The sequence below is a fragment of the Nuphar pumila genome, chromosome 11 (genome assembly GCF_984573655.1).
Source record: "Nuphar pumila chromosome 11, dmNupPumi1.hap1.1, whole genome shotgun sequence".
NCBI classification, from domain to species: Eukaryota; Viridiplantae; Streptophyta; class Magnoliopsida; order Nymphaeales; family Nymphaeaceae; genus Nuphar; species Nuphar pumila.
The window spans coordinates 110749949-110822037 of NC_143259.1; the positions used below are offsets into that span (position 1 = coordinate 110749949).

The window sequence follows — 72089 nt, forward strand, 5'->3', positions numbered from 1 at the left end:
TGTGCAAAATGTATGAATTCAAAGGTATTTTATGTCATAATGTCATCATGCATTAAATGCATTTAATCAAAAGAAGATACAAGAAATACCTGAGTCATGTTTAGTGCGAAGATGAACGAGACAAGCAAAGATTAAATTGCTGGATACAAAAAATGTTAGTCCATCTGGTATTGATAAAAAGTGCCACATAGCCTCCCGTTACTAACAACTATGTAGGTCACTTATGCATGTTGCAGATTTGGCATCAAAAAGTGAAGAAGCCTATGCATGCGTTAGAAAAGTGTCAAGAGAGTTACTTAAAAATATGCAGATAATTCACCATCAGTCCGTTGCAGCTCATGAAGATCAGTGCAAGAAAATGAGAGTTAACAACGAAGGTGAAAATCATGCTTCCCTGGACCCACATGAGAAGTTGCGCTGAAGCGTAAACATCATCTTCAACAAGTCAGGAGTCAACGTTGTAGATTATGATGAAAAAATCCACCTAACGAAGGGTATCAAAAGGAAAGCTGCCTCTGATCGCAGTCGTCAGAGGATAAAGAGTGCACTAAAATTGGTTGACAAGAAAATGTCTAAGAAACAACCAACCCCTAAGCAAAAACAACCAAGCCCTTCGCATGAACAGGTATGTAATACATTATATTGCTTCTCATGTAAATTGTATTACGTGCAACTTATCAATATCTAACTTGTGTAATTTTTAACATGCAATAATACCCTACAGACGTGCACTACAATGTTGAAATCTTCAATCCTCCTCAAAGGTTTGAGTGGAATGATGTCATCAGTTTTACAAGTCTTTTGGTATGTAATTAATGTTGGAAAGATGTTTGCATTTCTTGTTAAACTTAATATAGTGTTTTATATTGTTATGTTTCATGACAACCTCAGTTCAATTCAAAAGTGAGCAATAGAACACATGAATCGCTTGTGAATTCTTCAGCTACATAAATATATTTGATTGTATTAACATGATCGATCATTGTAATATGTATCTTTTACATGTATAAATCATTGTCTTATCTAGCCTATAGAGCTACAGTTTTGATACCATTAGTAAATCACCGTAAATATATAACTGATAGTAGTTTCATACGTACAAAATTACTGATAGTGTTGACTTCTACAAATTCATTTTACAGCCGGTTGATGTTATCTTAGAGCTCTTTGTTGAGTTTTTGGGCACCTTTTTTGTGGATGTTCTATTGACATTAGTAGAATATTCAATAAACGATATTTCAATTCATTTCTACAGTACACAAAACAAATCAAATATATGACATAAGAGAGACAAATTTCGAAGAAACTCATCACGAGGTTTAGAAAATATATGCCTGATTCACCATCGCTGGCCGTGTAGCTGTCATCGTCTTTTTCTTCACCATCGATACCCCCTTTGCGATGAAGCAAGTTATATGTTTGACCCACAAACACGTCATTTATAAAGGAAATGTCAGTTTGTCTATTCCTTACTCATGAAGCAAAGCGACACCCTCTTGAATTTTCGCGACGTGCCATTCATTTATAAAAGAAACGTTCATTCACATACCGCTCATTTTTAAAAATCATGCACAAATAAATTATATTGTGCATGAATTAAAAAATATTGTTTGATTTGCAAATCGCTATAAAAATAAATTAAAAAACATCATATCGATTTATTTATTGTTTTTCTTTTCCGCTTTTTATAAAAAAGAATTATAACTTGTTGCAAAACCCTAATTTGTGTCTAAATTATTTTCATATCCATGATGGTCATGTATTGTATCTAAGCCAAACCATTGGTCATGATGTATTTTAAATAAATAAACATATTTTTTGTAAATGAATGTGGTTATAAAACACATCAATTAGTAGTTATGAAGTTACCGCGACAATGATATGTCTTTGTTTGTCTTTTTGAATGAAATCGATTTGTATTTATGAAGTTACCTCGATTTACATCGTTGAAGTTACCTCAATTTATACTTTACTAAGTCTAAACATTGTGTCAATTTGTTTATTATGTTCCCTTTTCACCTTTTATGAATCAGTCATTATGTAAATCACGATAGGACGTATCGTTCATTTATTTGGGTTTCAAATTCTATTTATTTAAGTAGGATCCATTTGGAATTTAGATAGATCCAAAACTTATTGTATTCTAGTGAAATTAGTTTCATTTAGATCATAAGTGAATCCAAATCTTTTTTTCTTAAGTAGGATCTATTTGGGTCACAAATTCATTTTACCTTCATGAGATCCATTAATGTCTCAAGTAGATCCAAAAGCCTTATTTACTTATTAGAATCCAATTGGATCGCCAAATGGGTGCAAATGTTAATTTACATTATGGGATCTATATATTGAGTCTTCAAGTAGATTTAATATCTTATTTTCTTAGTAGGATCTAATTTGGTCTCTAAATGGATCTAAAATACTTTTTGCATTAGATTAGATTTATTTGGTTCTTAAATGGATCCAAATCTCTTATAGGTCCAGTCCAAACCTTGATTTGTGTCTAAACTCTTTCCATATCCATGATGGTTATGTATTGTATCTAAGTCAAACAATTAGTTATGATGTATTTTAACTAAATACACATATTTTAGTAGTTATGAAGTTATCATGACAACGATATGTCTTTGTTTGTCTTTCTGAACGAAATTGATTTGTATTTATGAAGTTACCTCGATTTGTATCGTTGAAGTTACCTCGATTTATACTTTACTAATTCTAAACATCGTGTCGATTTATTTATTGTTTTTCTTTTTTGCCTTCTATGAATCAGTCATTATGTAAATCGTGAAAGGATGTATCGTTCACATAGAGAAAGTTTGTAAAGTCAAATCACAATATAAATCGATATTAAGTTGTAAATCGATTTGTATTTATGAAGTTACCTCGATTTGTACTTTACTAAGTCTAAACATCGTGTCGATTTGTGTACACGTGCATAAAACCATAGTATATGTAAAACCCTAATATAGATCTGTGTAAAACCCTATTTTATGTAACCCTACCCGACCCGTTGTCTAGGTCTAAAACCCTAATCTATTTAACCACTTTTCCTCTTTTCTGCGGCAATGCAACTTCTTCTTCTTCTTCCTTGTATTTTGCTTTCTTCTTTGTTCTTTTGTGTTCTTTCTACCTGTGCTTGATAGATGGGGTTTGATGATGATAACCTAGTTGTTTCACGCTGTGAGCAAAGATATGGATAATCTTCGATGATGATTATGGTGGTTATCTTCAATACACATACGACTGTGGTGTATTTGTCATGAAGTATATCGAAGTTTATGTAAAATATAATGATCATAATCATCCTCAATCATTGCCGTCATACCGAAGCAAACACAAATATTTTGTATCATAGACAGGGGGTGATGCTGATAACCATCTATTTGATCTATTCCTACTGTTGGACCCTCCATCGTTCGCAAACCATACTTCGTATTTGGAAAAATATTTGCCTAATCTTTGATATACTTCATGACAAATATGCTACAGTTGTGCATGTTCCAACTTCTCTGCCTGTTGGGATCCATACATTCTGCAGCTTCGTCAGCTCTACCTCGAAGCTTTCTGCACTAGAAAGTTGGATTTTCTGCACACCAAAATTGTATTCAAAGCACATCACTATTTGGATGTGGGATGCAGATGATGATGTCTATTTTCTTTAATGATGATGGTCATGCATTGTAACTAAGCCAAACCATTGGTCATGATATATCGTTGAAGATCATTGATTTCTTCTTTACTAAGTTTAAATATCATGTCGATTTGTTTATTATTTTTCTTTTTCATCTTTTATGGATCAGTCATTGTGTAAATCGTGATAGGACATATCATTCACATAGACAAAGCTCATAAACTCAAATCATGATAGGACAAATCATTTCTACTTTATGTTTGTTGTTGTACAGATCGTGATAGAATACTTCTTCTATAAAAAATAAATCGCGATCTTTTATAGAAAGAACTATATAATTATGGAATGTTATATTCCAACAAAGAATTATAACTGGTTGCAAGGCAATCTGTGTCAAGCAAATCACGATAGCATGTAGCCTTCATACACATAAATTATTTCGGCCTTTTATCAATCATTTGTGTAAATCATAATAGGAAGACAACTCGTAAAAGCAAATCATAATTTTCACAGTACACAACGCTAAACACTTCTTCGATTTTTTTTTATGAAGGCCGAACATTACAAGGATTTGTTCAGTGGCACTTGTGTGTTACACTTATTAAAAAAAGAATTATATATTTATAGAATGTCATATTATAAAAAAGAATTATAGAATCACAACAAAGAATTATAGAATTACAATAAATAATTATCAAGATACAAAAATCACATAATGTTAATTCAGTGGCACTTGACGACTTAGATGGACTATGACATACAAATCGTCTCTTTCTTTTCCTCGGTGGACTCTCTTTCCTCGGTGGCTTCTTGGTTCCCTCTATCTTATTAAAACCACTGGTAATCATCTCTACCATTATACCATATTGTGATCGCATTTGTCTCTTTAAATTCTGCACCTACTTTCGTAACTCCTTATTCTCCCTCTCCAACATCTCTAACCTTATGGCAGAGACTACCTTCTTTTTTGTGAGTTGTGTTCGCTCCTCATCGTGTACTGCAACTGAGGGAATAGTTGTTGTAGACAAAGGGACACGATGAATATTTTTTTTATGCTGGGAGACAACATGCTGGGAGACAGGAGGGACGCATGAGTTCCCAATATTTCCACGTTGCTTCTTCTTAATCTCCAGATTTTGACGCATGAGTTCCCAATATTTTTTGAAATAGTTGAGGTCATATTGTCGTTCTTTATAATCATATGCTATGGCACGATCACCTCTTTTATTTCAGCTATCCAATTGTTTCCTGAAGCGTTCGTGCCAATTCACATTCCTGGCCCCACCACTATTTATCTTTCTTCTCACTTCCACAAGCTGCTTTGGGGTAGACTGTCCCAAGCCAGCTTGTAGGAAAACTCAACTATCATGTTGTAACTCGACTTCAGATTTGCATCGCAGCCAAATAGTCTCGCAACCTTTGCAATAACCTGTTGGTCATCGTCCTTCCCATCTCCATACGGTCTCCACACAACCTGTACATTGGAGATTATGGTTTAGGTATAGACATAATTATTCATGCTAATGAATGCTAAATATTAAAATAATTTATAATAACGAGTGCTAAATATATTACAACGAATGTTACTAATGAGTGTTTTGTATTAAAATGATTTATACTAATGAATGCTATATATTACAATGATTTACAATAATGAATGCTAAATGCTAAAACAATAACGCTTTGTAATAACGAAGATAAAATCCTACAACAATCATTACTTAAGAATGCTAAAGATTACAACGATTTACACTAATGAAAGTTAAATGTGAAAGTGATAACGATTTATACTAAGGAATACAAAAATTCTGCAATGATCATTACTTAAGAATGTTAAACATTAGAACAATTTATACTAATGAATGCTAAATGCGAATACGATAACGATTTATACTAACGAAGACAAAATCATGTAGCAATGATTACTTAAGAATGCTAAACATTTCAAAGATTTACACTAAAAAAAGTTAAATGCTAAAGCAATAATGATTTGTACTAAGGAATACAAATCCTACAACGATCATTACTTAAGAATGTTAAACATTAGAACAATTTATACTAACGAATGCTAAATGCTAATGCGATAACGATTTGAACTAACAAAGACAAAATCCTGCAACGGTGATTACTTAAGAATGCTAAATATTTCAAAGATTTACAATAATGAAAGTTAAATGCTAAAGCGATAACAATTTGTACTAAGGAATACAAAATCCTGTAACGATCATTACTTAAGAATTTTAAACATTAGAACAATTTATACTAATGAATGTTAAATGCTAATGCGACAATGATTTTGACTAACGAAGACAAAATCCTGCAGCGATGATTACTTAAGAATGCTAAACATTTCAACAATTTATACTAATGAATGATAAATACTGAAACGATTGTAAACGATTTTAAACCATTTACCTCATTTAATTGCAGACCATCTAAAATGAACTTAACATTATCCTCTTTGACATTTATTATAACCCACCAACCGATCTTGGGGAAACCACAAATCGCAGGGCCACACTGAGGATGCAAGGCGATAATATGCTCCCACGCCCAGGCCTACAAAAATAATATATTAGTAAGACCATAACCTTCAACGATCTTAGTCTACAACTACCAAATATGTAATAAACAATTACCTGGACAAATAGCCAAATCCTTTCGATGATTTTTGTACCCTTACTCGCACAGTAAAATTGACTGTACAAGTGTGCAAGCATAGCAGTACCTCATGCATAGTTGTCGACTTCATCTAAGTCTTTCAAGAACTGCAGCCACAAGTAACTTAACCTCAAACCAGACAAATCTGATAATAAAGTAAGTCCAAAAAAATAAAGAAGAAAGTTGTGCAACTCTTGGCCACCTCTTTCAGATGCACATGTAGCAGATTGGCCTTTCCATTATTACAAAAAGAAGAAACTTTCATCGATGTGGAATTATTTCCACTAGAAATACAATGACCCCAGTCCTCTATCAACATTCTTAGAAGGGTTGTGCACTTGTCCCTTGTGTTATAGTTTGAATCTCGTGCTAGGACAACAATTCTATAACACTTAAGACCCATAATCCGTGTCATATCTTCTAGGGTCATGGTGATCTCAAAATAATCAAACTGAAATGTGTTCATCTTATGATTCTACTTATTGACCAGGTGGGTCATGGTGTTCCAGCACGTTTTAAAATAATGCTGGTCTAGAAGGCCACTGAAGTGCATATTTCGTAATCGATCATTCTGATATTCACTCATCTGTCTAAACCACGACAGAACTACAGGCCACTGACAATGCATTATGAGCTTTTCACCTGATGCACTACTTCTCTTATGACCTCCCTGTAACACAAAATAGCATATTATTTGTATCAAATCAAAATTAGTCTCATTTGTACTTCTAGATGTCGTTGTATACAGTAATCACTATATATATTAATCATTACACACTCACTATTACTATAATCATATATACAATAATCGATATCAAAAAAATTGCTATACATACTAAACGCTATACATAGGTTACAATAATTGCTATACATAGTAATCACTATCACAATAATTGCTATACATAATAATACCTATCACAGTAAATCGTTACGTAATTGCTATACATACTAATCGCTATTACGGTAATTATTATACATAGGTCACAGTAATCACTATATATAGTAATCGCTATCACAGTAATCACTATACATAGTAATCACTATCATATTAATCACTATATATAGTAATCACTATACATAATAATACCTATCACAGTAAATCGTGATAGACAAGAGCGATTTACGTACCTTGGTCACACTTTTTTCCTCTTCATCCCCTCCTTCCATCCTCTGCCTTTCTTATTGCTCCATCATTCGCTCCTCCTCCTCCCTCCTCTGCCTTTTATGTTCCCCATTCATTCTCTTTTCCTCATTTGCCTTTCTTGTTGCTCCTTCGCCCCGCTGCCTCCCTCCTTTGCTTTTCTAGTTCTTCCTTCTTTTGCTCCTTCACCTCCCTTATCTGCTTTTCTACTTTTTCCTTCCTTTCCCTTTCCTTCTCTTCCCGCTCCTCTTGCTTCTTCCTTTCTCTTTCCTTATCTTTCTCATCCTCCTTGTCTTTCTTTTGTCTTTCCTTCTCTTTCTCGTCATCTTTTTCCTTCCTTTGCCTTTCATTCTCTTTCTCGTCCTCCTTCTCCTTCTTTTGCCTTTCCTTCTCTTCCTCATACTAATGCTTCTTCCTTTGCCTTTCCTCTTTCATCTTCATCATTTGCCTTTCCTTCTCTTCCTCCTTCTTCTTCTTCAATTGCCTTTCCTTCTCTTTCTCTTTCTCCTTAGTCTTTCTTTGCCTTTCCCTCTCCTCCTCCTCCTTCTTCATTTGCCTTTCCCTCTCCTCCTCTTCCTCCTTATTCATTTGTCTTTTCTTCCTTTGCTTTTCATTCTCCTCCTCCTTCTTCCTTTGCTTTTCCTTCTCTTTATCATCCTTCTTCTTCTTCATCTTTAGTTCTTCCTCATCCTTCTTCCTTTGCTCTTCAGCCTCAATATCTGATGGATAATGCTCCATATTATACAATTCTAACGCTTTGTCCCTGTTATTATCATTCTCAATCTTTATTATATTTTGGTACCTTTTCAATAGTCATCATATCGAACAACGGAGGCTTTCTTGTCTTACCAACTTTAGTTATTGCTAACCTGCACAACACATAAATTTAACTACATCATTATATGTTACAACTGCCTCCCCAAGTATATAACATTACAAATTATCCCATTCGTTAAACAATCACCAACATTACAAATCATGGCAATATTTGGCTTCATAAGAAAACATCGTTGTAAGATTTAGCAAACTTAAGTACAAATTGAGGTAACTTCACAAATACACATTGCTACTGTTTTAAATGTATAAATTGTTGTTGCTTCAAACTTATAAATCATTATAGAAATTATAACCTTCATAAGTACATATCGTTGTAACATTTAGGCTTCATAAGTAAACATTATTGTACGATTTAGCAAACTTAAGTATAAATCATGGTAATTTCATAAATCATAAATACATATCGCTACTGCTTCAAACGTATAAATTGTTGTTGCATCGAACATACAAATCGCTACTGCATTAAATATATAAATCATTGTTGCATTCCAACGTATAAATCATTGTAGAAATTTAGCCTTCATAAGTACATATCGTTGGAATGTTTGGCCTTCATAAAAACAAATCGTGCTAACCATTTTTCGATGCCCAGAAGGTGGATAGGTACAAATTGATTTGTTTCAGTATGAATATAGGTGTTATTTAGCATGAATAGTTTAACCAGTTCTAAGATTTGGCATTCAGATTTACAAATCGATTTGTTTACATAACAAAACCTTAGATGAAACTCACCGAAACGACATGAGTTTTGGTAATCCGACAGTGAAGGAGAAACACCCAAAATATAGATGCAGCCGATGGTGACAACAATGCTCCCACTATGCAGACGACGACAAAGGATGCTCCAGCGGCAACAGACGATGATAAACAATACTCCGACAGCAGCATACGATGACAAAGGTTACTCCGACGGTAGCAGACGACGACAAAGGGTGCTTCGACGACAACAGACGATGACAAATGGTGCTCTGGTAGCAATAGACGATGACAAAGGGTGTGTCGTTAGAGAGAGCTCCTGTTATAGCAGATGGTGAAAATGTTTATTGCTTAGGGCAAAAACAGAATGTTTGGACTTTGAAGAGTTAACATCATCCTTCCTTTTCTGGATGGAGGATATTTTTGCCTTTTCTCGAACCGAAATTTTACTTTTCTAGATGGAGGACATTTTTGTCTTTTTCTCAAACCATCATTTCATGGTAGGAATGGCAAGAAAGGGTACTTAAGTCTTTTCAACCGCACCAGACTCTAACGCTAAGTGATGCTGACACACATGGGGATACGAGCCCCACATGCTTATATACGTGGTGCTCATTCGAACCCCCGAACATGCACCTGCATCTTCAGGGGGAGGGGGGGGGGGGACATATAATAACCTGCTTCCCTTAGTTGGGATAAGGCATGATAATGATGATGATAGTGATCATTATATGCATATTTTACTTATTTAAATATTTCTCTTATCTATGCCATATATACTTCTTGTGTATAAGTTGTGACCAGGAACTAATTTAGTATATATATATATATATACATACATACATTTTTTAATGAGTGGTAAACGAACCGACTGTTGCACAGGTGAACACATAATTTATGAATTACCGACATATCTTTACCAATTGTGGTAGGTGGACTGACTGTTGTCTCCATGAAAAAGTTTTTTTTTTTAGAAGGAAAGTTTTATTGATGGGAAGTATCATAACTATTAATAGCATTGGTGATGATGAGAAATCACCAAGAAAAAAAAACAATCAGAGTGAAAAGGTTACCAAGGCTGCCTTGAGTGGACAATAAGATCAAGCCAACAAACTACATACTCCCCGAAAGACAATCAAATGCATGTAGACTCGCTGTATCAGGAAAATATATTTGGGCACTGTGAAGCTACCCGACTGTATTTCTACTAGATGGTACCATATTGCTTGGGACCATCAATTTTTGGTGTTTTTTAAAAATTCTGACAGCATGATTGATTTACGAGAAATTGACACTTGGATCATTTGATTGGATGCATGAATAAGTTTTTATAAGGTTCAAAAATCATCAATGTACAATTTTTATAAACTTTTGAGGCTTTAAATACCATTTTTTCCATTCAAAATGCATGATCCAAGTGTCAATTTCTAGTAAATCAATCATGCTAACTACATATATAAGGTCAGAATTTCGAAAAAAACACCAAAAAGATTGTTATTGGGTGAGATTGGTACATTTTATATGATAGGTTTTCATTTCTCATATATATATATATATATATATATATATATATATATATATATATATATATATTTGAAAGGCAAGCTGAGGTTAGGCAGACTCCTACCCAAGAAGTTATAATTCATCATGAAGCAGACTTTGGTGAGCGTTGGTGTCGACTCCAGTAGCTCCAATAAGGTCAATTACAACTCTTTAGTAGATTTCCTTGATGGCTCAGTTCGGGAGCTTTTAAACCTTTAGGATCGTCACATATCTGGGATGGTATTGACTGGCCAAGTATCTTTGTAAATCAGGCTTCCTCTTTCTTTAGACCCTTTTAGAGAATGACACTTTTAATTTCTCTAATGCAACCTGTGGTACACTTGCTCAATACTGTCCACGTCAATTCCATGCATCTAGTGCGAAGTAGCAGGGTGACTTGCTGTCAATTTTGGATGACCTGGGCATTGGATTCATAGCCCGCTTTGAGTCACACAACCTTCACATTCAGTTTATGACAACTTTAGCAGAGAGATATCGGCAGAAGACACACACATTTCACTTCTCATGAAAAAAATAACCATTATGCCCTTGACTATCCTACATATCACAGGTTTTCCTTATTGGGGCAAGCCAGTTATGACTGAGACAAATGAGCATTCACACTTGCTGTCAATTTTGGATTTTAAAAGTTTTTTTTTGGGGTTTTTTATTTTTTTAGTTTTTCAAAAAGTTATTTACAGAGTCTAGGTTTTGAGGGCTTACTTGGAGCCGTGGGATGACAATCTATGCAGAACATCCTTTCTTCCTCCATACTGCTATGGTTCAACTTTGTCCTGTTGGAGCTTTACACTGAGCCCGATGATTTTGTGTAGAAAGAGACACAATAGAATTCAGATTGTTGTTCGAATGTTGGGGCCCAAGACTGAGTTCATTTAAAGGAAGAGTTAATATTGTATTATATGTTGTGATAGGATCCCCTATTGAGCTGACGATAGTGGCTGCCTTCTTGAAGTGTTCCTTTAAGGTCTAGGTAAGCTTTTTTTGGCCCTTCTTCCCTCTGGGGTTCTTAAAGTTGATCCCCTAAGTTGCCACCTTGGGTACTGTTGTAAGAGGCTCTGTTATGTCCTGATGATTCTCCACCCATTAATGTACTTTGACACTTGTTGGTATTGTAGGTGATTTTTGAGATATGAGTCATCTATCCTCCTTCCTAGCCTAAAGTTTTATGCATTTTGGAAAGATCCACCAGTGACAGATGTCTCAAGCACATTAACAATTGTATTAAAGGATGGGGCCTCTTCTTTCTTTGTCCAAACAATTGGCATGTCAGTCTACTTTTCTGGTCTGAACAACATAGGCTACAATATCCTGATAGTCGAGTCATCTGCATACACCAACACAATTTGATCTTGCCATGGTATCTTTATACACTGGTCGAATATGGAGGGAATAACTTTAAGGTCATGAATCTATGTTCTTCCCAACAAAAAGTTGTATGAGGCTGGCACATCCACTACATAAAAGAGTTTTTTAAAAAAATGGGATCTATTACCACGTCCAATATTATGGTCTTCATTGTGGTGGCATTGCCATCATACCCGTTGATCTAGATCACATGTTTTCTCAATTTCGCTCTTGAAAAATCCAGTCTTTTGGCTGTAATGGCTAGGCAAATAATAATTCCACCACCCCATCAACCAAAGAGTTGGTGACTGATATCCCATTGATTTGCACAATTATATACAAGATCTTTGTGTAGGATGTCCCAGGCTTATGCAAATCAACCTATGAGAAGGTGACCAACATCTAAGTCATGACATGAGAGATAAGGGCTACCAATCTTCTAGTTTGAGTGTTAGAAGAAATTTTGACATTCCTCAAAATCCTTTCTAGTGCCTCCTGGGTGTTCTTTGAAAACCCTGATTAATTCCAATATTGAGATATTGGTAGGAGTTTTTGCTAAATGTCTCAATATTGTATTTTCCTTTTTCTGTCTTCTTAGATTTCTCTACTACCTTTATATTAGACTTTGGAGGATCGGTGATTTGGTGAGGCATTAAAGGTGATGGTCTCCTCAGGGCCTCTGGCTGGTTGTTCCTTCCTGACTGTGTGACCTAATTAACACCACTTTCTGGGGGCTTATTTCTAAGAGAGAGTGCATGGAGGCTATCCTTCTTTGTGATGGTGTCCCTGCGATAAGATGCTGGAGGAAGATCCTTGGTGCAGTCGTTGTCTCATAAGTCAAGACAAATTATGCTAAGTTGAGAGACCTCCTGTGATACTTCCTGATTATCTTAGAGAACATGTCTTCTTTGTACCCTGGATAAAAATTACAGCATTGGCAGGTGGTCTCTATTCGATAGCCTTTTCTGCGAGCCAATTTTCTTTCAATTCACAGTTTCTGGAAAATGCCTTGATCGTTGTTGCCTTGGTTTTGAGGTTCCTCATCTATTAATAGCTCGCCACTCTGAATATGGTATTGTATTATATGACAGAGAATGAAGCATTCTTTGGTGTCATGGCCCATTGCTCTATGATACTGATAGTACTTAGATGATTTTTTTTTTAAATTTATGGTGTATCTGACACTTCAGGCAATTTCACTAGACCGTCTTATAGTAGTAGATCTAGGACCTATGATCGAGCTTGTTTGAACTTGAAAATTTTTTGGTCTCTGGTCTACTTCGGGTTTCTACCATACCTATTCTCATTCAAATTCTGCTTGTTGAGAGCATTCTTTTGGTTACTCACTTTCTGGCCTGGGTTACCTTGCTTTTGAGAGCCCTGTCATGAGGCTCGGACGACATTAACTTGTCCCTTAAATGAGTTTGATTTCTTATAGATATTATTATCCTAGTTCTTTAGAAACCCATCATATAGTTCTCTTTTTACGCCTACCTCGAAGGTGGCGGCCTTCTTTATGGGCTCAGCATATGTTTTCACCTAAGCCATGCTAATCATGCTCTTCAAGAGTTGGAAGAAATTATCCATTATGATGACTAATGCATGAGAATATGAGATTAGTTCCTTCATTATGTTCACCATGGACCGCTATTTATTGATAAATTCATGAGCCCTCTATTCTTTCTTTTGTTTCAAATCATATAACTGACTAATGGTGAAAATGACCTACATGTTGAATCTAAATCGATCCATGAAGAGGTTGATAATTTGCTTAAATTCTCTGATACCCTGAAGGTTCAGGGTGGCAAACCATTTTAGTATCTCTCCCTTCAGACTCAAAGGAAACCAATTAATTAGCCTCCTATCATTATTCTGATATTGGGTTGCACTCCCCATAAATAGGGTCATACAGGTTCTTGGATTCTCCTTTCCATTGAACTTTAGGAACTTAGGGAGAATATCTTCCTCATCATCATATCTTTCAGGTAGAAAATCCTCTAGAAAATATTTCATCCGATCCGTATCCATATACCTCATCATGGTATTGAGGTTCTGGACCTTGTCTTCCAAGGATTTTATCTTTTGGTCAACTTCTGATAATACAATTTAGATCTAACAGGTTACCCGAGGTCTATGAATTCCTCTTTCTCCATCTAAAACTTGTGATTCAACCCATTATTTGTACCTCAGCTCTTGGTCTTGTCTGCCCCTTTTGTCTTTATCTATTATCCGAATATGTTCATACTCTACTTTTTTGTGAATTTCTCTCATGGCATGTGCCTGTTTATGTTCTTCCCTCTTCTGAATTTTTGCTATTTTTGCTTCAATCTTCTTCATGTACTATCTCATTTGTGCCCAAAGATTTCTTTCTCTAGGTGGAGATCTGATATGGAAAACTCTAAGAGCTCTTCTTCTAGCGGACCCATCTGAACTGAAGGTATTCGTTTCATAATTCATGGGAGGATCTTTACGAGAACGATATGAATGCCTTCTGGAGCGATGCTTAAGGATCTCGAGTTCCTTTCTTTTTCTTGGATCTTTCTCAAGCTCACGAGGTAAATCTCTGTGGGTTTTCTCTTCAAATTCTTCATTGAAGAGGGTGTTTGGCATCATATGGGGTAGCATCCCTTATGTAGGATTTCCCATAGATGACATCTCGTGGGTGATATTTTCTAAGGATGGTTTCACTCAAATAGATGAGGGTTGGTTCTTTTGGGTTTTTGATTGGGTATTCATGATACCCCAAACAATGATTTACACAGGCCTAAATAAGTAACGAGAGTTTTCAAAACAATAGGTACCCTAGTTCTCCTCAAAAGCTGTATCCACTGAACTGTGATGTCTCGTCGGGTTTCCTTTCGAGTTCACACCAATATAGCCAAGCTAATTACTTAAGGATACTGATGTGGAATATCCGACTCCAATATTACCATCATTGATATACCAAAGCTAACAACTTAAAGGTACTAGTGGAGGAATATAAGGATCCAAATGATAGGACAAGAGAATTTGAAAAATCCAAATAAAAAAGGGTTTCTAACCTAAGAGAATATGTAATAGAAAATATATAGAGCACATAATAAAAAAATAATGTCTTAATCAAAACCTTAACTCTCTGGAGGTTGTATTTTTCCTATTTTCTAAGTGACTTGTATTTTCTCCTACAAGTGTCTTTAAAATTATGAGAAAACCTAGACCTAATATTTGTGCATGTATCTAATGCAAAACAACCTATATGCGGGATTAACAACTAAAAAAAAACTAAACAGAAGATCTGCCATAAAGAAACAAGGAAAGTATCGATGTGATCTGCACTGAATTATACGAATGGCAGAGTCGTCTAAACAACAAAACCAACAGGATAACCAATTTGTCAGATGGTAGAATCTAACAAATGATGGAATTGGTCGAGACAGTACGCAGAGCGAACGACACTCTTTGCGAACATAGAATCACTTTTCGCCAATGCTACAGGCAGAGCAGACAACATTGTATATGAATGACAATGGTTGCAAACAACACTGTCTATGGACAACACTGTCTGCGAATACAAAAGCACTTTTTGTCGATGCTGTAGATAGAGTAGACGGTTCTGTCTGCAGATAATACTGTATGCGAACAACAGATCTAACAAAAAAAACTCTACAAATGGCGAAGCCGACAAAATGAATGATGCTGTCTGTAGACGACACTGTCTACAGACGATAATCAATCTACCACATGGCATAATGACGAACAACAAAAACAGGGGACAAAAAAACTGATTTTATCATCTAATAAAAAGAATATGAAAGCTAAGATTTTTGAGTTTGCTACAACTCAAAACTCTTTCGATAATGCAAGTCTAGCTACGATAAATCAAAAAACTAAAATGGCATCCCATCGTCATCGTCAAAAATTGATTATAATTTTTTTTGAATGGGAAAGAAACAAAACTTACTCGGATTTGATGAAATCATTTTGAAATTATGGGGGACACCGTATATGAGCCTCAATCATCCTTTGCCTGACAAAAAAGATAGGATCTAAGCAAGTTTTTCGTTCGTACCCTGAATTGCAACATAGAGATACTCAAATATGTAATGAAGATAAAAAATCTATAAGTATATGTTCTTTAAAATGATACAACTTTAAAATAAATGAATAAATGATTAAAAAATCACTTTTTTTGGCTCAGGAGCTCCTTAAGCTTTTAAATTCTTCTGTGATCCTTGTGACACTCCTGCCTAGGGATGAAAATGGTTGTAGCTTTGATACAACTTCAGTGCAAGTAGTAATTTGAGAGAAAATGGTATAAAGAGTCTCATGAGCATTCTCTTTAGGATCAAAACCTAGGCAAAAAAATTTCAGATGCTTGGGTCCTAGAGGTCTGCCCTTATTTATAGGACTCAGAATGAGATATATGTCACGAGATTTCTTTGGATCCGGATCCAATCCTAGTGGATCTGAGTTTATCCCCATATTGGGATAAAACTTATCCAAGAGAGTCTTCTAAGATGATGACTCATCCAAGAGGAGTCCTCTCGCCGTGAGAAACACGCAGGGCAGTTGGGAGGAGACAGGGATAAGGCAAATGGCTTATCCATACATTCAGTGTAATGGACGGTAAAACATTTGTGCCATCTCGTAGAGGACGATGTTCCTTTCTGCCATCTCATAACGGACAATAGTTTAGTGAGTCATCCTCTAGATGGACGACAAAATCTTTCTTGTTATTCAAGTGTGAGGGGTGTTTGATTTCTGCTTAACACCTGCAAAACACTTGTATCAAAAGATGTTAGTAATTGGGCATTATAAATTTTGTGGTGTCTATAGTTTTTTCTCCCTCAATTGCCTATCCATCTCCATCCATTGTCAGCTTCTTTCCAGCTGTGTCATCCGCTTACCACCTTGATCCCCACACCCAACCAGGAGAGACATATCTCTATGTCTCAACAAATACTTCATCCCTTGTCGTGTCCCTACCCTTGACACACATCTACCACCCTTTGTGTGGTGCGGTTTCCCTTGCGCATGCTTAGCTTTTGAGCCTTGCCCCTCTCCATGTACCCATATCTGGTAGAATCGACCCCTTTGGGAATCAAATCCTATCATATGGTATGAGAGCAGACGTTTTCGAAAAGCCACGCCGATCAGCTAGGCTGCACTAAGCAATACAACAAGGCCCACACCCCCTCTTGATTTTTGTGCAACAATTTTGGTGTTTGTATAACCTTCTTGATTTTCGTGCTATGTTTCAGTACCCGTACAGGTTCTTAGATTTCCAAACTTCTAAAATTAAAATTTAAATCATTAGAATCTGACATTTGGTGACCCCAATCGAACTTTCGAAAGTCAGGACAAATTATGCCTATTTTTTGGAAGGATTGAGACAAGCTTATATTCAAGTCTGGTTTTCAAAAAAATCATCTCGATCTTTTGTCAATCCCAAAAAATCTCAAAAGATTACCATAGATAGTCCTGCCTATCCTAAATTGAACTCGATTTACAGATAAAAAAAATCCTATCAGGATCTGTAGATATTGTCATTTTACTAAAACTTGACAGATTTGAGCATTTTGATCATGACGACCTAACTTTTTTTGAACTTAAATTTTTTTTCTATCCTTGATCCATAAATTCTGAAATTTTTACCCTAGAAAAGTGCATATGTTAGCTTTGAAACCCAATTTACATATCTCAAAAATTAGTTTGAATCGTTGAGATCTGGTTCAATCTTTTAACCCTGTCTGAATGCAGAAAACCGATCCTACTTTGGACACATCCAGCCTGCTCTCTTTAAAATTTATGCATGGTGCAATTTTCTCAACTTTGCATGCCCAGATATGGTAGGACCAACCCCTCTAAGAATAAGATCCTATGAAAGAGGAATAAGGAAGAAGGGGAAGAAAGAAGAGGGAGAGAGAGAGAGAGAGTTGGGGTATGCCTCCTTCCGCTTGATGTTTTTTTTATCAAGTGGGAACACTGTCATATTCACACGTTCAGGGTGGGGGAGGGGGGGACAATGTTTCGCCTTTTCAGGGACAAGGTGGATGCACATTCAATGTTTGACATGCACGGAAAAAGCCAAAAAAGGGCCTTAGAGAAGCTTTTTCCGGTCAAAAAAGAGTCGGCCCTTCTTGAAAGCCTCTCTCTCTCAGGCCGAAAAGGGCTGACCCTTCTCTAGAAGCCTCTCTTTCTCTCCGGTTCAGGCCAAAAAAGGTTAGATGGACATTTTTTGGCCAGAGAAGGGTATCCTTGTTTGAAGTTTTTCTTGTTTTTAGTACTTGAATTGGCAGTCTTTTATGGTATTTTTGATGCTAATATAGATGGTTAAATAATGCTTATGCGTATGACATTTTTCTAGTTCTTGTAGGTTTCGTTAGTAAGAGTTTTTTCTTCCTCAAGGGTGTTTAGGGAGGAAGTTAGTTAGTAAGGGTTCTTATTTATTGACTTGTGAGGTGTGTTTTGTACAAAGTAGTTTCGTTATAAGATTTGTATATCCAAAATATGATTGCCTATTTTGTTTGGTATTTAGATCCAATCTGTGATTCACATTCAAGGTTAAAATCCATAACACGAGGTATGATCCAAAATAAAGTTATCCAACCCATTATCGATGTGTATTCAAGCCATCTGAACACCATAAACGTCGGTCATAAACAACATGGCTTTCATATACGGTTGAAACAAACTGAATGAAGTACAGTTGTTACAAAACAGATAGAACATATGTTCTATCTGTTCTATTCTATCGTTCCTTTCAATCTTGGACAAGCCATCATACATGCCGTCAGAGAGCGTTTGATTGCGGGGGACGGCACAGTCCACCATCCCTGCAACGAGTGGGGCCATGCGCCCACGCAAACGCTAGACGCTGCGGTAGCGGGGACACTGCGTCCGAACGGCGCTGGTCTCCCAGAAAGAAAAAAAAAAAAAATCGCACGAAACCATACCCCGCCACGACCCCGACTGCTCTCCCTCCTTTCTCCCGCAGTGTGATCTCTCCCCCTCTGTCTCCTATCTACCGGCGGCGCAGCGAGTTTTCCGGTGATCGTCTCTACGGGCGGTGCGTTCTCTCTCTCTCTGTCTCTCGTCTCTTGTAGGTTAGGATTCTTTCTCTTTCTCATGGTTACAATGAACACTAATCCGATTTTAGGATTAGGATTTGCTAAATCTTCTGTGTTTTAAGCTTAGATTTTGGGTTTTTTGTATTGTAATCCCTATTTTTTGCAATTTATTGTATGAATGCATGCTAGATCCGAAAATGTAATTCGGGTAGGGTTAGGGTTTCGTAAATAAGGGTTTTTTAATGCTTAGATTTTGAAATTTCAAGATCTCTCTCTCTCTCTCTCAATTCGGACATGAACAAACGCAATCAAGGAAGGAGACCTTTCCGTAGCTTATTCAGCTAAAAAAAAAGCAAATATTCAAACTATGTTAAAAACTGGATCTGCTGGCAATTTAGATTTCCATAGAACCCGATCCAAAGCTATGAATCATGGACCATGCATAAAATGGTTCAGATTCTCTCCTTCCCCCTTACATCAATTCTGTCCATAATCATATACTCTAACATACCGAAATCTTTCTTTCATCTGGCCAATGGTATTGAATCTGATAATATCAATGAACAGTAATAAAAACTCAACAAAAGTATTCGACAAATTGATGCACAAACTTTATGTCATCACAAATCAAGAGCACAAAAATATGTATCATGAAGGTATACAGTTCAACTCACGGTCCCTGGGTTCATTAGTTAAGGTCACAGTTCATCAAGACCCAAATACCCTGATACAGACAGTCCAGTTTGGCAAGCCTCAAATTCGGATTGACTGATCTGTTCGTAGAGACCACCAGCCAAACCGAGCGTATTCACATCATTCTGAAAAAAGTGGCATCCAGTTGAGAGCTGAATTTTATTGAGTATTTGAGAAATCAGAACCTTTCTTATTTAATTCTTGCACATTCTAGATTTCAAGTTTTTTCTTCTAATATAAATCCTTATTCTCCCTTCTAAATTTGTATATTGTTATCAATGGTAAATCTTCATACCTATCAATTCATCATTTTCTTATCCCTAAAAACTTGACTCCATCTAATCTTCTTTTGAGAACATCAAATTACCCCATTCATATAGAAATTGGATCTGATGCAGCAACTCATGACCAAGTTTAGGTTCTCCAAAAGGCGAGTGGTTCATGATCATACACATCTATAATTTAAAGTATTTACATATGGAGGGTTTCTGGTAATTTTCTATACATTTCCCTAAATGACAAAGTTTAATTGATGAAGGGACACTCATGCTGGTTTTTCAAGTTCTATTGTGTCAGTGTCCAACCCTAATTCCTTTGACAAATGTCACATGTTTTCTTCCATTCTAGTGCAGAAGTTTCTCAGACATGATCCATTGCAAACAGAGAAACTAGGATGCTTACCTGCAACTCAGTTGGCCTAGGCTAAAGGTGGCATATTTGAGAAAGGGTACAGGGATTTTGGAAATTTGACATTAACAAGTTTAGCAAATTCTCGCCAGTGATAGAAATTAAGGTGCAATTGTTTCCTAATGTTCATGGGCATTTTTTCCCAATATATATATATATATATATATATATATATATATATATATATATATATATATATATATATATATATATATATATATAATAAAGACACCTTGCATTCCCAAAATACAAGCAATGCATCTGTAATTTTTGCATTTAATATAGGAAAAAAATGAAATGTTCTATATACAACCTTGAGCAGTAAGGTTAAGCGTTTAAGTATTCTTCGATGAATGGAGTGTTCAGTGTCGGAAGATGCTGCTGTTGTAGTTTGGGTTATTTGCAAGAAATATGTTATTTTGGATGTTTAACGAATGACATGTATTTCTGCAGGAAGTATTTGTTGATTAAATTCAATTAGATAGCCATAGCAACTGTTTTCCATCAAAACATTGAGTAGAGGAAAAAGCATAATTAGCTGTGAAGGTTTTTTTTGTTATGGTGACAGTGTGAAGATTCATTGCGGATAGTGCGTTTTAACTGCAAAGTTGGGATCATTTCGAAAATGTATTGCACAATGGTGTTTGTAAATCTGCTAAAATAGTCGTATATACCAGTAAGTGAACACAGAGAAGGAAAAGGACATGAAATAGGCATGGTAAGGTTTGAAGACATTGCCTTATAGTGGGAAGCATGATTTTAGATTCCAAACTGATGCTATTGCTACTGTTTATAATGAATAATCTACGGAAAATATTGTTAAATGCCAAGCATACTTAAGTGTGTTGATGTTGATATTTGAGCTATTACAGGGGTTGCTAGTGTGGCATGTGTTTTTCTATTTCTCCTCTTAATGGTGGGTTGTCTTTTCATGATTTTTTGTGGTGGTCATTTGCCGCACTTTGAGGAAATTTTGCCCCTAAGTTGAGAATGTCATTGACCAATTTATTCTGGAGATAATCTGGTTCTGCTAACTTCAAGTACTCCTTTTCTGAGTTCTATAAAGAACTGTATTAGAAATTTAGAATTGTTTAACCTGTGTGTCTGCTTTTTGAGAAAGTATGAACTAATTGTGAACTCTTTAGTCATGCCTCTTCTGCCTAGGGGCATATGCTGTATCATGTATGTATCTAGGATGTGTAATTATATCAAATTTGTGCAACTCATTGTGTTTGACATTATTATCTTGTTGAGTCTTTAGCTGCTACATGTCTGCTGGTCAAACTCTCTAACATCTATCGATTAATGATTTTTCTAAAACATTTTTTTTACACTTGATGTGAAAACGATCCATTGTGTAATGGAGTGGATGCAGTATGTTAACAGTGCATGTAGGCTCTTGGACAGCAAACCAAAGGTCATGACATGGTATTCAGAGCACATGTGATTGCTTTTTACTTCAAATGATTCTACCCGACTATCAGGGTATTTGGGTCTTGACGAACTGTGACCTCAACTAATGAACCCAGGGACCATTTGTTGAACTATATACCTTCATGATACATATTTTTGTGCTCTTGATTTGTGATGGCATAAAGTTTGTGAATCAATTTGGCGACTATTTTTGTTGAGCTTTATTACCGCTTCATTGATATTATCAGATTCAATACCATTTGCCAAATTAAAGAAAGATTTCGGTCTGTTGAGTGTACGATTATGGACAGAATTGGTGTAAGGAGGGAGGCGAGAATATGTACCATTTTATGCATAATTCATGATTTATAGCTTTGGGTCTGGTTCTATGGAAATCTAAATTGCCAGCAGATCCAATTTTTAACTTAGTTTGAATACATTTGCCTTTTGTTTTTTGTTTTTTTTTTCCACTGAATAATTTAGGGAAAGGTCTCCTTCCTTGATTGCATTTGTTCATAAGTCCGAATTGAGAGATTCTTGAAAAAAAAAGAACCAAACAGGTGAAAACTTTTAATTTGGATATTTTCCAGTTATAAAGTGCATCCAAACACTGAACTTCTATAGAATTTAAGAAACCTGAAAATTTTAAAATATGAAAAGTAGAAAACTAGACATTTGATTTCTGGATTCCAACCAAACAGGCCCTTAGTGTACTTGAAAGAATTGGAACTGTGAAAATATTCTAATTATAATGCAGATTGGTGTTGCCACTGATGTTGAAGATGGCTTATTGTGTGCTATCTTGAGCATACTGTATGTTTTTGTTGGAAATGCTCATCCTAGGGTAAGTCGTTAGCAAATCACCTGGTTTGAATACCTTCATTCACCTATCCTTGTCGATGACCTCTTTATACTCTTTTTTGTAGTTTTCACAAACTTCTTTACAAACATTACTGTACTACAAACCTCTCTCAGCACTGAATTTTATGGCTTCACAGGTGAGTAATGTAATTAAATCACATAGCTAACTTTCGAGATCGGCCTCTTTGGATGATTCATTAAGTTACAAGTGTGTGCATATTATGGAAGAAGCATTCAATTGTTTGATTTGATCTCCTACTATCCTTTTCGCTGTGAAGCATATTTCCAAGCCTTCTATAGTTTAATTTGCTATGTTGAATCCATTTTTGAAGTTTTTTACTGCAGAAGAAATTTAAGGGTGTCCTAGATTTACTTGTAAGATCTCTTGCTTGTTTCTCCACATCTTAGTGATATTATGTCAACCTATCTTAATGTTCTGTTTTAGTACAATGTTAAGAAAGTAAAGCAAATGGTTTGTGAAATTCCAAGAGTTTCTTCACTTCTTTTGAGTGCTTCTTCTTTGTTGATTTGTTTAATGTTTAGATGGAAGGATCAATTGGCAAAGTGGGTGGTGGCTCGTCAAACTATAAGCTTGGGAAGGCACTTGGGATTGGCTCCTTTGGTAAAGTGAAAATAGCAGAGCATGTTTTGACGCGGCACAAGGTTGCTATCAAAATTCTCAACCGTCGAAAGATAAAGAATATGGAAATGGAGGAAAAAGGTGCATATTCATAAACTCGTTAGTTAGACCTAAGTTTAGCTAAACACATATTTGTTGCAGCATTGGTCTTTCCAAAACTATGGTTATTGGTGGGCTGTACAGATTTTGTGCTGTAAATATTGAAGCTATTCTTTTCCGAGTTTGGGAGCATCATGTAAAATAATTTGCTTAGAATGGTCAACCTCTTTTTTCTTTCCATATATTAGGATTCCTTTGTTTGGAAGTTGCAGACTTGGTATTCATTTGTTATGCTATGTTTTCTTTTATTAATTTATTTCCCTTACTTTTTTGAGAAGGATGTATGGAAGGTTTTCCTCTCCCTCATGGTATAGTACTCCAAGTGATTTGTGCATTCAAATCTATTCTTGATTTCCTAATTTATTTATGGTGCAGATACATGGTTGACTTCTATATTCACATGCATAGCCAGCTGCACACGTAACTGCATGTGTCATTTTTCCTTTTCTTGTAGTTCTATTTTTTTACTGATTTATTATTTTTTTTTCTGATTTTTGTATATATATATATATTTTATTTTTGCGATTTTAAAATGTGTTGTTTTTTCTGTATCTTACGATACAATATGATACAGTATGATACACCCGTATCGCCAGCTCTTTTGATATGATAATACAACATTGTTTGTTACCCTTTCTTTCCTTCTTAGGTAGGTTGAATCGACAAGTGAATTATGATGCTTTTCTTGCTTACCTCTAATTGAAGTAAAAGTGAAAAAACTATTATAAGTGAGAAAAACCTTCATTTCACCCATGCTTACCTGAATAGTTTGCCAGTCAACCACTTGCACTTGATTCAAAAAAGGTACATACTAATGGAAGCTTCTAATGCTTGCTTGGGATTCTTAGTAGATGAATGGGTAAACGGCACTTCAAGGAGGATAATGCACAATAAGTGATTTATCAAACTTGGGATTTTTTTTTGGATAGGTTGACTGGAGCTAGTTCCTAGGGATTTGAATACGAGAACTCTTTGTCAGGATAGTTCTTGTTCACTATTCAGCCATCTCATTATTGTACATGATTCAAAATTTATAGGGAAAGCACAAATACATGAGAATAAAGGGCCAAGACCGAAAAGTGTTTATTATTGAAGGAACCAGGATGCAAGAGTCGACTCCTCTTTAATTAGGGCTACACACACAAATAAAGAACATAAGACTATAGTACCCTTCCTTATTGGGGTAATACACTACAACAGAACCAAACAAAAGACAAAAAGTGCCCTTATAAGGACCTGTTTACTGAAAAGTACAAGAAAAACTAGGGATTGCGGACAAAGCATAATCAACCAAGAAGACAATTACTTTCACACTCAAACTTCAGATGTTGTAATAAGTATGATAGCGAGTTTGGAGACGAGTGTGAAACTTTGAAGTGGTCTATGCTTTGGTGAACGAATCAGCAATTTCACGTGCATAAGGAATATGTGACAAGGTGATGGTCCCTCGAAGATACTGCTGGTGCACAGAATGATAGTCAATCTCTCTGTGTTTGGTATGCTCATGGAGCTCGGGATTCTAACCTTATTCTATGCAAGATCTTGCTTCAAATGGTTACAAAAATCACAAACTCAATGAAATTGTACTAGAACCATGCTGCCGCTCCTTAGATTCATCTGGAAAACACTTCATAACTCCAAAAATACTTGTTCCAATCATGAGAAAGTCACTCTCACCACAATCAGAACTCAACAACACAAACACTTCTAAATCCACCAACTAAAACAGCAAAAATTAAGCCGTGATGCCTCAATCTTTGAATCAGCCATTATTTTTCAGAAAATGATCAGAAAATAAAGAAAAAAAATGTATCTTACTGAATAAGAGTCCAAATCAAACACGGTTTGTTCCAAAACTATTCATTTCCAACTATTTTTCAACTGCAACCAAGGGGGATTCTAACAAAGTCCACCTACATTATGAATAATTTGCTTCATGAAGGATATTTGGTTATTTATGAATAATTTGCTTGATAAAGGGTATTTGGTTATTTATGACCTTAAAGCACAACCAACTGTAATGTCTTCGTGAAGGGTATTTGGTTATTTATGAATAATTTGCTTTTTTTCATTTTCTATAGATATGGTATGGTACCCTCAATTTTAAGTGCAACATGTGAATGGTTAGTAGTTTTTATTTTAATTTTTTCTTTCTATAATGGTTCCTGTAACTAACCCTGGTGCAAACTGTTCATCACTTTTGATGTCATCTTCATTGTGGTATTTTGTCTTAATTTTCTGTCATAATTGATTTAGCTGATTGTGTTTTTTCACATCTTTTCTGTATTAAAAATTTGACTATTGTTTCTGTCAAATTATCCAGTTAGACGGGAAATAAAGATCCTGAGATTGTTTATGCACCCTCATATTATACGCCTTTATGAAGTCATAGAGACACAATCAGACATCTATGTTGTCATGGAGTATGTGAAGTCAGGCGAGCTTTTTGATTACATTGTAGAGAAGGGTAGACTGCAGGAGGATGAGGGTCGTGCTTTCTTTCAGCAGGTAATTTGCCAATTTCCATGTGCATAAGTTTCTCAATCTCAACTTCTTACTGTTTTATTGTTCCCATTGATAAGCGTGTGGAATAGTTACAAAATGTGAACACATAATCATGATCTGTTGTATTCTACTGTTCTGCTTTTGTTGGTGAACACCTCTGCAGTTTTCTTGTGGGATTTCAGAAGTCAAACAGAGTACATTGCACATACTTGCTTGACCTTCTGCTGCTATCCGACTGCCTCACCTTTCAAAAATGTTATATAATTGCCTTAGTCTCGATTACTATGACTGAGTCCTGCAGTTTTTATCCTGTTTAATTTTGTCATTTATTCTCTAGAGGCTCACCATTCATTTTCTCTTTGAAGGGAGAAAGGTGAACATTTAGTTAGCTATCCCTTGAAGACTGGCCCCTTTTTTCCTTTCTAGGTATTGATTTTGATGGAAGGATGCTTGGATTAGGGTTGTTGTGGTTTGGTGTTAAGGTGAATTTTGTATGATAGGGTGAATCAGTAATAGGAGTGGACATTGGGTTGGGTACCCGACGGTTAGTTGAATAACCAACCTGAGATGGGCTGCCTTGTGCAGCCTAAAGCCCGATAAGTGTTAGGCCCGACCTGGCCTGACTAGTCCTGGTGCAGTTGGAACTAGGCAACATATCAATGGGGCTCAGCCAGGCCCATCACATTTACTTTTTGGGCTTAAAAGGCCTAACCCGACCCACTTGGATCTTATCCTGATAAGACCTGTGTCTGGCCCAAACTCGAGAAGAGTCAGGTCAGGCTTTCGGGGGTGCATGGTTTTGTTGGTTGGGCTAGGTCAAGCTGGCCCAATGTCCAGCCCTAATCAGGAGGCTTTCTCTAGATCATGCCAAGGGGTAAGAAGTCCATGGCTGGCAGAGACGGAGTTTAACAGTGAACAAACATGATTTACTAAAGAGGATTATCATTGAAGTAAAGGGCAGTTCTGTTAAAAATGAGGGTGATGTAGTCATTTCTTTAATGATGGACAAACGACTGATTTCAAAGCTGAATTAGGATTTTTGTGATGGAGGACGGCTCAAGTGGGTCTTTAATGTGACCTGGGAATATGTAAAATTTGCAAAAGTGAGGTGGATAAAATGTGAAAAAGATAAAAGGTTATTGGTATCTGTTATTTGATCTGATTAAAATTGAGATAATTTATTTTGAAATAACATGATTCTTTTTGGGGTATGAAGAGCTCATTTGAAAGTGTTTCCTAATTCTGCATGCTCAAATTTTCAGCATAACTTATAGAGTGACTTTTGAAAGCAGATTATTTCTGGTGTGGAGTACTGTCACAGAAATATGGTAGTTCACAGGGACCTTAAGCCTGAAAATATTCTCCTAGATTCCAAATTCAATGTAAAAATTGCAGATTTTGGCTTAAGCAATATCATGCGAGATGGCCATTTCCTGAAGACCAGCTGTGGTAGCCCAAATTATGCAGCTCCTGAGGTAAGTACCACTATCTAGCATTAGTGATTTTGTATTTAAGTTTTATGGCATGAGCATTATGGTGAGGTGATGCACATTTGAAAAGTTTGTTTTTTCTCTTCTTATGTAGGTAATATCTGGAAAACATTATGCTGGACCAGAGGTAGATGTTTGGAGCTGTGGTGTGATATTGTATGCCCTTCTTTGTGGGTCTCTTCCCTTTGATGATGAGAACATCCCAAATCTATTCAAAAAAATAAAAGTAATTATCTGATAATAACATCCTAAATCTTCCCTTTGATTTTATTGTATTCTGCAGTATATTTTGTGTTTAATGGTCCTTTGCTCATAGGGGGGGATATATACTTTGCCGAGTCATTTGTCAGTCGGTGCAAGAGACTTGATTCCGAGGATGCTTGTTGTTGATCCCATGAAACGGATAACAATTCCTGAGATTCGTCAACATCAGTGGTTCCAAGCTCATCTTCCACGCTATTTAGCTGTTCCCCCACCAGATACAATGCAACAAGTGAAGAAGGTATGCTCCCTCATCTTGATTTGCTCAAATTCTTCTAATCATTTGATTTGGTAATTCCTGTGGCCAGATGGTACTCTTTCTTCACAAAAGAAGAGGCTCATGTAAATAGATTCAGACTAAATTGTTGCAGTTCTTCTATTTGTGCTGTGGCCTGTATTTTAAGTTGGCTAAAATTTTTATTTGTATTCTTAAAATACAACACTATGTTGATTTTCATTCTAAAGCCGCTGGCTACAGCATAATTTTAATAGGAAGATTTTGCTTAAATCTGGTTGTCTCTGCTTCACTAGGGGATTACCCACCTTTATTCATTGCAAGTTTTTTGAAATCCAAAGAAAAAGAAACCCCAGCGGTTTGGTTTTGTGCAACTATTGGAGTGGCAGTACAAATAAATTTGGAATGAGCGATGTACACAGTCCATGCTTTGTGATTAAATAATAATATATTAAGTGAAAAAATACTAGTTTAAATCAAGGTTGCCAAACTAGGAAGCAAAAGCGGAAAACGATACGGGAAGCGAGAAGCGAGAAGCGAGAAGCGATGCATTTTAAAATGTATAGGAAGCGGAAAGCGATGAATTAAAAAATATAAGAAGTGAATGGAAACCAAAATAGAATGCAAATAAAAACTAAAATAAAAGTGATTATTCTTTAATTTCATGATTTTTTAGTGTAAGAATTAAATTTTTAACAAAATCTAAAAATAATGATTACCAATTTAGAGTAAGCACATGGAAGTGAGTGAGAAGCGTGAGAGAAAACACATAAAAACATGAAAAGTAAAGTGAGAGAACATATAAAAAGAATAAATGAAGCGCGTGGAAAGCATAGGAGAAGCGTGGGAGAATTGAGATTCTCATCAAGTTTCGGAAGCGAGTATCGCGCTTCCGAAGCGAGTTTTTGGGAAGCGGGCTTCCCACTTATCTAAGAAGCTTCCGGTAACTCTGGTTTAAATGTATGGCTCTGTTGCATGGACTTCTGGCAGACAACCATTGCCATGTCAGACCTATGCCACATGGGTACAGATGCAGGAACAAGATGGAGATACACTTGGTATGACCAATGTTGTTAGAATCGGTCCTCGGCCGATTCGAAGGTGGCCGATTGACCTGTCATTTCAACTGAAGTTTTGAATATTTTTAAATATTTTTAAGAGGTTAAAATAGTTTTAATATTTTAAATACTTTTTTATTTTTTAATGATACATGTCATCCGATGGTGAAAAAGTACTAATTCACAAACGATTTGATTCGATTGAGAGGTTTTTTTGAGAAATTGATTCACCTACTGAACTGATTTTAACAACATTGGCTATGACATGGCAGTTCCCAAAAAATAAGGATATAGGGGCATGGCCATGCACATATACATATTCGTATCCCATTTCGATTCGTATTACATTTCGATTCCCATTCAGTTCTTAGATTGTTTCTTTTATTCCTTGCTTTCCGCTTCCTATACATTTTAAAATGCATCGCTTCCCATATCATTTCCCGCTTCTGCTTTGTAGTCTAGCAACCTTGGTATAGAACCACCCCATATATATATAATATATAATTTCTTAACCTAAATCACTATAATTAAATATTCAAAATAAAACTAGGTTGAGATTGGAAATAATGTAATTGACCACAATTTTAAAAAAAGAACACAAGTGGATATAGAATAAGTAGTCAAGATCATAAAAGGAAATAGATTAAGTTAATACACAATGTTGACTATGTCCCATAGTCACCTGTATCGTTAAAGGTAATTTCTCAGTGAGGGTATTTCTCGGAGAGATTTTCAAAAGTTGATAAATCTTGGAAATAGCTCGGGAGTTCAAAAAATTGAAGAAACTATAAATAACAACAAAAACCTAAGAAAATAATAATTTTTGTATTATTTTTTCTTTTAAAGATATAAAGAAACATGTTTTAAAAGTTTTAAAATAAAAGAAATAAAAAAATAGGAAATGCAAACTAAAAAAAGAACTCAAAAATATCGCAATATTTTTTATTTGCTGATATTTTGAAAATATCATGATATATTCTCGATATTATCGACAAGCTTGAAATTGTCGATAATATCACTTTATATTCAAAATATCGATGATATCGGTGACACTGCTATGTGCAACACTGGTTGGACTGTGTCCATGAAGTGTCCTGGTGTGTCTGAGTGTCTGGTTGTGTTGATATGGGATCATAGTTGGCAAAACTGGTGAGTCAACTCGGGAATCTCCCGAGTCAACCTGGATCGGACCCCAATTGGGTCACCGATTCATGACTGCCGATCCACATGCCTCTTATGTGTTTTTTTCATGCATTTTGTGATTTTAATGCATAATTCTCATAAAAGAATACTTGTTATAAAGAATTATATGTTTTTAAATAATAAATATTAACAATTATGTATAGTTGAATACTTATATAGCTTAGTCATTGATGTCATATGCTAAAATTAGTGATTATACAATATGAATTTTGATTTTTTCCATATCTTAACACTAGAAAATGCATAGTCCTAACTCGTCAGTCGACCCGCTGACTTGTGAGTCAAGGGTTGGGCGATCGGACTCCGAGTCACGAGTTTGCCAACTATGTATGGGATACACATACTAAGTGAAGCTTTTGTGTCACATAGTGTCAGACACCTGCTCAAAATTGACACCATCATTTGTTGGGCACTTCTGATATGTCATGGATAGTGTTACAATCTTGATGCCCTGGCACAACAGAAACCAAAATAATGTATACAAAGAAAGACACTAAAGATACCACCTTTGTCTTTCATAGTTCAACATCTGGTCATCCAAGATATAGTTAAGAAGAAGAAGAGAAGGGGATGGTGGTTTCTTTTCAAAGTCAATGAAGGAGAACCATCCCTCACATTCATTGAAAAATTACAACAAAAAGTTGCCTCCGAAACCATCTCCCACAATACATAGATTGAAAGGATAGAAAAAATAAGTAAAGAAATTCCAAAAATGAAAAAATTGTTCACCCAATATTAACAAAATTTCACTCCTTTTTGTTTGCCCATCATATGGAGCCTTAATACATTACAAGGTAACAAAATAAAATTCAAATGGAAACTTTAAATTCTCTTAGATTTTTTGTGGATAATATGGGTTTGGATTTGATCCACACTGCATCATCCTCTTGGGGTTGGAGGTCATCCCAACTCTTGAACTTTCTTGCTCTGGTTTCTGTTCTTCCAGTTCCAATATTTGTGGATTACAGGTCTACAAAAATTGAATCTGGAATCTTAATCGTGTGTTTGGGTCTTGTTGTTTTATTCATCCTCATATTTGACTTAACTTCAAAATCTGAAAATATAAGCTAAAAAAGAATCTTCTACAACTTGATCAGATCTTCTTAAAGCATTAAAATTTATGAAATTGTATATCCTACATGAACTTATGGTCATTTGGATCTTGATTTTCTATGTAGAACTGAACTCTTATATTGGACTAAGGATCCGATCAAGTCCTGACATTTCTTTTTTCTATTTTCCATAACTGTTGGTTCATTATTCCGCAACTTAGAGGACATAAAGGTGGTATATTTGGGATCTTCATCAGATATTGAGCTCCCCTTGATTATAAGAGATTATCCTCAACTAAGTTCCCTCTTGTGGATCCAAAACTTCAGGATATTATCATAAATTGTGTCGTCCTCAAAATCTTGATTTCCACATGTTTGCTAAAGATAAATCAAAATAATTTAGTCTCTTTTGAATTGGGATTTGATTTACTTGGATCATGCATTTACTTCTGTTTATGAATCAAAATCAATATAGGAGCCTCATCCTCGGATTATCGTGAAATCTAAACCAAATTGATATGAACTTCAGCTCTGTTATTGGTACAGCAGAATCCAAAATTCCAGGGGAACATTTGGTCTTCTGGTGTTTAATCCCCTAGGCATCCAAGATGTAAATCTTAAGGAAACTAAAAGGGAAAAACTCTTAAATTCACTAAAGAACAATCTTTTCAAGCAGAAGCCACCCTTAAAACCCCCCATCTTCTCATGCATAGAATAAGAAATGAAAAATAAAGAAACTCAATAGAAAAGGAAACTGACCAAGATCATGGCTAACTTTCTATGGAGTGGCAAAAAGGAAGGCAACAAGATACACTGTGGACTGGAATATGATTCTCTCACCCTTGAACCATGACTGGAATATGATTGCCTCACCCTTGGACCTTGGAGATATGAAAATGATTAAAGAAGTAAACAGAGCTTTCCTAATCAAATGGTGGTGGAAGTTCCATGTCGACTCTCTTGGTGGGTCTTCTTCATTGGAAGCAAGTATGGGGTTGTAGAGCTGCCATTCGGCTGGTTTTGAAACCCTAAAGGTGGAAAGTGCTCAGGCATATGGAGGGGGCGGTGTCAGTGTGAGGTACTATAAGACTTAAAAGGACTGCATATCACTGAAATTAGGATGTGGTTCTCAAAACAGTTTCCGTTCTCATCTCTGGCCATTCCAATGAACCATAAAAGACGAATTCCTAGCAGTGTACCTCTTGGCCATGAACAAGAATTAGATTGTTGCTAACAGTTGGCGAGGAGCAGGGGGTTCTGCTACATCATTTTTCAAAGAAGGATCTCACTTAACAAAATCGAACGGATCTCCTTTGATCAACAGCTACCACATCCAACACTAAGCAGCATTGCAGATTTAATCATATGGGAATTTAGCGAAGAAGGTGCATTCTCTGTGAAATCTTGTTTCCTCTTTTAGAACCGATCAATGCAATTTTCCCAAGGGGGCCCCCATCCCAACCCTACAGCTGTGTACTTCATGTGTCTGGTTTCGCTCAAGAAGATACCAACACAAGACAACCATAAAATAAGAGATTTTCACATGGCAGACATCTGCTACATGTGCGACAACAATGAAGAGACTGCATGACACCTTCTTTGTGAGTGTAAGTTCTCCAAACTGTTGGATCTAGCCTGGAAGGACTTTCACGTTCAAGAATGGACTATATTGTCTTTCAAAGTCTTATTGGCTCCATGGGTAACTGAAAAGTATAAGAAGTGGAAATTGGTGTGGAAGTGGTGGTTGCTTTTAGCTTGGTGGAACACATGGGGAAAAAGGAACAAGAGAATCTTCAACGACGAAAAAGAAAATGTGCTGATCACACATAACAGGCATCAAGTTCATCTCACAGTTTATGCTAAAGAAAGATGGGCAGATCAAAATATAAACTGGTTTAGTTTCTGCAGCAGAGGAATCCACTCAGCAACTGAATTTTCTACATGTTGCACTATCTCTTGCTCATGCTTTATTTTTAAACCAATACTACTCTTTGTATGTGTTCCCACAATTTCTCACCACCTTATTTAATGAAAATTTACCTTCACAAAGAAACAGAAAAGGAAACTTAGTCCTACTTTGCCTAATGATTGGAGTTCGTCAATATTTTCTTAATCTTAAGGCAACCGTATTACATTTTAAAATGACAAAATAAAATTGAAATGGAAACCTTAAATGCTCTTAGCCTTTCATGATGCTATGGATTTGGATTGGATCATATTGCTTCACCTCCTCTCTCCCTTTTTTTTAATTCAAAGTTAAACATGAATTACGTCACTAGGATCATAAGCTATCCATGGCATTTCCTTGGACTTTCTTGAAAATTACGTAAAGGCCCCTTGGTGCCATCCAAAGGTTTCCATGTATAGTATATCCTGCTTGTTAATTTTCCTAATGGTTGATAACTGGAAGTGTGCAGCTGCGAATGACTGGTATGTTCCATGCTGGATGACCAGGGGAAAATTTTAAAAGAGAAAAGAGTGGATCTTCTATGGTTCCTGTACAATTTAAGGCTGATAAATAGGGAATAGTATGGTAACAATTATCCTTTATCCACTCCTTCATTAACAATAATAGTTCGAAAGTGTTGAATGAAAAATCCTATTCTCAATCAACTAAGGGGATCTATGTTTCTGCAGATGCTGCTACTGTGAAGGCAAAGAAGTTTCTCTGCTTTTTTAGGGATGGTAGTAGTAGTTAAGATCATAACTGCCTTTGACTAAACATGGTGTTAGCTACATTATTACTGATGCCATTATATCTTTAGAACTTAAGGTCCTCTATTTTATTTATTTTCGTGGAACTATGGTACCTGGACACTCCATTTTGCCCTCCGTACCTGTATTGACACGCGTGTCCCCGTGTCTACACGCATCGACACCTGGATATGCAATTTTACCCTCGGTACATACAAGTTTGTATTCAATTTATAATTTATAATTATATTTCAGTTTATAACTTTATATTTCCAGTATATAATATATATTTTAGATATATCATATATATATAGATTATATTCAGTTTATTTTGAATTTATTTTGTATATATGTGATATATATATATATATATAGCCGTGTCTCCGTACCCACATTTTTTGGAATTGCTGTGTCGTACTCTCCGTACCCGTAGCTGCACTGACACCCTTACCCAGGTGACAGTCGTGGAATGCTGCTTTCTTTTGTCCTTCATTTGTTTGCTCTTCCTTGAGGATCCACATGTTTTAGAGGCTCAAGAAATCCTTGTATGTTTTTCTATTGTAAATAATATATGAAATTGTGAATTGACGTGGTGTACATATAAGGATCATGTGTGTTTTTCTTTGTGAATATTATTAACAGAGTAGTTTTCATTTAACATGTCTTCAGTTGGAGGATATTGAGGTACTTCATGTTTTATTGCAGATTGATGATGACATTTTGGAAGAGGTGGTTAAGATGGGTTTTGACAGGAACCAGTTGTTTGACTCTCTCCTCAACAGAGTACAGAATGAGGTATAAGTCACTCTGGGTGCTATGCTGTATATGATGTTTGCATGGTTTATTTCTGATTGCATTGGATGATGTTAATTTTGCAGGCAACTGTTGCATATTATTTGCTATTGGATAATCGGTGTCGTGTATCAAGTGGATACCTTGGAGCTGAATTCCAGGAAACGATGGTGAACTGTTCTGCTTATACTATCATTTAATTGCTGCAATTTTCTCTCTTTTGTCTGGTCTGTTTTAAGGTCGGTCGTCACCCTTAAATGTGGGGACTTGGTTGAGCTGGAGGAGTACAGAATCTTTAGAAATGCTGGTCTCTGCTCATTTGTCCGAATGCATCATCCGCACCTCCTAAATTACAACCACTTTACATCTTTAGCACAGCATATTAGCCTGCCGCATAACTTCATGTTTGTCTTTGCACAGCGTCTTATTCTGTGTCGTTATTTTCTTGCAATCTATGATTATAATATTTATTTAATGCATTTTTTCCAGGAATGTGGATATGCCCGAATGTACCCAAGCGATGCTGGTGCTTTGACTGCTAGACACCCCTTGCCAGGATATATGGACCACCAGGGCATTGGTTTGAGGTCCCAGTTCCCTGTTGAAAGGAAGTGGGCTCTTGGTCTGCAGGTCTATAATGAATGAACTGTTCCTACTTGGTCTATATGTATATTGTCCATGTTTTTTGGGAGTTTGATTGTAATGATACGTTTCGTTATTTTTGCAGTTTCGGGCACATCCACGCGAGATAATGGCTGAAGTTCTGAAAGCTTTGCAGGAGTTAAATGTTGGTTGGAAAAAGATTGGACACTACAACATGAAATGCAGGTGGTTCCCTGGCAATATCTACAGTAATGGACCAGCCATTGTTGAAAGTGAGGCCATTGATGCAAGTGCAGTAAATGTGGTAAAGTTTGAATTGCAGGTAATGATGTTATTTTTGGTATATGTACGGCACAGATATTTTATTGCAGAGGACCAGAACACACACACACATGCACGTGCACATAAATTGTAAAGAACAATACCGTATCTTTTAGACTTTTTTAATTCTTAAGTTCAAACCTTGAAGCTCTCTTTGTCTTTAAATATCTTTCATCTTGAACCTTGACGACGCCTACAAATTTTACTTCATTTAAAGGTGGGTGACGGAATCCAACTCAAGGCTTTGACCAAGTTGGCAGATTTAGATTACTAGAACAGTATTTGGAAACGTGCACATGCTGGACTGGGGATCCATCTTTGTCGAGCAAAGATTTGGATCTTTGCTGATAATCAAGTGTTAAGTAACAAATCTTTGCTAATAATCAAGTGTCAAGTGACTTTGCATCATTTCATGAAATCAACAGAGAATACAACGATTGCTTGATAATGGTAGAGCACTACCAGGCAAAACTGGTGTTTCCTATTAATAGTCAAGCTGAGGTTTGAACCAAGACCCCTCAGTTAAGATGGCGTGACTTTGACTGCAACTTTAGCCGGTCTTGCTATCTTACTTGACCCAAACAAAATTGGTAGGAGTTTGCAATGCTTTATTGGGCGATGTTTTTGCATGTCATCCAGGTTTATCATTCTACTCTTGTTGATAATTTGGATTGCTTTGTTTGCAGCTTTACAAGACCAGGGAAGAGAAGTATCTGCTTGATTTACAGAGGGTCCACGGGCCTCAGTTCGTCTTCCTTGATATTTGTGCTGCCTTTCTGGCACAGCTTCGTGTTCTGTGATTATGCAATGCCTCCGTTCACTGAGAAATTTCAAATTGTACCGACCGACTATAAGCTTACGATGTATATTTTATAAAATTTCAAAAAAAACTTAACTTATCTTAATTGCATTTTATGAAATATGTAAACGGAGGCTGTGGGTGTATCATCATCATCATCCCCATCATCGCTACCTCCTTCCATTTCTTCCTCTTCTCTTAGCCGATTTTCTCAAGAAAATTGATTTTTTCTTGGAAATCGTGCTTCTTAGGAAACTGCATAGATTTGGGGATACGTGCAGTAGCATGGGGTGTGCCTGAGAATGCGTGCAGACATGGAGGACGCCCAACCATAGCCGACCAGCCTTGGTTGCCGATTTGGGTATCTCTGGTGAAATTGGGGAAATTACCCCATCCTTGGTAGCTATTTTTGGTGTAGCTTCGTTTCCAGCCACCACCTCGATTTGTGCATTGCTGTAGCGGTCTCCGTGGGAGTGCTCCAGCTGAACCCCTTGTTCTGTTCTTGGGTTTTTCTTGTGTTGCACATGCACGCCAAGTGTTCTATCAATTGCAGTGTGTTGCAGATTTGACATGTTATTAGAATCTCATGTTTGTTTTCGGTGTTTGTTTCAATCCTACGAAAGAAAATGAAAGTTAATTATGAGCTTCCTATGTTGGCTTTTGACTAACTGAACTGAGGTATGGTTTAGATTGATGTTTGTTTTATGCTGTAATAAGTTTACACTGCCGGGACAGCGACCCTATGGCAGGCATAGCCAGCATAACTAGGTCTCTGATTCTGGTTCCTCATGGAGTAAAAAGAAAACAATAACCCTTATGTAATTCAACCACAAGACCCCACGGGACCTAATTGTCTGGATATCTTTTTAACACCAAATAAATGCATTTGAATGTATAAATATTTCAAGGCTTTTCCACGAGTATAATAATAGGTCTTATATCGTCTTGTTGATTTCGATTTAGTCGGGTTGGGTTGGAAGTTTGTATAAATATTTCAATTCACGTGAATCCATCTCCCACGGCCTTTCATGGGTGGTTTCCTTCATTATTTAGAGCCACATTGAAGAAGGCACATATTTTATATGGTTCGGCTAGTCAAATGGGACAGTTGAGTGATATAACTACCTTCGTGTGCCCTCACGTTGACCTCAATTGTCCCTTTGCCCATTGCCCCACATATATGTAAAACCTGCTGCTATCTGCTTTTGACAGCTACTGTTGCCTCTCTCTTTCTTTTGGACCGTAGATCTGCAATCACATTACACACTTTATTGGCAGCTGTATTTTCTGTTGGGCCTTACATTACAAGAAATCTGACCTTTACTGACAGTTACATTAACACCACTAAAAGTCTGTCTAGCACCATTAGTTTTGGCAGTAAAAGTGTTGCCGATAATGTATTTACTGGCGCTAATGCATAGCACCAAAAAAAGTATTTTTATTGGCATTAAAGTAATGCCAAAAAAGAAACCTTTTTTGTACTAAAAAATGCCATTTTTTTTTTTTTGCATTAGAACAATGCCAAAAAAGTGCATTTTTTTGTGCTAAAATAGTACCATAAGTAACACCTTTTCTGCCGCTAAAATAACTCCAGAAAAAACTCTATTTTAGATGCTAAAATAGCATCAGAAAAAAATACCTTTTCTAGCACTAAAATAGTGCTAGAAAAGGTGTTATTTTTGGTATTATTTTAATGCAAATGATAGTTTATTTTGTTAATTTAATTATTTTCTCTTATAACTTGCTTATACATTCATTAAAAAATGAACCTTCTCACACATCCATTTATTCTAAAATAAACCTGCTTATTTATACATTTATTCATACATTCATTTATTTAAAAAATAAATTAATTCATACTTCATTCATTCAAAATGAACATGCTCATTCATTTCATTTATTCTAAAATGAAAATGTTGGTACATAAATTCATTTTTTGCATAAAATATGAACTAACTCATTCATTCACTATGAATCAATTCTTACAATCATTATCTATTCAATTACTTAAAAATGAACTAGTTCATACATTAATTGATTTTGTTCATTCGAAATGAACCTACTCATTCATTTCATTTATCATAAAATGAACTTATTCATACATACATTTATTTTTTTCATTTAGTAGGAACCAACTCTTACAACTATTCATTCATTCATCACTAAATGGACATGCTTATATATACATTCATTAAAAACTGAACTTATACGTACATTTATTCATTCATTTAACTTGAAGTAGTTTATACATTCAGTCATATTCTCATTCATTTCATTCATTCTAAATCACACTTTTCATTCATTTTATTCAATAATTAACCTCCATAACTTCAACATTCATATTTGAAGCCCTATAAAAAACTGAGTTTTAAAATATACATACACGCAAGTATATATTTTTTTTTCAACCTTCCATAACTCCAACATTCACATTTGAAGCCCTACAAGAAACACAACATTTAATGCATACATACACACAACTATATATATATTCTACTTTCAACCCTCCATAACTCCAACCTTTATAACTCCAACATTCACACACATAACTCAAACACTCCATAACTTTGACACTTCATAACTCCATCATGCACATATTCAGTCTATTATAAAAAAATTAATGCACACAGAAGATATTTTGAAAGTTCATACATATATTAAAAAAATATGAAAAAATTCATATATATAAATAATGTCAAATAAAAAAAAACTTTATGAATTACATGAAGGAGAGAGTCTCAAAATTAGAAGTACACCAAGGCATGCAAATAAATATAGATGAAATAATTACACATACATACATATACCCAAATATATAGGGTAACTGGAATATGTAAACCAACCAAATATATAATTTGGTATGCACCAAGATTTTTATAGTTTTTTTTTTTTAAATTTTATCATATGGATGGGATCTAGATGCTTGGTTTTATGGAAACAAACTCTTAGATCATCTGATTACGATGTACAAGAAGAATATTTTAAGGCTTGAAAATCATTAACTCAGAATTTTTGTAAATATTCAAGAATATAAAATCTCATTTCTTGATCTGATTAAGATGATCCAATAGTCAATTTCAAGCAAATGGACCATGCCAAATGCATCTATAAGGTTAAAATTTCAAAAAACCCTATGAAAATCTCGCTTTATACTAGTTGACATATTTTGTTGGTTTACATATTCCAGTTTCCCAATATATATATATATATATATATATATATATATATATATATATATATATATATATATATATATATATATATATATATATATATATATATATATATATATGAGAACTAAATATATTAGGCCTCATCTTTCATTTTGCTCCATGGTTTTGAAGTGTTTTATGATAGATATGAAATGTTAGATGTGTTAAGCATGCTCAATTTAATGAGAATTGCTCTTGAATCATGTTTTTTCAATGAAAAAAGATGTTTTTATGAGCCAGAAAAAATTGGTACCTTCATAGCCATTGATTTTAGAACATAAAAAAAACCTGTATATAGGTCAAATTTCAATGATCCAAAAGTTGGTTCCCACTAAACAAAACCTATAGATCACATCTATAGTGTTAGATGTGAGAAACAATATAAAAAAAATGAAATTTTGAGAGGGCATAATGGGGTAGAATGAGAAAGTGTGCAGTACCTGCACATTACTATATATATAACCAACTTAAAAACTTTAGTTATATCAACTTACCTAAGGAGTTTATGAGAATCTTGATTGATTGTTGGACACCATTCTCAACAATAACTCCTTCAACCTTACGATCACAAATTTCAAACCTGTGAGTCTTGCATTACATCTATCTTCTCGCGATATATAGTGTTTTGATGCAAGAGTTCTACATGACTTAGACTTGCACCAAATACTTCATTGCTAGAGATCTCCATGCCAAACATTCATATACATCCATATTTTTTTGGTCCCAAAATCTGAGAGAGGATATACCCTCGCGATGTGCCATCCATAGATGCATCTAGAATTTTAGACAATTGAGCTAGCTTGTCTCCGATCTCCGTCTGTAAAACAACATATTAATTCAATATAAATTACATATTTTATTTTCATATATAATTCTTTTATGAATAACAATGAACCCTAATAAAACAAATAAGCCTTACCATTGCTTCATTTGTTTTTGCATTGACAACCCTAAGTTTTTGGGTGGAATGAGTTATGCAAAATATCTACCCTCGAGAAGGTCCCGCCATATCATCACCAACCTACAAATAAATAAAATATGATTAAAAAGTATAAATTTCTATACATGAATGACAACCCTGCAACATATGATATGTACATTCTCTTCTTAATATCATGTGAAACTCTTCATGCTTATAAAGCACACAATTTTTTGTTGGGCCTGGTTGACCATGTTATTTGTGCTTAACGCCTACAAAGACATGAAGTGATATATATATTATTTCAATCAGCTATAATAAATGCATACAATATTAACATATAATAAAAAATACAAACCTTTGATTGAAGAGAATCAAAATGACAGATCAAATATTTCCACCGATGGTTAAGGATGTAAGGTCGACGTGCAGTGCGGCGTTCCTTGAGAGTACTATGCTGCTTGTTGATAATCTTGAGCTCAAACATGAAGTTTCTGTAAAATCTAGGGTATTCCTTCTACACCCATCCTTTCATCATCTCTGAAATTTTATACTTTTTTACATTAACAATATATGTATTTTACCTATTATTGAAGGAATAAATGCTAAAAATAAAATCAATTATAATATATATATATATATACATATATATATATACCAAAACTGAAGCTCAAGAATCTTTCTTGTAAGAATTTGGTAATGCACGTTAGGTAAAAAACATGTAATGGTGTCTGACAAGAATCTCATGTGATGGTTCTGATGAAGCTATTAAGGTATTGTGTCTCTCGCATCATGGGTTGCCCATACTGGTTAATAAGGACCTTATGCTTCTATCTTGGGTGAAGAGCTATAGTAGCCAAAGCACATGAAAGTCCTCTTGTCCTCCTAGCCTAGTCACTGCATCAAAAAGATGCTTTAATAATTTGTTAGTTACTATAAACAATACTGTATTGTCAAAATAACATAACTAATACCTAATGACTTAGTAGGCATTTCAGATTAATTTCTACAACGATGCTTGTGATGATACTAGTCCAAGATTTTGCATTTGTTGAAAATTAAATAATAAATTAAAATTAAAATGATATATAAGAAAAAAATATATATGAGAAAAAATTAGATTTAGTAAATATTCACTCAATAAATAATAAAATAAAAATAAAAATAAAAATCCAAAACCCTTAAAATCTACATCATATATAAGAAAAAACACACATATTTAGCATATTTTTATTGAATACATTACATAATTAAATATTCGAATATAAAAGTTCTCAAATATAAATCATATATGAGAAAAAAATTTAGATTTAGCATGCATGTACTCAATAAATAATAAAATTAAAAATTTAAATGTAAAACCCATAAAATCTAAATTATATATAAGAAAAAAACTCACAAATTTAGCATGCACACTAAATAAATTGCACAATTAAGAAATTAAAATACAAAACTCCTAAAATCTAAATCATATATAAGAAAAAAAAACTACACATATAACATGCATTTACTGAATAAATTACAAAATTGAGAATTAAAATACAAAATCTCTAAAATATAAATCATATATGAGAAATTAGATTTAGTATACATTCACTCGATAATTAACAAAAGTAAAAATTAAAATGCAAACCCCTTAAAATCTAAATCATATATAAGAAAAAAACCCACAGATTGAGCATGCCTTCACTAAATAAATTATATAAATTAAAATTAAAATAAAAAACTTCTAAAATTTAAATCATATATAATAAAAGAACCATAAATTTATCATGAATTCACTGAAAAAATTACACAATTAAGAATTAAAATACAAAAGCCCTAAAATATAAATCATACATAAGAAAAATATTTAGATTTAACATTCATTCACTTAATAAATAATAAAATTAGGAATTAAAATATAAAACCCCTAAAATATAAATCATATATAAGAAAAAACCTATAAATTTAACATGTATTTACTGAATAAATTATATAATTAAAAATTAAAATACAAAACTTTAAAAGCAAAATCATATATAAGAAAAAATCAAATTTAGCATAAATTCACTCAATAAATAACAAAATTAAGAATTAAAATATAAAACCCATAAAATTTATATAATAAATGAGAAAAACATGCATTCACTAAATAAATTATAAAATTAACAATTAAAATATAAAACCCCTTGAATTTAAATCATACATGAGTAAATTGGATTTAGCATGCATTAAGGAAATAAATTATAAAATTAATAATTAAAATACGAAACTCATAAAATTATAAATTACAAAAAAAATTGAGAAATGTACCTTGGGTGAAGCAGTGGTGGCAGGTGGTTAGATAAGGCATCGATGATGGTGGTGGCCGGTGAACATAGAAACAATGCCGACAGTGGTGGAAAACAGATGGTCACACGAGAGAGAGAGAGAGAGAGAGAGAGAGAGAGAGAGAGAGAGAGAGAGAGATTCATTTTTTTTTAAAATCCCAAGCATTTTTATTGACACATATATTTGTTGCGCATTTTTTCTGGCAGACATAAAGTGTGCCAGAAAAAATGATACTGGTGCAGTATAGCTGCCACAAGTATAATTCACTTTTTCACTGACGCTACGTAAAATAGCACTAGTTAAAATATTTTTTTACTGGCGCCGCCAGGGTGGATGCAGCAGTTTACTTGTAGTGATAACTGGCATGCTGTATCCAAAACATGAAAGGCAGTCTGGTGCAGTGGAACACTCAAGGTGTGCAATGTAATTGCACCTTATCGGACCTTTGCTTTGGCCTTACGGAGAGAGATCCACAACTTTGGTCATGGAATGTCCTTTAGCTTGGAATGCCTTAGGCCAAGGATGGCAGATCAGGTGCAATCACATTGCACACTTTAGTCTGCCGCTGCACCTGATCTGCCTTCCATCTTTTGTTCGGCTCCACTGCTACCAGGCAAATTCAGTGGCACACTCACAGCGAGCAATGTGATTGCACCTGATCTGCCCTCTAAGATGACTTACCTAACCCAGGTGTTGGGAGCCTTCGTGGGTCACTCAACCTTGTTCTGCCTAAAAAGCCAAAATATGTAAAGAAGACAACTAAACAAGTAATTATCCGCGAGAAGTACGTGAAATGTGCACGTCAACTCTGTGTGGTTGTCTGAAGGTGATTCCCCAGACCAACTAGGGACATAGGCGTGCAACCTGAGAGCCACCGGTATTTGAAGGGGACACTATACACATAATAGCCCATGTGAATAAAGCAAACTGGATGGAAATGGATCTGTCCTGCTAGGGATGCTTTTTGAACATGAAATCACACATGAATCACTCAGTTCATGCTTTCTTTATCCATCAGTCAATTCGCACTTCCTTTTGCGTGAACAAACAACCAGTAGTGCTCACTTTAATCATGGCTCTGTTAGCTCTCACCCTTAATTCATACATGGAAGCTATAAACAGTAAGCTGGGCCCAATTTGAACTTGTACCCTAAGGGCGTGTTTGAATCGCAGGATGCACCTGATCGCGGAGACAGACAGGTCCCTGCACGGGTGCTGTCCCCCCTTTTGATACGTGGGAACCAAGCGGTTCCGGCTGGGACCGCTTTATTCCGGCTGCTTTATGATTCAGAGGAGGGCCAAGGAAACCTGTGAGTCTCAACCCTACCCCTGGGGGTGCAACTCACATGTCCTGGACGAATGCCACCTGGTGCATTCAGGTGGCATTTGTTGAATGAGTCAAACGCAGTCTAATGCAACATGATCTATAATAGACTAGTCCTTGTTTTTTTTTCAGAGAGATCATAGAAGTGATAGCATCCAGAATTATTTTGATAGGCCAAACATGGATTGACAGTCATTAAAGAGATGGTTGGTCGTTTCCTCACATGAGCCACACATCCGACACTTGCTTGCTAGATGAAAACCCCTTGATTTTAAGTACAAATCAGTTTTGACCCTACCTTGTACGTAAGATTAACCATGCAAATGTAGAACCTCTCTCTGGAAGGCCTTCACCCCAAAGATTCCCCTTAGCTAGGGTAGCATAAGTGAGGTTCCTTCCTTTCTACCTGCCCAAAGAAATTTTTAAAAGGATTTTTGCATTCTTTTAACCATTTTTTCGGTATTACAAACACATTAATAAGATGCTGTGTAATTGTGGCCAAAACATGTTTCACCAAAGTGATTATGCCCAATAATGGTCTCTTAACACACCTCTATGTATAAGAATACCCTAATATTTAAGAGGTAAGCTACATTGACCACATTCAAACACACAAGAAGCCAACTCTCCCAAGTCCCCATTATATATCATTAAAAGTTATTAACCGACTTTTCTCCTCATTTATTTGAAAACTCTATTACTCAGATAAACATCTCAAAACCAGCCAAAGAGAGATGAAATTCTCCTCTTAGGCTTTCCCAACAATTAGAATATCATCTACAAATAAAAAGTGTTAAAAGTTTGGAAAACCTGAAAAGTTAATGCCTTTGAACAATCCATGTTCACACACTTCATTATTTATGAGACAAAACCCCAGATTTGCAAAATGAATAGAAGAGGTGACAGTGAATCCCTTGGCCTATGACCTATTGTTGGTTGGAAAGATTCACCCATCTCTCTATTTATGTTCATGACAATGGAAGCCGAAGAAAGTATGACTCTTATCGATGTTATCTATTTTTTTCAAAATCGGACTGCTCCAAATATCTAAATATAAATGAACATTTGATTGAATTGAATGCCTTGTGCAGGTCAATCTTAAGAAGGAAAGTCTTCTTTTTAGAATCATGTATAGAATGAATAACTTCATGAGCTACCACCACGCAGTCATGCAATCTTCTATCTGGCAAGAAAGCACATTGGACCAGAAAAATAACTGATGAAAGAACTCTTTCAAGTCGGTTGCAAAGAAGCTTATTTAGCAATTTTAGGGCAGTGTTAAGGACAAAAATATGATTGAAGTTTGTAAAATCACTACTGCCTTGTTCTTTAGGAATAAGAGTAAGGTATGACTGAACCCATATTCAGGCTAACCTTCCCTTCTTTATTGGAATCCCCAAAAGCCTCCATCAAATCCATCTTGCATGAGTCCCATATGGTTTTAAAGAATTCAACAAAGATCCAGTGCTTGCACCCCTTCAATCCCATAGAATGCACCCCTTCAATCCGGGGTACGTAGGGCCAACATGCTCATGTCATAATCATCCAATCCCGAATTCAAAATTTTCAAGCCAAAGAAATTTGTTGCATTTGCAATAATCTCAACCCCACATCTGAGATCCTCAATATATAGTGCCCCCAAGTGATTTATTATTCTCTTGAAGGAGGCAAAAACATGAAACTACTTACTATTAACATAGCCATGTTTCAACCAATTCACTTTATCCATTTGCTTCCATCTTTGTTCTTCTCTAATTCTCCATTCTACAATATTATTTATAAAAAAAAAAGATTTTCTTTTAAAAGGAACCCCTTCTATCCGCTTCATTGATGCATGTTATTTGGATCAAATCTGAACTCATGGATGGATTCAACATGGTTGATATTAATAAGACTTGATTCTTGGATTGTTTTTTTGGATGAAAAAATATGTTTTGTAAATCACAATTTTTTTTTTGTGTTTTTGGCTGTTGATTTTTGAATTGCCAAAAAAAGTCATGTACAAAATTCAGATTTCGACGATTTCAAACTCGTATCTTCAATAAATGAATGATGTAGATCACATCTATAAGGTCCGATTTAATCAAAACAACTTGCATCTATAAGATCCTAAGGAAGCGTATGATGATAGGGGTGACTGGATCCCTATCGCTCTTATTGTCGTATGGCAGTGCAAACTTTGGTAATTCATTCTCTACATTAGTTACTCGAGTGAGAAATGGGTGCGAATGTGATGCATGAAGCATAAAGTGAAAAACAAGTATTTTGAAGTGTCTTAATATGTGAAGCATGAAGCGATTGGGAAACATAAAAGAAGTCATGTAAGAAGCCATAATGAAAATAGGTCACTAAAATGTCAATGCATCTTTATGCCTTCTGTCTAAAATATCCATCATATGCAGTTTTTACAAAAATTAAACAATAATTTAAATTGTCTAATATGAAAAATGCATTTTCAACATTAACAAGAGTTCAATTTTATATAGGAAAAAGTGAGATTTCCATAAAGTTTTGAAGTTGAATCAAGCACATATATAGTTTTGTTCTTCCGAGGCAAGCTTGTAAGAATTCTAGAAGCTTCTAGTAACCATGCTATGTTCTGTCTAAGAAAATCCACACATGGTACTAGACTTTTTTAGTCAATAAGTTGCAGTGCAGTGAGAACTAGGGGTGTCAACTGTTCAGGTTTGGTTGGGACTTGGACCAGATTTTTGGGTATGCTATAGGGTCTGAACTCGGGTCTATTATAAGAGAAACTATACCTGGATCCGATAACTACATGAATCAGACCTGGACCATACACGGTAAATTAATATTTTTATCATTTTTACATTGAAAACTTGTGGGTCTTAATCAGAACTCGGGCTGGGTCTGAGTCTAGTATAAAATTTCACAAACTATACACAGGTCCATGTATTAATCCGACCTTTGGGTCTGGACTCGGGTCTTCTTATTTGTCACCATACCGGACCCTATAGGGTTTGGTCCGGGTAAAACAGACCCCGATGTGCGGGTGCCTTAATTTAACTGGTGGGCTCCATAAGGGCTTGGGTGTCAGTAACCCCACTTAGGTTTACCTTTCCAGGGACAGACACATTAAGTGACCCGGTTCTCGGCAAGGGTTCTTAGTCATCAAAAGGAAAAAAGAAAGAAGAATCTAGAAGAAGAGAGGACTTTCCTTGTTTCTTAACTCTCCACTAATTTTGCAATTTTCAATTAACTATACAATAATATAAGGAACTTTCTAGATAGAAGATATTACTCTACATTAGGAAAACGGACCAAGTTAAGACGACATGCATGGATCAAGACCAATAAAACCTACTTAATAAAACCATATTAGCGGTGGGTATTGGACATGGACATGGACATGGACATGGATGATGGCATGTGCTCACATGCCATCATCCATGTAGTTTGTATCTCTCACGTGAAAGACCTACGGCAGCCTAACCTTAATGCTTTTATAACCAGTGAATCTTAACTGGAACTCGGGTTAGAGCTGGGTCCGGTTCTGGTTAGAATCATAGTGACAAACGTTTTTATCCGCAATTTCTCATTTTTCAAAAACTCGTGAGAAATTAAAAAAATCCATAAAATCTTGCATTTTTTTCGACAAAATCTTGGCAATAAAAAAATTAATTAAAAAATATAATTTTTTATAAGAAAATAGTAATAAAAATTAATTAAAAATAAAAATACACAAATTTTTTCGCGATAAATAGCAGTTTAAAACGTAAATATCACGTTTAAATAACAGTATTTATGTTTTTTCATAAATCTCGGGATATTTGTCACACTGGTTAGAATATCCCAAACCAGATGTCAGCTCATCGTACTACTCTGATCTTATAGGTGCAACTCAAATAACTAATGCGATCCATTTCATTGGTTTCAATTTTGGTTCTATTAGACATTGATCGGGATGGTGATTGGTCAAAACCCGATCCATTGACAGATTCACTCGTGTTGATAGCTAGTACAGGCCGAATTGAATCGGGCCGAGTCGGTTGATTTATTTATTTTTTTTAAATTCAAAAAATTCATAAAAATTTACAAGAAAAAAGGATTGATTCAATAGTGAATCAGCTTGAACTGGGACGATTCAGCCCAATTCTGCTGATTTTGGGTTGAATCAGCAAAATTTTAAGTAGGGCTTGATTCAACATTGAAGCCAATCGATTTGGTGACTATTTGATTTGATTATGATAATATTGCATAATAGAGTTGCAAATGGGTCTAAGACGTTGACCTGACACTGGATCCATCTTTCAATGATTGGGTCCAGTTTGTATCTGATCTGACTTGCAACACATGGTAATATTTTGGATACAAACACAATTGATCCTAAAGACATACATGGACATGGACATGGACATGGACATGCCTGATGGCATGTGCACATGCCATCATCCATGTAGTGTGTGAGAGAGAGCCATTTAAGATCCACCACCGTATCATTTGTAAGAGAAAGAGATTAAGAGAGAGATTGTCATTTAAGACAGTTTATTTAAGGTATTACATGCATATTTAAAGTGGAAGAAGCTATATTTCTGCATGCATCGTAACCGTTGGATTTCAAAAGATCCAACGGCTAATAAGGAGTAGGTACTTCGGGTGACATATCATTACTAATTAATGAATTCATTGAATATCTATTACATGTATTTAATTTTAGCACATCATTTTTGACTGTAAAGCAGCATTCACTGAGACGTCCATGAAGACAGTCAGGTCAGTGCAACAAAATCAATGTCTCACGGCCAACTTAATAGCTTCACTCATAGTCAAAGGACTTACTCTATGGGCAATCTAATGTATCATTTAAAAGGATCATGTGTTCGTTTTATAAAAACATGTGTTATCACTTTATATGGTTTAACTGATATTAACACTTAAAATTGTGTGTGCTAACCCCTTCAACGGGCCTGGTTTACCTGGATCCGACCTGAATCAAACCCTATAGGATCCGGGTATTATGATAAATAAGAAAACCCAATTAAGGCCCGGGTCCGGATCTGAAGGTCCGAGTAACACATGGACCCGGGTACAGTTTGTGAAATTTTATACCAGACCCAGACCCAACCCGAGTTCCAATTAAGACCCACATCTTTTCAATGTAAACATGATTAAAAATTTGGTTTTATCGGGTATGGTTTGGGTTTAGTTCATGTAATTCTTATAGGGTCTGGTTATGTTTTTTCTTATAGTGGACCCGATACCATACCCAAAAATCTGGTCCAAGTCTGGTTCTACCTGAGTCTGATCTAAACCCGAATCGTTGACACCCTTACCTTCATCCCAGGTATGACCCCCACAGGGCGTGCATGTAAATTTAACTGGTGGGCTCTGCAAGGGCTTGGGTGCCAGCGACCCCATCCGGGGTTTAACCTTGTAGTGGGCAGACCCACTTAAATTTGTGTGTGTGTGTGTGCACGTTGTAAAGAAATAGGGAGAAATGGTCCGATCCGTAGTTTATCTGTCTTTAATCTGATTCTAATTAGTTTTCTAAAAATGGTTTAAACAATCTCAGTTCGACAATGCAAATGGGTTGGACCTGGATCTAACTTGTATCCCATTATAGAATCCTGGATCCGAATCTGAACTGTCGATGTGATACTAGATATGGTTAACAGATCTGTATTCGGCAAGAACCCATCACATATGTTTCATATATGACCTCAATTAGGATATCTGCTACTAATATCCAACAACTTCGAGGGATCTAGTTTGGACATGTGGTGGAACTCATTTATGATGGGTCCGATTAGACTCGGATTCAAACCCAATACCATACCCGTAAATTGGAGCCAGGTCTGAATCCACCTGGGTCTGAACCAAACCCGACCGGTTGACACTCCTACTTCAAACCTTGGGCTGCATGTTTAACTCGTCCAACCTGGACCTGGGCTGCACACTGTTCCACCTGGCGGCATCAAGTTACTATTCCCTTCCCTCTTATTTAATTCAAGTGGCCCCCAAGTGGGGACCACATGAATTGGATCATAATTTCGGGTATGTGATCAGGTTCAAACCCGGGTCTAATCAAGTCCACTATAAAAAACCATACCCAGACCTGATAAGAATTACATGAACCAAACCCACACCATGCCTGGTAAAACCATATTTTTTTTTCATTTATACATTAAAAAATTGAGGGTCTTAATCGGAACTCGGGTCAGGTCCGAGTCTGGTATAAAATTTCATAAACTATACCCGGGTCAATGTATTAATTGGACCTTCGGGTCCAGACCCGGGTCTTCTTATTTATCACCATATACCCGAACCCTACACGGTTTGGTTCGGGTCCGGTCCAGGTAAACCAAGCCTCTTGACACCTTTACCTAAAACCCCATGCAAGAAATTGAGCCACATAAACCAGGTTTGCAACCCTAGAATTGATTAAGGACAGGTTTTGGTCACTTGATTAACTTGGCCTTCAGCATGGTGCAGCTTCGTCCTTGTGCAAACCAAGTCCACCCATTCAATTTTATGAAGGGCTTGCTAAATATATATCCCCATCATCCTTCATATGTGAACCAAGCACCCACTTTATGCAATCTCCAACACAATATCATAAATAAATTTATTAGTTTTTCTTTGCAAACGTTGTGATAAAATTTTAATTTAGAGTTTTTTCAAAAATATCTAGAAAATATGGCCAAACTTAAAAATAGAAAAAACATAAAAAACATTTAAAAATATATATCACTATTTTTTACTGGGCATGTTCTTGTTCTTTGTTCCAATCACCCCTCCCTGGGATCGTATTGATGCAAGTAGATCTGACCAAATTGAACACCATAGATGTGATCTGCATCACCCATTTCAACCAAGATTGACATTTGAACGATCAGAATCCAACTTGTTATCAGTTTTTTTTGGCAATTCCAAAAACAACAGCTGTAAAAATGCGAAAATTATGGAATTTAAAATGTCATATTTTTCATTGAAAAAACAATATCCAAGTTTCAATTCATATTAAATTGATCATACCGAATCCATTTAAGGGGTCAGATTTGATCAAAAGTCTAAACAACTTACATCAATGAGATCTGTCGAACCAACGGCTTGGGTTAGTCCACATTTACACCTAGATTTGGACTAATCCTAGCCCTCAGGATGCATCAGTTGGACGGCCAGGATCAACACAGGATCCTACGCCATCATATATCACCGGATAAGATCCTTTTTCATGGCCATAGCTACCCATTAAATTAAAGACCTAGCCACACTTTTGCTTGGATATGAATAAAATTCAAGGGACAGACTTTCTGAGCAATCATTGGCTTGAATTGTTGTTCGTCCGAGTAGGTCAATCTGCAATACTATCTCCCTGGTCATAATATCATAGTTTTAGTAAAAAAAAAAAAACATGATTCAAATGCTGGTTTGAATGTGATGAATCCATTCAAGAGATCAGATTGGATCAAACCAACTTGTGCATAGGGATCCAGATCGGTATATATTGTGAAATATTTGGTACTAATGATGGTATCAAACTATTGAGCAAGAAATCATAGGTGCAAGCTGTATCAGCTCCATCTGACCACATAGACACGTTCAGCACAGTTTGTTTACTAACCATTGTTCCTTGGATAGTGTATTTTTGATGTAAAATCATGATTTTTTGAGTTGGGAAGTTTTGGCAAATTAATTATGGGCGATTTATTTTTTAATTAAGCCCATGAAAAGCTTGCTTACATGTCACAACCACATAATTCAAAACTCAATTTTTCTACTAAACAAACATTGTAGATAACATCCATAAGCTCCCATATAAAAAAGTTTTAAAAATATGAAATAGAAGTATCTTTATTCAATAGTTCCATGCCTGGGTAAATATTTGGTACTAACGAAGGTACAAAACTATTGAATGGAAATCACTTTTATTTCATATTTTTCATTTGTTTTGTATATCAGAGCTTATGGATGTGATCTACATTGTTCAACCAATGCTGAACACGTCTATGCACGACTATGTTGTTAGGTTGAGCTGATACAACTTGCATCTATGTACTTCCTTAGTATTATATATATATACTCAAAAGTGTGACATTTTTTTTGAGAAGACAATTTAGTTATATATAATTACAGAAAAGAAAACTGTCATTTTAAAATTACATAAATAAATAATTTAGGCACGGACATTTGTTTTGAAGAGTAAAAAAGTCGATCTCCACAAAATAACAAGAATAAAGTAATTTTAATGTAAAATGCGAAAATGACTTTCTTATATTTAAAAAAATGCTATCATATTTGATGGATTTTGGTCATTTCTATCATTTGAACATTGCTCACATTCAAATAAAGGATTTAATACATGGTTAGGTTCAATCAGTGTAAAAACCCAAAACATTTTAAGTATTGGTTATTTTTAAAAATTTGCAGTTATTTTTTGAAGGCCAAGAAAACAATTGTGCTTCTACAAACTAAAACTATCAAAGTACAAATTGTTACTCTGAAATTCTTGTATTTTTGCTTTGTTCCTCTAACCAATAGCCCTGATTTACTTATTAAAGTAGTAATGTAAATTTCAAATGTCATTCTGTTAAGCCACTTTTGCGAATTTAATTTTGAAGTAAACGATGAGTACATATTTATCTCTTTTTGAGAGAAAGAAAAATTCATTGATTCATGGAAATCTCAGGAACGAAGTCAGGTTGAAGAGAAATCAACCATGAGAGAGAGAGAGAGAGAGAGAGAGAGAGAGAGAGAGAGAGAGAGAGAGAGAGAGAGATTACGTGAGTCGGCGGTTGGGAGGATAGATGGAAGTGTCAATGCATAAAAAGCAAAATAGAAAAGGCAAATTAAAGGGAGTCTACATTAGGTCAAGTGGGTGCAAGAGTTCTTTTTTGACGACAAAAGTGGGAGTAAGAGTTAACACCCTCTTTGCCAAGTCATGGTACGTGGTGAAGGAGCCGACGGTGGCACTTATCTAAGCCACTACTCCACATGGATTCTAAATGAGCATTAAAGGCCACCCCAACCGTCCATCTCTATAAAAGCCCCCCCACACCACAGCAACACTGTACCCAAGTCTTAAGGTAAAACAAAATGCAAGGAGGAAAGGTTGTCCTCCTAGTGCTCAGCCTTCTTGCACTACATGTTAGTGCGAGGAAGCTATTGACCCAAGAAGATGCATCCTCTTTTCAAGACCAAAAATGGTTCCACAAGCCTTTCTTATTCCACCCCTACCCTAAGTTTGGCTTAGGAAGCTTGGGTGGTGGTGGTGGCTTCGGTGGTGGTGGTGGCCTTGGTGGAGGTTTCGGCGGTGGCACCGGCTTGGGTGGTGGTGGACTTGGTGGTGGTGCTGGTGGTGGACTTGGTGGTGGCGGACTTGGTGGTGGTGCTGGCGGTGGATTTGGTGGGGGAGCTGGTGGAGGTCTTGGAGGACTAGGTGGGCTTGGGGGTGGTGGTGGCGGTGGCTTTGGTGGAGGTGGTGGGCTTGGTGGCCTAGGTGGTGGCTTTGGTGGTGGAGCTGGTGGAGGATTTGGAGGTGGACTTCCTTGAGCCATTATCATGAGTTTCCACAACCCTAACGTAGTGTTTTGAGTTTGTGTTTGTTCTTGTTTGTGTGTAGGTAAATGTACTGTTTGGTATGAAGTTGGTGTCATGGTTCTCCAAGTGATAAAAGTAATAAGTACACATTATTATGAGTTGGAGCTTGCATTGTACTTCCCAATGGTTTGTGATAACCTAAATGATGGCTGGTTTTTATATTCTTAACTATCTTTTGTCTATTAGAATATAAAGGAAACAAAATTTAAAGAACTAAAACAAAATGTAAACGAAAAGAAATGCAAAACTGGTTATGGCAATGTTGACATGGAATTCTGACACCCAAAACTAAGATTGTCAATGAGCTGGTTAATTTTACTTTCTTTCAGAAAAAAAGAGTCGCTAATCGGGTTGTATCGGGTTCTCAACGTGACTCACGCCCGATTTCTCGGGTATGGACATAAAAAATACTGACCCGGGAATTGTTTGGGTTCGTCTGAAATATATGGGTCCCTTTTGGTCTATAATTTTTGTTGGATATCCGACCTAACCCATCCTGATTCACATATTTTATATGTATTTTTAGTGAAAGTAAGCTCCTTAATTGTATAGATCCAGGTTTGAGATTTCATTTTCTTGACTCGACAAAACCCAATCTTGAAGTTGAACTTGACAACTAGTTAGTTTGGTGAGTTCGGGTACATCCGATGGGTTGGATATGGACCTATTGGCAGCTTGTACCCAAAACTATGTGTACGTTCACTTAGAAATGTGAAAATAAAAGTTTGTTAAAATGGTACAAGATCATGGCAAATTCTCATAAGGAGGCTGCCAACTTTATGAGTTTTAGAAACTTGCCTACTGTATGCATGCACAGACATCATAAATCAACATACAAGTTTAAATATGCCATCTATATTTTTTTGAAGGAAAAATATTTTTATCATTTAAACATCAATTGGGCAAAGAGTGATGAGGAGTTACTCTATGCAAGCACACAGATGAAGGACTACAAATAAATACAAGTATATCCGTCCAGTTGAAGCGAAGTCTTAACTCATATTTTGCTGCGTTAGCAATGATGGTGGGGGTCCTGTGGGGCCTCTGCTGTTTTACTGCAACCAGAAAGACCGCCATAAAATGAGGACGAAGCAGCGCCAAGAGAACACAAATTTTTTGCCACGGTCGCAGAGTTGTGAAGCGATAAGCGCGCCCCTTAGATCAGTTGCTGAATCCCAGTTAGGTGCAGCCGCATGCCAAACGATTGTGAAGCATTCCCTCACAAGTGCGCACCCCCAGAACAGGTGCACAGTCGTCTCTTCCTCTCTCCGACAAAGTGAGCACTGACTCGGGAGGCTGAAACCTCGCTTTTTGAGAGTATGGTATGTGAGCAACCTATCCAGCAGGATCAACCAAGCTGTAACCGATCCTCCAATGGGGAAAGCTTGCTTGATCTCATAAAGCACGATCCGGGAGCCATTGAACCTTAGAAGGCCCTAACACTCGGTAACAAGAGGCGACAGTGAATTGACCGGTGGGAGAGTATTTCAAGTAGGGGGTGTCGGGACTATTTTTAGGCTTAAGTGAGGAGAACTTCTGCATAAGCTTCATCCATTGCCCAAATGCCAAAGGTGATGGATTTCTATGGAGTTGGATTTCCCAAGCCTGTGAATCCCAAAACCAGTGAATCTTCCCCTCCTTGCGAGTAAAGTGCAGATAATTGTTCCTTTAAGCACACATCTTCATGCCAAATGTCCTTCCAAAATAAGGTGCTTGATCGACCTGTCTCCTAAGTAAACATACATAATTTGACCCAACCTTTTCAAATCCCAGATCCCCACATCCCACTACAAGAAAAACGTTAATTAACGTTAATTAGCGATGGAAGTTTGCAACAAAAATAATCCATCACAAATTTGCGACGGATTAACTAGAGAAAACTCGAGGGCGAACTATGAAGGTTGAATTTGTGCTTGACAACCACCACCCATGGTATGTCAAGTGAGATGGTCCTCTAAAGCCATTTGATTAGCCTTGTTCCAATGACCCGCTTCCTCGATTCCAAGACTACCTTCTTTCCTTGGTGCGGGTAATGATATCCCAAGAGACCAAGTGTATTTTCTTGTGATTTATGGGACTAAATAAAAATTTGAAAGGCTTTATTGATTCGTTTTCTTGTCTTAAAAGAAATTTGAAATATTTGCACAAAATGAAATAGAAAGCTTGTGAGAACGTGCTTCACAAGTGTCATCCTCCCCCCCAATTGCAAGGTTGAACTGGACCCATGAGTTTATTTTTGCTGAAACTTTGTCTTCTAAGTCCTTCCAATAGCGGTATCTAGAGATCCCATGATGTAGGAAAAGTCCCAAGTACTTGAGAGGAAGCTCCCGACCCTATCTGACAATCAAAGAGGGTATAGATGCGAAGGTTGCCATGCGCTCACCTCGTTAAAGGGAACAAAGCACATTTTTTGGCCATTGATTGATAGTCCTAAAAGCTTTGAAAAACATGTAAGGTTGGCGATGTTGGGCTCAGATGCCCAACCAAAGCTAAGGATATAGTCTCCAAAAAAAGATGTGGAATATAGCCGGGCGATAAATCTACACCAAATAACATGCCTGCCAAGGTCATCGAGTGGGTTAGGGCCTCCATGACAATGATGAAGAGAAGTGGTGATAGAGGGTCGCCTTGGCGCAAACCTCTATGCAAGTTAAAGAACGTACCTTGCACCTGTCATGGCATATCACAATTGATATGATTTGGAGGAGAGGTTTAATCCAACTGCACCATTTGTCACCAAAATTCATCCTCTCCATGCAGTCAAGTAGGAAGTCTCATCAGTACTGAATGCTTTGGTGAGGTCCAATTTGAGTAGGAACACATTGGCTCGTGAGGAGCGTATGGAGTGCACACCTTCATGGGCTAGAACGAAGCCCTAGTGAAGGTTCCTGCCTGAAATGAATGCAAATTGATTGTGGGAGATAATTCCATCAATAACCATTTGTAGTCGTAAGGTAAGCACCTTTGAGATAATCTTTTAGATGATACCACTTAGTATAATAGGTCTGAAATCATCGATTGAATTCCTCAAACTATCTTTTGGAATAAACATCGTAATTGATCTTTCAATCGCTCTAGGGAGGGTGACATGCATGTGAAGTTCTTGGAGGAGCAAACACAAATCATTTTTGCACTTTTCTCAAATTTCTCTAAATACTTGAATAGGGAACCCATCCATGCCTGGAGCCTTGCCTGAAGGAAAAGACCAAACCACCTTCTTCACTTCCTCCCGGTCAAATTGCTTGGACATGAGACTCACTTTTGCCAATTCTAGCCCCCCCCTCCCCCCCCCCCCCCCAAATTGCAAGCTTGATAAATCTAGCCTCAACTTGTCAAAGCACTTAAATCTTTCCTCGAATTGGTGCGTTATAAATGTCAATAAATTAGCTCCTTGTGTGGTGCTACCATTGTGCGATAAGGAAGAGAGATGATTAAATCTTCTATTAGAGGAAGCAAAAACGTAAAAATAACGTGTATTTAGATCATCTTCTTAGAGCCATTGAATTCTAGACCTTTGCCTCCACCGCACCTCATACCGAATGTGTCATTCTTCGATCTTAGATGCTAGCTGCTCATGGTCTAATTTCAGCTTGGCTGCCACCACATCGTAATTGTGGAGGGCCATCGATTCTTCAAGAGAGGCAAGATGACTCTCCCCCCAAGCACTAAGCTCTTGAAATTTTGCTTTGCCCTCATTTTTTTGACCATAGGATTAGGTTCCTACCAACAAAGTCAAGCTTCCTTAGTATTATTTGCTTTGCCCATTTACGTTCTTGTTGAGCGAGCCACCGAGAAGCAATCAAATTTCTGATTAATCAGCAGACCCTTCAAAGGGGTGAACTCGAAGCTGCAATTGCGCCAAATCTTTCTGATTAACGCCGCCTCCCCGACTTCTTCAATCTTTATTTCGCACACATGGAAAATTGCAAACTGTTCTTGTTTAATCCAATTAACAAGAAAGGCCTGCTTCTGGAAGCTCCCGACTTTCATAGATAACAGAATATTGGTTTCTGCTGCACGTTGATCGTGCTGTCTACAAGTTGTCTAGCCTGGAAGCTCCCTCCTCGATGTCGCTTATGATGCTGTTGCGGCCACAGGAGGGCAGTGCAGCACCTGTGCACAATTCGAGTGAAGCGAGTGAGTTCCTTAAGCGCGCGCACCACAGCCTGGACTAGATTTCGTAGTGCCGCTTTGAACACCGGCCGGTAATTGCAAATCGACCTAGAGCTCAAAGGAGGTCGATTGGCGCGAACAACTGACTTTAGAGGACTGTTGGAGTCACGTTGGGGATCTCCTGCCAGGCGCTATCGATGTCATTGAAGATGATGTTGGAGGCGCGATCACGAGCGTCAGCGTCGAGGGACTCATAGTTGAGATTCACAAGAAACCTGAAGGCCCAAGAAGAAGAGTGTGAAGCCCAGTCGGTCTGCATGCAGAAGAGCGCTATGGGCAGAGTCCGATCGAGTGTAACAGCAACCTGAGATGGGTCTCGTCGGTTGGGCCCGACAGTCTAGACCCCCGAAGGACGTCTGACTTGAGGAAGACTCGTCTCGAGAAGGGGAGACGTTGGAGGCGTCGGTGCGTGGCTTCCCGAGATGAAGGTGCAGGCGCAGAGGCTTTCCCTGCAACGTCATGTATTGAAAATTGTGGATGGTCATGTAATGGCAAAATGTAGAGCAGTGTGGAGCCACATATGCTTAAAAAAAAAACACATTTTATTTGTTTTTTTGTTATGCCATTCCTTGCTTGCTTCTCTATTATGCTTCCTCAATGTTCCACACTTCACACATCCCATTTCATGCTTTATGAATGCCTTCTCTCACTTCTTACTGTGGTAACCATGGGTTGAACTGTATCAATGGGGGGCTTCACTTGTTTGGTAGGAGCTGTTAGTGTACATCAACCTTGTGTTGGGACGTTGCAAATTCAAAACCAAAGATGGGTTGTATAACTGGTGGGAGGTCAGCCTAACCCAGCTTGCCTATTGAAAAAAAAGAAAGACAAAAAGAACGAAAAGGGTTGAACAGTGGTAGTGGGTTTAGGGAGAAAGTACAGAACCCTTAATCCCAGGTTCGACTCTCAACGGGTATGCAGGTGCCTTTCATTGGTAGGCTCCATAAGGGATTGGGTGCCTGTGATCTGGCCGGAAGATTAATCGCTTCGGCCGAAAGCTTCAGCATAAAAGAACTGTGGGTTGAACTGGGAGAGCCTTTGAATGGACTTGCTCATTGATCACTTACCTACGAGTTTAGTCAATCTTGGGTGTTGATGATGTACAAGCGCAACCATTTCTAACAGAGATTTTTTGGTGGTTTTAAAAATAATAAAAGGTAAATGCAGCACTGAGACATTACATACATTTTTTTAAAATGCCATTGAAAGAGAAAATATAACTACCCTTGACTGTAGAAACAGCCCGTTCTATCACATTTTATTGATTTTTTATGCATCAAACTCCATGAATATGATCTACATAGTTTTTTTTCTTAAAAATATGTTTTAAATCGTCCAATTGCATTTATAAGCAGATCTTGCAAAGGATTAAATTCAATGGTCTACAACGTGTAAATATATTCATAATTGAGAAAACCATGTTTTTACATCTAAACTACTCGGCCAGAAGTGAATTCCCAAGTAAAAGGACCATGCTGAACGCATCTGTGAGTCAAACTTAATGAAATAGAATTCACATCTATGAGTTTTAGCTAGAGAGTATGGTACTTTAGAGTGTAGCAAATATTTTTCCTAATTGAAAATGGTGAGATAGGTTAATAGCCAAATCTTTTTTTTTTGAATGAAGAGATAGGTCAATAGCGAAATAGAAATGGTAAAATAGTGAAGAGGGTGAAATGATCCAACAGTCATGGTGGATTTTACCTGGCCATAGGTTGTCAAGAGAATGTGAGTGGCATTTATTGATATGTGTATAAATATAGACCAAGAATAAGGGTTCGTTTGGTTGCATCTCATGATTTAAAAAGTAAATATCATTTGAACAATACCTTAAAAGCAATCAAACATAAAAATTTTTTGACACAAAACTTCAAAAGCAAGCTTTATAAAATTAAGTGATTTAACATAAAACTTAGAAGTGAGATTCACAAAGTAATTTTCATTTGTATCAGATTCACTTTTTTTTAAAAGTACATTTCGTTATGTTTTTGAAAAATAAGAATACTGTTCAAAAGATATTCACTTTCAAAATCTCGTGAGATTTCAAATATCATAGGACCTCATGAAAATATCATTTTATAAATCTCACTTTTAGAGTTTTGAATCAACTCACTTTTTATGAGATTTTTTTTTATTATGTGTCAAAAAAGTTTTATGTTCGATTGCTTTTGGAGTATTGATCCAATGAGATTCACTTTCTAAGTGTATGCTGAAGTGAATCTCACACTACAAGATAAACGTTAATTAGCGACAGAAATTATTTTCATCGCACAATTGCGACGGCTTAGCGAGAGAAAAGTAGTCATCGCTAAAATTGAAATTTGTTGCGGATTTAGCGACGAAAACATTCTGTATCATACTCCGTCGCTAATTAGCGACGAAGTAGCGACGAAAAAGTTTCGTGTCAAACTCCGTCGCAACTTAGCAACAGATTAACGACATAAGTTTTTCGTCGCTATGGAAGTCGCTACATAACGCCGAAATATTTTCGTCGCAAATTTTTCGATATAATTCCGTCTAAGCCACGGCATTCTCTCTCTCCTCTCTCTCTGATTTCTCCCAAATCGAACCCTAACCCTCTCGTCTCCGCCAATCCTCCTGTCCGACCACCGTCGCTCCTTTTTCGACAACTCCACCGGTGCCTCCTCGTCGGAAGACCGACCCCGTCCGGTCACCTCCCCTCCCCCCCCTCCTCCCTCTCGAGCCTCCTCAGTCGCCGGAGCCCCCATCCTCTTTCCCTCTCATCGCCGTCCGCGCTCCCTCTTCCTCAGGTGATCCCTCTCTCCCCTTGTGTTGTCTCCTTCTTATATTTTTTTTGTCTTGGTCCGATAGGGGCCATCGGCCCCTGCCTCCTCCTTTTCAAGAGTTGCACGGGCCTTTGGCCCCTGCGCCCCCCACCCCCCCCTTTTTTTTTGCCTTAGTTTGATAGGGGCCATTGGCCCTTGCCTTATCCTTTTCAAGAGCCGTAGGGTCTTTGCCCCGCCCCTCTTTTTTTTTGTCTTGGTCTGGCAGGGGCCGATGACCCCTGCCTTCTCCTTTTCAAGAGTCTTTTGGCCCCTGCACCCCCCTTTTTTTCTTGGTCATATATAATTGTGCTTTGCAGGTGCGTAGCTGAGCTAATTGCGCGATGCTTAGTGCTAAGCATCGCATGCGGCTAAAAATGAAATGCAAAAAAAAAAATAAAAAAAAATGCAAAGGCAATAGCATGCAAATCGGGTAAATACCCATGGTGAGTAAGTGATGCAAGTGCATCATTGATTATTTAATTTCTTGGATGCAACAATTTTCTGTTCACACACTCACTTGGTTGTGGATATCTAAGACTACTTTGATGAAGTTCAGAGATCATGCCGAGCATGATTTTAATGTATGAAAATATAAATGCTCTTATTTTTGGAGTTCAAATTTCATGCTAATCATGGTAGTAGTTAGTGGGATATTGAAGTGTGTTTGCTGCAGGTACATGTTTGACATTGTTTTGATATAATTGATTTAAATGTTTGATGTAACTGTAGTTATTTTCAATTTGATTATGCCTTTTATGTAAAATTATATCATGAAAACATGCTTCAAATGAATGTATCATGTTATGAATGTGTTTGCACATGAAAATGAATAATAAGTTATCAATGCTTCAAACATGCTTCAAATGAATGGTTTTGCACATAAAAATATTAAGTTATCAATGCATGCATTATTGTTCTTGTGATTGAATGACATCATATATATATGTGTATGTGTGTGTGAACACATATATGCATGATTGAATCATTATGATTTTTTTTTACTGCCTTAGAACACATATATGCATGATTGAATCACTATGAAAGTTTTTTGACAACCTTAAAACATATATATGCATGATTGAATAACTATGAAAGTTTTTTGACTGCCTTAGAACACATATAGTGATTCAATCATGCAACATCTGTTTAGTCAGTTATGGCATTAGCCACATTTGATCTGAATCCAAACCATTTACATCCCTATAAAATATCAAATCAAGACCTCAGTTGGAGGATTGGAGCTAATAAAATAGAAAAAAACACACCTTTTCAAACGGTTTTAAAAAATGATATTTCTATAGAATCTTAACCATGAAATTAAGTTCAAGTCTCTATTGATGGTTTCCTGAAAAGTCCAATCTTCATATGTCTTTTGAGAAAATATGGTGTCCCTTTTAAGAATATGAGGTAAAGATGGGAGTCTAAATGAAATTTTCCTTAAAAAAAAACCCCAATAAGAGCACATTATCACACACGACGCATGCGCATGCGCACGTGCACACACACAGAGTCGACTCAGTAAGTATTTTTTATTAATTATTTTGTGTTACTTATGATATTTTTATCATTACTATTACACTTTAAGTATTAAATGCATAATTTAGAATTCGATTGGACCTCAAGTTATCATTTATTTCATCTGTATTTTTTCCTTTTGTAGGTAAGATTTCCTATATTTATGTTTTTTTGTTTTTTTTTTAAATTTTATAGTAAACTGATCAATTCAAACGATTCTATAAATTGTTTTGAAAAATAATTCTGTCCTGACAACGATAAATAAATAAATAAAAGGAGAAGAGGTGAGACCCCGAAGGTTGATTCAGGATCCCGTCTTTAGTTGGTAGATATAGCTTAAAAGCATCTGAGCCAACCATAGTGACAAAAGTTTAAAACGGCAAAATATCGCACGTCAAAACTCAAGAGATTTTGAAAATTTCCATAAATCTCGCATTTTTTTGGAAAAATCTCAGCAATAAAAAATAAATTCAAAAATATAAAAAATATTTTTATAAGAAAATCTAAATAAAACACATTTAAAAATAAAAATCTTGAGGGTTCTCACGATAAATATCTGCTAAAAATGTAAATATCACGATATTTGTCATGGTTTAAAAATCTTACGATAAATTGCCGTTTTAAAATTTCAGGCAATTTCTTGGGATATTATCACCAGATTTTTTATAAATTTCGCAAAATTTATCACAGAGGGGCCAACAGGAAGGTTTTAAACCTTGTGCTGCATGTTTATCCAACCTGGATCTGGGCTGCATCACGTTACTATCCCTCTTTCAGTACCATATTAACTCACGTGGGCCCCAACCCCATGCCCTTGCAATCCCAGTTAATTTAAAGCCCCCAAGGGGGGTTGGCGTAGTAGTGTGGTGCCATGGCAGCTAGACAGGTGGTCAAAAGTTCGATTCCCATGGGCATGGCCCTTCTGCACAAGCCAACAGACAGAATAGCCCCCCGGGGGTGAGGGTCTTAGTTTGGTCACACAATTGACTTGGTCCGAGCCTCAGCTTAGACGGGTTCGACTTGCAAGTTCAAAGGTACAGATTTTTTTTTTGATTTTAATCAATTAAAACTATTTTATAACACATAAAAGATGCATTTTTATTGAAATAGTATTAAAATACATTAAAAAATATAAAATATTATTAAAATAGTGGTCATATGTATCAGTGTTCTTGCCCATGTTCCATGAGTCTCTAGACCTACCTTCCGGGCCTTTGTTTGAACTACCAACTTAGGAATTTTCAGAGGGATAGGAGGTAAGTTTGACGATCTTGTTGGTAAACTCGATGCGAACCTCTTTTCTTGATTTTTTCAAAATACTGAATTTGTGCGTATGCTTAGGCCAAGAAACTGATCACAATTGCTTTTATCTACATCTTTGCTTGGAATCAAGAGCTCGAATTGTTGTTGGTCCGAGTGGATCAAAGCAGGAGCCTTTGTTTAGGTCGGCCGAGTCAAGCGATTGACACGAACATTTTATTTCATTGTTTACTCAATGGCATACCATCCATTAACAAATCTCAAACTCCAATACCATGGCTGGAGTTGTTGGCAGTTGGGAGGATAGCTGGAGTTAAGAGCCAATGCATGACAAAAGTAAAATAAATAAATAAATAAATAAAAGGAAAAGAACTCAAAAGAAAGTCTACAAGAGGTCAAGTGGATGCAAGTGTTTAACACCCGCACCTATCTCAGCCACACGGATTCTAGATGAGCATTAAAGTCCATCCCAACCGTCCATCTCTATAAATCTCTCCACGCCCCTACCCATATCCACACCACAGCAACACTGTACCCAAGTCTTAAGGTAAGACAAAATGCAAGGAGGAAAGGTTGTCCTCCTAGTGCTCAGCCTTCTTGCACTACATGTTAGTGCTAGGAAGCTATTGATCCAAGAAGATGCCTCCTCTTTTCAAGACCAAAAATGGTTTCACAAGCCTTTCTTATTTCACCCCTACCCTAAGTTTGGCCTAGGCGGCTTGGGAGGTGGCCTCGGTGGTGGTGCTGGCCTTGGTGGAGGTCTCGGTGGTGGTGCCGGCTTGGGTGGTGGTGGCGGACTTGGTGGTGGCGGCGGACTTGGTGGAGGTGCTGGTGGCGGCTTTGGCGGGGGAGCTGGTGGAGGTCTTGGAGGACTAGGTGGCCTTGGTGGAGGTTTCGGTGGCGGCGGCGGACTTGGTGGAGGTGCTGGTGGCGGCTTTGGCGGGGGAGCTGGTGGAGGTCTTGGAGGACTAGGTGGCCTTGGAGGAGGAGGTGGTGGTGGCTTTGGCGGAGGAGGTGGGCTTGGTGGCCTAGGTGGTGGCTTTGGTGGTGGAGCTGGTGGAGGATTCGGAGGTGGACTTCCTTGAGCCGTTCATGGGTAGCCACAACTCTAACGTAAGTGTGTCTGAGTCTGTGTTTGCCCTTGTTTTTGTGTGTGTTTGCATTGTTTGACGTGAAGTTAAAAATGTAGTGTCATCGTCCAAGTGATAACTCATAATAAGTGCATATTATTATGAGTTGTGTTGTACTTCACTATTGTTCTGATAAGGCAAATGATGGTTGCTTTGTGTGCCCCAAATCTTGCCTCTCTTCTCTCTCGGAATATAAGGCAAAAATTTGAAGAGCTGAAGAAAAATTTAACTAAGGAAATGCAGATATGGTTACAAGGCAGTCAGGCAATGTGTTTGCTTAGGATATGCTTTGAGTGCAACTACAATTAAAGATACAAACCACGATGTTGATCTTATCATACGACATATGATGGTTTTCATCATCTTTTGATCCTAGCCATCCAACTGATGGATATGATTGGTCATATAGACGTTAAAATGTGGAACAATATGTGGAGCCATTGCAATTAATTTTTGGTGTACTGAACCGGGGGAGAGAATTTTACGTGATTATACAGAAACTTCTGCTGAAAACTTGCTAATTGATTATTGAGGTCATTTTTTATGCAGCGACGCATCATGCTTGCCATGCAGCTTGGCTGCTGACGACCATCCATCTCAACATTTCTTGAGATGGACACCACACCCATCTGGAGAAAGGACAAGATGGGTGGCTGTAGAGCAAGTCGTTGCATGCCCACCATGCAGTGACGCTGCATAAAATGTGTTCACTTGATTATTTACCTACAAGTTTACTCAATCTTTGGTGTAGGTGACAAATATCTCTTCCCAAAAACAAGCGCACCGTTTCTGACAAAGTAGTTATAGTTGAAAAAATAACAAAAATTTAATTGCAGTAATATTGTAATATTCTTTGAAATGGTCATACTGACAAAAATAATTGCGATTCTTTTTATTTATTTTTAAATCTGGTCACAATTTATGGTATTATAATTTTTTTAGGAATGCACCTTGAAAAAGGTGAGATAGAATTAATGGTGAAATAAGAAAAGTAAAATAGTGAAGAAGGTAAAAAGATCGATTGGGTAGGGCGAATTTTACTCCACAAAAAGTTCTCAAGAGAGTTGTGAGTAGGGGTGTCAACGGGTCGGTTCCGGTTTGAACGTACATGGAACCAAACCTGATTCTGATTTGAGATGCTGGTACCGAGTTCGGACCCCGGTCTAGTCAGACCCATTATAAGAGAAACCATACTTGGGTCCTATAAAGATTAGTTGCATGAACCAGAACTGGACCATACCCAGTAAAATAATAATTATCTTTTTTACATTGAAAAATTGTGAATCTTAATGGAAACCCGGGTCGGGACCAGGTCTGATAAGGAATTTCACAAACCAGGCTCCATATATTAAGCATGCTCTTTGAGTCTGACCCTGATACTAATCGGGCTTCCTTTTTACCACCAAACCCTAACCATATAGATCTAGAGTACAGGTTGGGTCCGAGTCAAACGTGGCCCATTGACACCCCTAGTTGTGAGTGGCATTTGTTGACTTGCATATGCCAGGTTGTTTTGATCAAACCTGACCCCATAGATGTGATCTACATATGGTTCATTAGTGGATATTGAAATTTGAATAACCAGAATAAGGGTTGTCTGTAGAACTTTTTGGCAATTAAAAAATAAATGGCTATAAAAATGCCAAAATTTGTTAATTAAAAAAAATCCCACAAGAGTTGATTCCTATCAAATTGACCATGCCGGAGCCATTTATGGAGTCGCACATTTGATCAAAACAACTTGCATCAATGAGTTCCTAGATGGGATATGATAATAGAGACGACAAAGGGAATGATCAAAATCGAATCAAAGGGAACCTGGAATTTTTACACTGATCAGCTTGTGAAGAAGTATATATTGAACAACTATAATATATGGAGAACATATCAAGTGATATGCCAAAACAGGTGTACATTCCTTTGTATTTTGACATCTCCACCGTTCATTCCTGGTAATCAACATAAAAAATTATTGATGACATCATGAAGGCCCTCACTTGTTGTGGGGTGGGCTCTTGAGATGAATGTCATAGATGGTCGAGATGTCAAAATACAAAGAAAACATCATTTGGTTGTTCACTTTCTCCATTTAAATCTCCCATGCAAATCGGTTTCACTCATTCCCTATGTCATCCCCATCTTCATACCCTTCTTTGGGATCTCACTGATTCAATTTATTTTTATCAAATCAGACTCCATAGATGCAATCTACATTTAAATTGCTGAAATCTGACATGTACAAGGTTTTTATGATTTAAAAAATCATATTTTTCATTGAAAAATGTGATCCAAGGGTTGATTCTTGCTAAATTGACCATGTTGAATCTATAGGTCATATTTTGATCAAAACAACTAACATTTTAAGATTTAAGAGAGGTATGAAGATGTGGGATGACATAGGGGATGAGTAGAATCCTACTTGGATTCCATGACATCTTTCATTCTGGAGTTAAACCGGAATGGATTTTGGGTTGGGTCCTTGATTGTACTCGACCTGAGATGGACTGGGCTTGGGCTGCTTGTGCAATTGAAGTCTGAGATATCTAGTCTATCCCAAACAGTAAACACACCAACTCTCAGTAAGCATGAAAGACCAAGCATCCTCAAATATGAGGACATAGAAAACTCTACATTACTCTACTAGTATGCAAATTAAACTATGGAAGATCATAATAATGAAAATCTAATAATAAAATAACTCATAAAATAAAAAAAATATACAAAATCTCAACAATGAAGTATACTTAGAAACTCCTATAATGAGTATTGATTGAAAAAACACGGTAAAGCCTAGGTCTATTTTGGATATGAGATGGATCAACTCTATTAAAAGATCCAATTCTAAATAAAAATCCAAATAAATAAGGCCAAAACTAAAGTAAAAAGTTAAGCAAAATTTCCAACAATTTTCAAACATTAGTTATGCAAATGACAACTATAAACGTTGAAAACTAGCAGCTGCTCAAGTTATCCTAATTCGATGGTAGCAATTTCAAATAATGACAATACAAGGTGCTCAACCTTCTCATGATGGCAAATGTGGTGTACGTACTCACGGAGGACTATCTTGAAGAACAGGAGGACAAAATCATTACTTGAAACTGTGAGAAACGAAAGTGAAAGCAGGATGACTTTGTGTGTCACAAACACATACTGAATGCACTCTTCGACACTTTGTTCGATCTCTACTCGAAAGTTACTACGACACAGAACATGTGTGATGCCCTTGAAAACAAGTAAAAAATGAAAGATATAGAAAATCATAAGTTTTTGGTTAATAAGTATTTGTATTTCAAATTCTTTGATGATAAGCCATTGATACCTCAAGTCCATGAGATGCAAATTAATCTTTGCTAATCAGATCAAGTTTGACAGTATAAACCTTTGAATCATTTCAAATAGATGCAATAATTGGTAGATTGCCTTCATCTTATAAAGATTATCAAAGAAGTTAAAATATAATAATACATAATTTACCTTAGAAAAACTTTTTGAACATCTTAGAATCGAGGAGGAAGCTCGATCTCGAGGTAAAAAAGATAAAATAAAAGAAGTACATGTTAAGGTAAACATGGTTGAATGAAAACCAAAGTTCAAATCTAGACTTAGGAACAAGAACAAGAAATCCAAGTTTATTGCTAAAAAGAAAAATTCTATTACCTGCTATACTAGTAAAAAATCAGGTGGGTCAGGCAATTAATCTTGAACCAAGTATGCATGGAGGCACGTGTATACATGCACTTTCTTTCAAGAAATACCTTCCCTACTTAGGATCAAGTTCTCGATGCAATGAATACTTGTGCAACTATGCTCCCAGGATACAATCGAGCTTTCGCCTACTCATGAAAATTTGGTCTATGCCCTGCACTGGGTGAGACTGATAACCTCAACATGAATCACCTTGAATAATCACTTGACTAGGATGGGATGATCTAAGCTCGAATTTGGTATGGATCTCAGGTTCAAATATGAGTATAAATCCAAACTTCAAGTGGGTATGCATTTGAATAAACAATTGGATCTAAATCTTAGTAATGGATCTAAACAACAACCGGATCTAGATAGCAACGGAGGTAGCATGACTGAAGCTGTCATATGAGGACATCGGCGAGTTTGGCGGAGAAATGACTGAAGCTGTCATGCGTTGCAACGGAGGTAGCATGAAAGGGGAGCTTGTCAATGAGGTTACAAATGAAGAAGGGTGGGTGATAGAAGAAGTGGCGAGGGGGTTGGCGAAGCTCGATGGAGAGCTTGACATCATTGGTCCGGAAGCTGGCCTCGACCATGACCCTGCTGATGATGGGGTCATCGAGGGTGAGTAGTTGCATCTCCACCTTGATGGATGAGAGGGGCTGCTGGTAGCTTTGGAGGCAGCGGTGGCGACGGTGATGTCCCAACGGGCATGAGAAGGGGTGGTGGGGAGCTCAGTTGGGAGTGTGTTAAATTAAATATTTTTTTAGCACCCTAGTGAAGGAATGTTTCTTATCAAAAATTGTATTTTTTAGAAAAATTATCTTAGACAAAAATTCTCTTATTTGGAACGGTTGAAAAAATCGTATATTTTTTTTACCACTTTTCCTACATCTTTCTCAATTTCAAACGTGCCCTAAAGTATATGGTGGACAAAAAACAAAACAAAACAATAGCGCCTTCATTGATTATATCCATTTTAACAGTTGTTTGAACATGAATTTAGGTTGAAATATGTCCTTACATGAAATTAGAACCATATTTAGACTTTTGACCCAATATCCGTACGTAGATAGAGGGTTCGAAAAACTAGGTATATCTATATCTATAAGCAAGTGCAGAGGTAGAACAAAAATTTCTTCAGTTGTAACATTTTGAAACAGACAAAAGTTATTGTTGGAGGTTGAGTGTCATTTGTTATATTGTTTTACCACTTCTTTCTTTTATAGAAAATATCTCATCACGCAACTTTATGCAAAATGATTGAAATAGTTTTTAGGTTTTCTTGTCTTTTTAATTTTAATGGTTTAATGTATTTTATTTATTCTTAACTTTTAGAAAGACAAAAACAAACGGTTGTCCTTGCTCGTATGAAAAAAAGCACTTTTTTCTTTTCTTATAGGTAATTTTTTGATGCAGTCCAACCTTTTACCTGAAATTTCATGTCAATGTTGATCCTGAAATTCTTGACATGGACTTACTCTTTTTCAAACAATGGACAAAAAGGACTTAAGTTAACCCCTACGTCAACATTTTTCATTAAAAAGATGTGATTTTAAGAACCTATACCATCTTTCTTAAACGTTATGAACTCAAGTACACTTGCCCATATATTTTAAGAACCAAGTGATTAGAGTTAGATCTGTTTTGTATCTACCCATATTTTAGTTTTGCATAAGACTCGGCGAAATGTGGGTCAGATCTAGGTTAGTATATTTAAGGTAACCTGACCCATTTTTTATAAAAATATCAATAGGTATTACAATGTCTTATTTTTTAACTGAATTCAGCGAGAACCAGATGTAGCTTTAAAACCAATATATAAAACTGGATCGAACCCATATATGGGTTAGATAGTTAACCAATATATTTGGGCTTGTATAGTTAACAAAATATATTTGGGTGTCAACATGTCGGATAGGTTCAGATCCAACAGCAACATTGGTTTGAATACTGGTTTAGATCCAGTGAAGTTCACACTTTTTATTTTACCCTTTTCAAGTATATGAAGCTGGTTGCCTTTTCTTTTAGACCCCTGAACCCGGCATTTGTTTTGCAACTATACTACATTCAGATCCATTTACACATTGCTCAAGTCCATATCCAGATCTCTCTATTAGACACAACTGCATCCAACTTATCTTGGTTTGCAACATCTGGATCCAAATATATGTCTGAAACTGGATTCATGCGTCATCCTGGTCAGGTCCCAAACTCAGATCCAGTCAGCAAGATGGATATAAATGGGTCAGGTTTGGTTGAAGGAATTACTAAATCTGCTCTAATTGGTTATTGCCTAATCAGACTCAGACCTGAATTTGGATCAGATTGAAAATTCAATACCCAATCCAGATCTGACTCTCTCAAATATATGATGTAATGTAATGTTGGCATAAAAGGCTGGGGAGAACGCTACTCACCATAAGCGGTCATGGCCAATTCAAACGAAGCTTCAATAGGGATGGGCTGTCGGGGTTCTCCTTAGCTAATCTACACCCTCGATGAGCCCAAGCTATTATGTCAAGAAGTGAGAAGGATCCTTAAACCCCAAAGAATGAGAGAAATATGTATCACTCCTGTAGCCGTTATCAAGCTCCTATAAAGTCTTATAATGGGAGCTCTTAATGAGAAATTTTAATGCATGGACAGTTATAAGACCCTTTCACATTCTCATAACTATCTTGCAACCTCTACAATTGAGACCCTTGATGTGCTCAGGTCAATATGAGTCACATCTAGGTTTGATCCGATCCGGCACAAAAAATTCAACATTCTTTCACTTGACCTATTGACACAAAAAAACACATTATCGAAGTTCTTTACTATTATTTCGATTCAGATTTCATGTGAGTTCACATAATATACTAAATCACAAGAATGAATCATACGAGTCATAGAGATGAACATCTCTATATGAGATGCCATATTTTCATATAATTGTATGATCAGGTTGATCTCTAACCCATTCTTTTGTTTTTTTTTTAATATTATTATTCTGTTATTTTTTCTTTACAAATGAGACACTTTACACAGAATCAATAATGCACAAAACATGAGGATATATGATTTATAAGACAGACCGAGTACACTCTTAGTTCTATTACGACTGATCTCAATTCCAAGGACATAAGCAGTCTCACCCAAGTCTTTCATATCAAAATGAGAGAAAATAAATTCTTTTGTTTAATATAAAAAACCCAAATCATTAGTTGCAAGAACAATATTATAACATACCAAACAAAGATTATGAACTTATTCTCAGTAGCCTTAAGCTATATGCACTGATCAATAATATTTTCAGTGAATCCAAAATTCAACTTGATTAAACTTTTTATACCGCTGTTGAGAGGCTTGTTTAAGTTCATAGATTGATTTCTTCAATTCGCAAATTAAATTGTTTGAGTCATTTACACATAAACTAAGAGGTTGTTTCATATATATCTCCTTTTTCAGATCTCCATTCAGGAAAATAATTTTTATATTCATTTGATGTAGCTCTAAATAAAAATGAGCTATAAGGGCCATGATTATTCTTACTGATTCTTTAGTTGAGTCTGTAGAAAAAGTTTAATTATAATCAATAACTTTTAACTCAGCGAATCTCTTTACAACAAGTCTAATCTTGTATATCTTGACTCATTCTTTAGAGTCTGTTTTGGTCTTAAAGACTTACTTACAACCAACAAGTCTGACTCTATCAAGTCGGGATACTAGACCTCATCCTTGCTTTTTTGCTATAGAGTCAAGCTCTTATTTCTTGGCATCGATCAATTGTGTTGATCTATCACTTTCAATAACTTATATAAAGGTTAAAGAATCATCATTAATATCTATAAAATTATTGGGCTCTTGCAAATATACCATATAGTTAGGATGGT

At 36.4% G+C, this 72089-nt stretch overlaps 1 protein-coding gene and 1 long non-coding RNA gene across 4 annotated transcripts; one reads left to right on the plus strand and one right to left on the minus strand.

The window, feature by feature from the left end:
• The first annotated feature begins 18618 nt into the window (after positions 1–18618).
• LOC149822837 (SNF1-related protein kinase catalytic subunit alpha KIN10-like) lies at positions 18619–36452 on the plus strand. 3 transcript variants are annotated; one of them, XM_089980088.1, is made up of 11 exons: positions 18619–18958; positions 23120–23297; positions 25639–25823; positions 27113–27295; positions 27405–27536; positions 27627–27812; positions 34519–34608; positions 34692–34775; positions 35095–35235; positions 35333–35530; positions 36216–36452. In XM_089980088.1, exons 2-11 carry the CDS (start codon positions 23120–23122, stop codon positions 36327–36329), a joined length of 1491 nt encoding a protein of 496 aa, XP_089836214.1. In that variant the 5' UTR covers positions 18619–18958; the 3' UTR covers positions 36330–36452. The 3 variants fall into 3 exon arrangements, with proteins under 3 accessions (XP_089836214.1, XP_089836213.1, XP_089836212.1); XM_089980087.1 differs by having other exon boundaries at positions 18620–18921; XM_089980086.1 differs by lacking the exon at positions 18619–18958 and adding an exon at positions 20639–21020.
• A 3661-nt stretch (positions 36453–40113) lies between these two features.
• LOC149822838 (uncharacterized) lies at positions 40114–40944 on the minus strand. The gene is made up of 3 exons (XR_016425745.1): positions 40818–40944; positions 40460–40561; positions 40114–40357 (listed from the first exon to the last, which is right to left on the minus strand). It is a non-coding gene; the product is annotated as an uncharacterized LOC149822838 (long non-coding RNA).
• Positions 40945–72089: the final 31145 nt, after the last annotated feature.

What these genes read in the sequence shown, in the direction of transcription:
- LOC149822837 (XM_089980086.1), top strand. An exon ending in ATCTATTCAAAAAAATAAAA is followed by an intron (nt 27,537 to 27,626) that starts GTAATTATCTGA and finishes CTTTGCTCATAG; the next exon opens with GGGGGGATATATACTTTGCC. An exon ending in TCAACAGAGTACAGAATGAG is followed by an intron (nt 34,609 to 34,691) that starts GTATAAGTCACT and finishes TTAATTTTGCAG; the next exon opens with GCAACTGTTGCATATTATTT.